General features: G+C 42.4%; 3 protein-coding genes, 1 long non-coding RNA gene and 1 pseudogene across 7 annotated transcripts in view; 2 read left to right on the top strand and 3 right to left on the bottom strand.

Annotated features, from left to right (window-relative positions):
* Positions 1-34,615: 34,615 nt before the first annotated feature.
* On the top strand, positions 34,616-37,854 carry LOC113012866 (uncharacterized). 2 transcript variants are annotated; one of them, XM_080291961.1, is made up of 8 exons: positions 34,616-34,813; positions 34,941-34,972; positions 35,817-35,932; positions 36,482-36,570; positions 36,686-36,797; positions 36,878-36,986; positions 37,072-37,132; positions 37,652-37,854. In XM_080291961.1, exons 1-7 carry the CDS (start codon positions 34,767-34,769, stop codon positions 37,083-37,085), a joined length of 519 nt encoding a protein of 172 aa, XP_080148087.1. In that variant the 5' UTR covers positions 34,616-34,766; the 3' UTR covers positions 37,086-37,132; positions 37,652-37,854. The 2 variants fall into 2 exon arrangements, with proteins under 2 accessions (XP_080148087.1, XP_080148084.1); XM_080291958.1 differs by lacking the exons at positions 37,072-37,132; positions 37,652-37,854 and having other exon boundaries at positions 34,617-34,813; positions 36,878-37,065.
* A 3,371-nt stretch (positions 37,855-41,225) lies between these two features.
* Positions 41,226-45,943, bottom strand: LOC113019094 (trypsin-3-like). Of its 3 annotated transcripts, XM_080291939.1 has the most exons (8): positions 45,815-45,943; positions 45,659-45,704; positions 45,533-45,575; positions 44,846-44,866; positions 43,681-43,843; positions 42,942-43,204; positions 42,252-42,400; positions 41,226-41,965 (listed from the first exon to the last, which is right to left on the bottom strand). In XM_080291939.1, the coding sequence occupies exons 5-8, from the start codon at positions 43,833-43,835 to the stop codon at positions 41,630-41,632; spliced, it is 903 nt and encodes a 300-aa protein (XP_080148065.1). In that variant the 5' UTR covers positions 43,836-43,843; positions 44,846-44,866; positions 45,533-45,575; positions 45,659-45,704; positions 45,815-45,943; the 3' UTR covers positions 41,226-41,629. The 3 variants fall into 3 exon arrangements, with proteins under 3 accessions (XP_080148065.1, XP_026018391.1, XP_080148069.1); XM_026162606.2 differs by having other exon boundaries at positions 45,533-45,704; XM_080291943.1 differs by having other exon boundaries at positions 42,252-42,371; positions 43,138-43,204; positions 45,533-45,704.
* A 1,466-nt stretch (positions 45,944-47,409) lies between these two features.
* Positions 47,410-48,275, top strand: LOC145421530 (uncharacterized). Its single transcript, XR_013902915.1, has 2 exons — positions 47,410-47,696; positions 47,854-48,275. It is a non-coding gene; the product is annotated as an uncharacterized LOC145421530 (long non-coding RNA).
* Positions 48,276-51,276: 3,001 nt separating this feature from the next.
* LOC145421526 (serine protease 27-like) lies at positions 51,277-52,105 on the bottom strand (annotated as a pseudogene).
* An 18,160-nt stretch (positions 52,106-70,265) lies between these two features.
* LOC113019093 (serine protease 27-like) overlaps positions 70,266-71,921 on the bottom strand; it is a 9,774-nt gene continuing 8,118 nt past the window's right edge. Inside the window, exon 6 of the mRNA XM_026162605.2 lies at positions 70,266-71,108. Within this exon, the coding sequence (XP_026018390.1) occupies positions 70,725-71,108 (384 nt within the window). The 3' untranslated portion in view covers positions 70,266-70,724. The remainder of the gene's footprint in view (positions 71,109-71,921) is intronic.

Raw genomic sequence — 71,921 nt, 5'->3', positions numbered from 1 at the left:
CCTACTTCTTTATAATTCTTGTCGAAGAGTCACCGACAGAAAAATGCGATTGCCCATACAAGAATGAGCCGAAATCTGGCTTCTCTGGGTGTCTGGCCTTTTTCTTCATGGGGTGAAGAGCTCACTAATTCCAGATGACCTCTGCTGTCCCTGCACATCAAGTGGTGATAATGGAGATGGGGCCCAGCTTTCAGGTAATGGTGATTGAAAGTTGGACAAGTGAAAAAAATCTGAGTGTATCTGGGAGTGCGATTCCCAGAGAGAGGAGGAAAGACAGGCCTTATGGTTAATAAAAAAATACCTCAGTCGAAAGAATATGAATCTAAACCGTGATATCTTCCTAACCCAAGGATTTTTTCTGCTTTTTCAAGCAGGCCTAGTTGAGGTTCAGCTTGACACGGGTGCGGCACAAGTCCAGTGGGACAATCATGTCTGGTCATGCTACAAGGCAACTGCATCGAACACTGCTGGTTTTCTTAATGAGAACAAATCCCTGAGGATGGTTTAAATTGTGAATGTGCATATATGTAAACTACAGAAGCAGTTTGTGTGTGTGCGTGCTATTTATCCCTTTTTTCTTCACTACCTTTGGTCTGTCCCAGTCTCAGCTTTCTTTCAAAATCTTGCCATCCTGTCCCCATCGCTCGATGCATCATCTCCTGAAGTTTCCATCACCAGCTGTCAGGCCTGCCCAGATTTTGACATAAAAGCCAAAGCATCAAACAGTTTGAGCTCAAGCTTCTTGACTGATGTGGCAGTATGTCATCAAACCTTCAGGGCTCAGTGAGAGACAACGGCTTTAAATCTGACCTACAAAACATTTTTCTCATAAACAATAACAATGTGTACTTTTAGTTGTCATAGATATGCTTTTTTAATTCCTAACTAGACAAGAAATGTCAGGATGAAAAGTGATCATTTGTGTATTTAACAAAACAGACACACAGCAACTGTAGGAATGCAACGCAAACCATTAAAAATTCAATTTCCTGCTAGTATTTTATTTTTTCTCTGACAGTGTCAAAGTGTCTTTGTTTTAACTCTTTTGACTTTGTCTCCTAAGCAAGTCTCACAAGTACAGAGTATCAGCACCAGACTTTAATAAATAAGTCAGAGGTTGTCTTAACCAGCAGGACTTTGACACAGATTTCCTGCACACACAATATAGCTACCGTCCTTTTTGCTTTCATATTGGCTAAATCTCTCCCTTTACCAATTAGAGTCCCAACTGTCACCTCCTGATCTGGTACAGAAATATTTCCTAATGATCCGCACGTTTGGTTGCCCTTCCTGACACAACCCTCCCCATGTATCTGGAATTGGGAGTACACTGAATTTGCTGTGCTGTGATTTTATTTGCTTTTATTAGATATTGGCTTTTCATTTTCATTTTTACACAGGTTGAAATCATCCAAGACATCTGGTCATGATTCTATAACATATAGAAAAAGCATGACAGCATTTACTTTAATCGTCTATGACGATATCTATCTATCTATCTATCTATCTATCTATCTATCTATCTATCTATCTATCTATCTATCTATCTATCTATCTATCTATCTATCTATCTATCTATCTATCTATCTATCTATCTATCTATCTAATATATTCTGTGCTCCAGTTTGAACAGACAAATGATTCCTTCATTTTAGGTTGTAAGAAGCAGCCTAGGAGCAGGATGGTTTCAGCTGTCTGGGCTTTAAAAGGAGGGAACAAAAGATTACAGGATGAAGATGAGGGATGAATGAGGAGGAAGAAAGGCCTAAATCCTTAATCCAGAATTTAATTTCCCACTTTAGCCGATATTTAAAGAGATACATTCACACATATCATCCGTTTACTGTGAATCTAAGCGGATGTGTCAGGCCTTTGTACTGTGGGATGATGTAAGCAGCCTGTAATGACAGGAAAATCTGCACCAAAGAAGGAATCGAAGAGTGCTAGGGGTAGAAAGTCCTGAAGTAACTGAGAGTCACTGGTTCACAAGAGAAAAGTTAGGGAAAGAAAGGTTTGAGTTAAAGTGTGAAGTTTTGAGTGTAAATACAATTAACAGACATTTAAGAGATTACTATATATAATATTTCTATTTTAACAACAGTTCAAGCAACCATGTTGGTCTCCACTTCCTGCTCATCCAGCCTCTTCCTCCTCCTCATTCTTCCTGTCACGGTCAAGGCAGTCCTGTGGGTTTTCCTGCCTCTATTTTATCCAAGCTTCAGCTGTCACACCCTCTCAAGGGCAATGATTGCACATTCTGAATACTCCAGCAGTAGAGCAGTATTTAAAGACTGGCTTGTGTATCCATCCTCAGTAAGACTGTGGTAAGTTGGCTTCTGCATGTTAAAAACAAAGCTTTGCTCTGTGCTCCAGGTATCCTTGCTCTCTTGTCTGCTTCCAGTAATTCCTGAAGTTTGCCTTGGTTTGAGACTGAGGCTGAACCTGCTGTAATTCCAACCAGTAATCACTAACCGGCTAGCTCTTAACCCACTTTCCATTACTCTTTTTTTCTGGTGCAGGAGAGTAATAATGTCTAATATTAGTGTCTTATCTATGCTTAATGTTTCAGTTTATCCCATGGTCAGCCCCATGGGGGTAGATGAAAAATGGGAAAAATTTGTATTTCCTGACTAGTTTCAAGTGGTTGTTGGCAGTTGTTGTGAAATTTATTGCTAAAGCCTCATTCATAGAGATCTAGAGATTGGTCAGTAACCCTCTGAGCTCCATCAGTCTTTTATGAAAAATAAACCTTAGGGACTGATGTTACTAACCAATAAGGTTATAAAACGTTTAAAATAATATTGAATTCAGCTTATCGGAACGGGTCTACACAACAGTCCGAGCTTCTTATGTGGACCCTTGGGAAAACCGATTCCTCGTCAACTTTGTCTCTGTTCAACTGCAAGTTGTTAACCTTACCAAAAAAAATTATGAACAAAATTCAGTGTTGGCATTTCATAATGTAACCAGGCTTCATTTACATGAGTGTGGCTAATGTGGAGTTATGTTCAGTGAAAGGGCAGGCAGGGGATTTTCTGAGAAATCAGAAAATCAAGGGCCAAACAGCCTTTTTCTGAAATCTGTTCTACAAAACAGCAGCTGAGGAATGTCAGACATGAAGCAAAATGATGGTGCTGAGCATCTCACTTTACGGCAAAACCAAGGAGGCATTCATCACAGCAGGAGGGTACAAGCGCGAAGGCTCACGGCATCATGTTCACCGTCATTAGGATCCTCATATGGGTTTCGAACACAGGGCATGCCTCTAATGAACATGCCATTAAAGCATAACGGAAATAGTTCATGCATATCTAAAGGTTTACTGTTGGTGTGCTGACTTACACCAAAATAATACATCATTAGGTTGAAAAATGAAAAAAGTTCCGCAAACAGCACACTAGTTTTGCATTAACAGGAGAAGAGCAGAATATATATACCACAGAAAATAGCGATGGTGCAGATTTATTGAAAGATGTGCTTTAGCTGCCACCTGTCTAGGCTGAAACCCATGAGAGGGTGAAATACACAAAGATCCTTCTAGTGCTCAACTGGTCGGCACAGTCAATGTTATACACCAGAGTTCCCTCGTGGCTCTCCTGACCTTGCCAGTGCAATGTTTGTCAGAGGCTGTTACTCACCAGATGGTGACTTCATTGTAGAAACTGTCCCCAGTCTCATTTCATCAGTCCCTGTTGTGCAGTGTATGCTTCAGTGCTATGTGCACTGGGAAAATTTTGGACTTACTTCTTTAACCCCGACTAAACAGGACATCATATTTCATTTTTAAATTCTTGGAAGTTATGGAAAAAGCAAACAATCTGCTTATTTTTCCCATGTAGATGCTTTATTTCTTTTCCACTGTACTTTTTGAGGGAGGCCAATGTGGACTTGAGCCTTTCTGGACTTGTATTGCGTTGGTTGGGAGACTGTGGAAAGCATGGATTCCTTATCACTGTCTACGCCAGGCTGGAGGTGCATTTTTGAAAGCTCTTTATACCAAGAGGATGGGGCTTAAGCTGCAGTCTGACTGTCATTATGCTTTCCAACCACATTCAGGTATTTTCCATTTCCTCAACACTGCCTGTGCCTGTTGTGGGGACTGCTAATATCAACATACATACTGAAAACCTTGATGTCACAGCAACTCTAAATGTTACAGTCTGCTACAGACATTACTTATAACTTGTTGCTTCAAATAATAAATCGTTAATTAAATGTGTAGATAACTAATTAATTCTATATAGGAGGTTTCAGTGGTATGTCTGCTATGCCACTTCTATGTCAAGCCTAACAACCTGAACAGAGTCTGTTTCACTAATATTAGTTGGATATTTTAAAATTTCCTCCATCTGGCAAATCTGAGATTTGTATTATTTATTTATTTATTTATTTATTTATTTATTTATTTATTTATTTATTTATTTATTTATTAAATTTTTAATTTCAAACTGCTGTTTCAGTTTTATCTCAAATATGAAAAAAAGTTTATGATAGGTTTGTAGCTTAAACCTATTCGCTGGAACGTTCAAGATAAATTAATTACACAGCAAAGCAAGACACGAGTAGGCAAAGTTCGTTATGTTTCTCGTGCACGGGAGAGAACTGGACAAACGCCGTTCCTTTGCTCGACCCCAGTTGCTCTTGTCCGCTCCCCCGTAACACTGCTCTTTTATTGAGGTTACATGAATATACATAGGTTCATTAACATATGACGTCTACATACAAACAAAGGGTACCTTGCCTGTGCGTTGTGTAAGTATGTGTGTGTGTGTGTGGGGGGTCAGAGTGTGACCCCATAAACGACTTCCCTAACCCTGCTGGTTTGGAAGTCCAACAGATCATCTAAACAAAAGGCACTTAGACTAAAACAGATATAGACACGTTTATCCTACCATAAAACAATAAGAGAAGGTATGCCCTCTCCCATGCTCCCAGAATGTGGGTCTGAATGCCAGAACACTCTGGAATGCACACCAAGCCTTTGCAGACTGCTAAAGATCCCACATCCTATCACTACACAATCGATTATACACCTCTAAGCATATATGGTTAAATATTTCTAAGCATAAATGACAATAAACAATACAAATCTAACAGTTTATAACAAATAACATGAGTGACTCTGATGAAACACTTGATTGTGATCAAAGTCAAACCTTATTAACACAAGGGTTTGAAATAATACTAAAAAAGGTAAGTGACAGAAGTGACAGACAAGGTAAGCGACTCATGTTGTAACTGACTTCAGACGCCGGAGATTTTGGCGGAAAATTAAAGCAAATGGTAGCTTAGAATTAAACAAATTCCTTTAAGCTTCAGTATTACCAAATACACTTATCAATTGTCTTATAACTAACAACATTTGTCTAAATCATCTCCAACACCCTGGAGAACAACGGGGAGAGTTTAGAGGCTCTCCAAGATGACATTGATCAGTGCTTCCATGATCTCGTAATGAAGAAGGCTCAGAGTGCATCTTCCCCGGCCAAATCTGAGACGCCGTCGTCAAAAAGATGTCGCCCGGCAGATTCCCCCGGCACAACATTGCCAGCCGGCAAAGATATTGCTGACATACTGGAGTCAATCGACAAACGATTGTCCAGTTTCGATGCAAGGCTGTCCTTGGTAGAGATTCTTCACCGGGAATTTAAATCCTTGCGAGAATCCCTGGAGTTCAGCCAGCAGCAGGTGGAAACGCTCGCTGCTGAAAATGCCACGCTAAAGGAGTTGGTGAAATGTCTCAAAGACAACGTTACCCAGCTAAATATAGAAAATAAAAAAATAAAAGAGACAGTTATTGATCTACAAGCTCGTGGCATGCAAGGTAATCTTGTATTTTCTGGTATTCCAGAAGCTGCTGGACAAGACAGTGAAAAGCTTAATCAAAACTCACCTGAAGCTACCGGAGGACACGGTGAAGAACATCGCCTTCGATAGAGTGCATCGCATCAGCCCCATGCTGGCTGCGACCGGGAGACCACGTCCTATTGTGGCCAAATTCGGCCACTTCAAACAAAAGGAACAGGTGAAAAGCCGTGGCAGGGAATTAAAAGGAACGGACTTCAGCGTGAACGACCAGTTCCCAAAAGAGATCCTGGATCCTCTTTTTCCCCCTCTTGTTTTTATGCTGCTCACCCTTGTCCTTGGTTTCTTTCTTTTTTATTTTCTTTCACTGCTTCAATCACCTGCTTCCAGACTCATCCACAAACAACATCCTTTATTTCGACATTATACGCACAGCACGATCACGCAAAATCATGCCCTCAACGGCAGCACATTTACATCAGTCAGACAGCACACACAGACATATAGGATACACACACTTAAGCCAAGCATACTGTTATGTATTTAGTAAAATCAGTTTATAGTTTGTGGCACTACTTTCTGTTATTGAGTGTAGAACACAAAGTGTGGTGTATGCGCGCATTGATATGCCTGCGCCTTGTTTTCCTTAGACTGGTTATTAAAGTAAATTCCTACGACTAAAGAAGGCGTTGTTACTTACCAGTTAAGTTATAAGAGAACATAACAGACTGGCGACGAGGATTAAAACGGATCCCCGATGTGCATTGGACGACAGAGAGGGGGAAATCCTTGTGAAAGTGGCCAAAAAGACACGAAAAACGGTTAGGGCCAAAACAACTAACCCTCCGTGTGGATGCTAGCTCACCTGCCTGGCTAAAGAGAGGACGTGAGTAACATCAATTATTTTAAGTGAAGGACGCTTATAAAAATACCGAAAAATGTCAGGAGGCGTTGGACAAATGGACGTTTTCGATAATGGCACAGAGGATTGGACAACATACGTAGAGAGAGTTGAACAGTATTGTCGAGCTAATAAAGTAGAGGACGAGAGGAAAGTTGCTGTGTTACTGAGTGTGATGGGAGCGAAAACATACAACTTGTTGCGCAGCCTCATCACACCGATCAAACCAGCTGACAAAAGTTTCAAGGAGATCACAGAAGTGCTCCAAAAACATTTCCAACCGAAGCCACTGGTTATAGCCGAACGTTTCCGATTTCATAAACGAAATCAACTAAAGAATGAGTCCACATCGGAGTACATCGCGGAACTCCGGCGGCTGTCGGAACACTGTCAGTTCGGGGAGGGGCTGTCAGATGCGCTGAGAGACCGTTTCGTCTGCGGCATGAACAATGAAGGCACACAGAAACGACTTCTCACAGAGGATAACCTCACTTTGCACCGTGCATTAGAGATAGCGATATCGATGGAGACAGCAGCAAAAGATGCCGGAGAGCTTCAGGGAAAAGGCACGGAGCCGTGTTCTGTAAACAAAATATATCCGCAGCGCAATAACAAATTACCGATGTGCTTCAGATGCGGCAAGAAGTCACATGACGCTGCTAATTGCTGGTTTAAAGAGAAAGAATGCCTGCAATGTAACAAAAAGGGGCATATACAGAAAATGTGTAAATCAAAGCAGTATGATAAAAAGAAAAACAAAATGTGGAAAAGAGACAGAAAGCTGCATGAAGTAAACGAGTCAGAGCCAACTGATTCTGAGGAGGATTTGGCATGCCTGGAACTGTACACAATGCAAGAGAAAGATAACGATGCAATATGGCTCACACCTAAAATACAAGGGATTGAGTTACAGATGGAACTGGACACCGGGTCTGCTCTCTCACTGATTTCATATGAAGATTATAGAAGCAAATTCCCCAATCTGAAACTGAAGCACACCTCGGTGAAACTGAAAACGTACACAGGTGAAAGAATAACTCCTCTGGGAAAACTAAAAGTGAAAGTGGAATATGAGAAAAAGAAATGCAACCTGGAACTTTATGTTCTGAAAAATGGAGGTGTGCCATTATTTGGGCGTGACTGGTTGAAACACATCCGCCTCAACTGGAAAGAAATAAAGTCAATGAGACTGGAACGAGGCCTGAGTGCAAATTCTGTGGATGAAAGACTGAAACAGATCCTTAATAACCATGCCCAGGTGTTCAAAGATGGAATCGGCACCCTGAAAAATATTAAAGCACAGATCATACTAGAGGACAATGCAAAACCAAGATTCCACAAGGCACGCCCTGTACCTTATGCTCTACGCCCTAAAGTTGAAGCAGAGCTTCAACGCTTGGAAGAGCAAGGAATACTCACCAAGGTGGAATGGTCAGATTGGGCTACACCAATAGTATCAGTAAGCAAGAAAGCAAGTGACAGTGTGCGGATCTGTGGTGATTTTAAGGTTTCAGTGAACCCAGTTCTCCGCATAGATCAATACCCACTTCCACGGATAGAAGACATATTCACAGCAGTAGCAGGTGGCAAACACTTTTCAAAAATTGACCTTGCCCAGGCTTATCTCCAGATGGAAGTAGAAGAGACATCCAGAAAATATCTGGTAATAAACACTCACAAAGGCCTATATCAGTACAACAGACTGGTATTTGGTATTGCCAGTGCCCCAGCAGTATGGCAACGTGCCATGGATCAGGTCCTACAAGACATTCCAGGAACACAGTGTTTTCTGGATGACATAATCGTCACTGGTGTTGATGAGGAGACTCATCTGGCTAACCTAACAGCAGTCCTGGCCAGGCTAGAAAAATATGGACTGAGAGCAAACAAAAACAAATGTGAGTTCTTTAAGGATGCCATTGAGTATTGTGGACACAAGATCGACAGACATGGGCTCCACAAAACCAAGGACAAAGTTGAAGCAGTCCTGAAGGCACCAGAACCTAAAAATGTGAGTCAGCTGCGCTCTTTCTTGGGCTTAATTAATTATTACCACAAGTTTCTACCAAACCTTTCAACAGTTCTGCACCCGCTGAACTCTCTGCTGCAACAAAATGTCAAATGGAAATGGACAAAAAACTGTGAAGAGGCATTTAATGGCGCTAAGCAGCTCATTACATCAGAGGAGGTTCTGACACACTTTGACTCCAATCTACCACTTCGCCTCGCCTGTGATGCCTCACCATATGGCATTGGTGCTGTGCTATCTCACAAAATGCCTGATGGATCGGAACGCCCAGTTGCCTTTGCTTCAAGGTCCCTAAATGCAGCCGAACGCAACTATGCGCAGATAGACAGAGAAGCACTCAGTCTAGTGTGGGGCGTGAAGAAGTTTAATCAGTATTTATATGGACGACACTTCACCCTGATCACAGACCACTGACCGCTGGTGTCCATCTTTAACCCTCAGAAAGGTATTCCAACCATGGCTGCGGCACGCTTGCAGCGATGGGCCTTGTTCCTAGGTGCACACACCTACACCATTGAGTTCAAAGGGACAAAGTTACATGGAAATGCAGATGGACTTTCACGTCTTCCACACATGCAACCCACTGAAGAACTGACTGATCCAGCTACTGTGTTTCACGTTACACAAATGGAACCCCTACCTGTCACAAGTGCTCAGGTGAAAAGGGAAACGAGCCGAGACACAATCTTGTCCAAAGTATACGATTTTACTGTGAATGGTTGGCCGTCCTGCACTGACACTCAGTTCTCTGCGTACTCCACCCGCAAAGACCAACTATCCGTTTGCCAAGGATGTGTTATGTGGGGAACTCGTGTCATCCTGCCACCCAAACTACGTACAACGGTACTGGACTCACTGCACATTGGACATTTAGGTGTGGTTAAGATGAAATCTCTTGCTAGAAGCTATGTTTGGTGGCCAGGCCTTGACTGTGAAATAGAGAACATGGCAAAATCCTGCACTGGTTGTCAGCAGACGCTGCGTCAACCTCAAACAGCACCTGTACACGCGTGGGAGTGGCCATCCGCTCCATGGCAACGCATCCATATAGACTATGCTGGCCCATTTATGGACCAAATGTTCCTAGTTGTGGTTGATGCTCACTCAAAATGGCCAGAAATCTTCCCCGTAAAGCAAGCAACAGCTGCCAGCACGATCAATAGCCTTCGGTCACTGTTTGCACGCACAGGTCTGCCACAACAGCTCGTAAGTGACAATGGTCGTCAGTTTACTGGAGAGGAGTTCCAGTGTTTCCTTCGGAGTAACGGCATACGACATATCACTTCAGCTCCCCATCATCCTGCAACAAATGGACAAGCCGAACGGTTCATTCAGTCCTTCAAGCGGTCAATGAAAGCCAGTCGCACAGAGGGGAAGCCGCTACAACAGAAAATAGACAATTTCTTACTGGCTTACAGGAACACCACCCATGCAACAACTGGACACACACCTGCAATGCTCTTCATGGGACGAAATCTGAGATCACGTCTAGATTTGCTGAAACCAGACATTCGCAAGAATGTCCAAGACAAACAGTCTTCCATGGTGGACGCAACAAGAAACAAAACTAGATTCTTCAATGCCGGACAAAAAGTTCTCGCCAGGGACTACAGAGACCCAAGTCAGAAATGGCAGCCTGGCACGATCCTGTCACGGACCGGACCACTGACATATACTGTAGATGTTGGAGCCAACTTAGTCTGGCGTAGACATGTTGATCAGATTGTAGATGCGGAAAGCCACATGGTTCCACAGCCACCTGAGAGCACATCTACACACCAAGATTCAGAAGAGTTTGCCCTCGCTCCACCACCTGAGGTTCAGGATTTACGTGAAGCTACCGATGCTCACACACCTGAACTTACCACACAGAGCACTATGGAGTCTGACCAAATAGGCAGACGGTACCCTGAGAGAAATCGCAGAGCACCTCAGAGACTGAACTTATAGGTTTCACGTTAATTCTGTAAGAAAGCAGTTCAAATGTTTAAGAGGAAACAACCTACCTACATGTTGTAAATTACTGAGTAGGTGTCATATTTCAGTTCAAGTTAAATTATTGGTTTACAACATTATCTGAAATATTTTGATTGTTTGGTACCTATTGTGTTCATCAAGGTTGGATGGGAGGAACTGTTATGTATTTAGTAAAATCAGTTTATAGTTTGTGGCACTACTTTCTGTTATTGAGTGTAGAACACAAAGTGTGGTGTATGCGCGCATTGATATGCCTGCGCCTTGTTTTCCTTAGACTGGTTATTAAAGTAAATTCCTACGACTAAAGAAGGCGTTGTTACTTACCAGTTAAGTTATAAGAGAACATAACACATACTCATATTAGTAAATATGCAAACACATAGTCAGACTCAGGGAGCATCTTGCCACACATTTTTTCTCTCTCTCCTTCTCTTTATTTACGAACAAGTGATGTATTCTCTCCACCTGTCTAAGCATCGCACACAGTGTGCACCCCTAGTTATACACAGACATCTATGGGTACACTAAGGTTTGTTACAAGGAATATAAATGGAGCTGGCTCCAGAGAAAACAGGTTAAAAATATTTAACCAACTCAAAAAACTACAAGCAGATGTTGTCCTTTTACAAGAGACCCACAGACCTCTTAGAGGTTCGAATGAACTTAAAACACCTGAGTTTCCTAATGTGTTCTCAGCTTGTTATAATTCTAGACAAAGGGGAGTAGCAATTTTAATACATAAAAATATTAATTTCACAGTACTCGATACAGTTATAGATCCAGAGGGCAGATTCTTAATCATTAAACTATCTATACTTGATAAAAAGCTATGTATTGTAAGTGTATATGGTCCAAATGTTGATGATCCCTCATTCTTTCACGGTTTTTTCAGTGCACTCTCTGAACACTTAGATGGCACACTTGTTCTTGGAGGCGACCTCAACCTTGGACTAAATGAAGACATGGATAGGCTCAATACAGCGGGAACTCAGCGTAATTGGCAGTCCACAAATATAATCAAACAGTATATGAGCGACTACGGCCTTTGCGATTCATGGCGCTCCCTTCACCCCACCAGTAAGGAATATACTTTTTTCTCACATGTCCATCACTCCTACTCTTGTCTGGATTATTTTTTGGTCAGCAGCTCACTGCTGAACGACATTTCAGACACTGAGATTCACCCTATACAGTGGGGCAAAAAAGTATTTAGTCAGCCACCGATTGTGCAAGTTCCCCCACCTAAAATGATGACAGAGGTCAGTAATTTGCACCAGAGGTACACTTCAACTGTGAGAGACAGAATGTGAAAAGAAAATCCATGAATCCACATGGTAGGATTTGTAAAGAATTTATTCGTAAATCAGGGTGGAAAATAAGTATTTGGTCAATAACAAAAATACAACTCAATACTTTGTAACATAACCTTTGTTGGCAATAACAGAGGTCAAACGTTTACTATAGGTCTTTACCAGGTTTGCACACACAGTAGCTGGTATTTTGGCCCATTCCTCCATGCAGATCTTCTCGAGAGCAGTGATGTTTTAGGGCTGTCGCCGAGCAACACGGACTTTCAACTCCCGCCACAGATTTTCTATGGGGTTGAGGTCTGGAGACTGGCTAGGCCACTCCAGGACTTTCAAATGCTTCTTACGGAGCCACTCCTTTGTTGCCTGGGCGGTGTGTTTTGGATCATTGTCATGTTGGAAGACCCAGCCTCGTTTCATCTTCAAAGTTCTCACTGATGGAAGGAGGTTTTGGCTCAAAATCTCACGATACATGGCCCCATTCATTCTGTCCTTAACACGGAGCAGTCGTCCTGTCCCCTTGGCAGAAAAACAGCCCCATAGCATGATGTTTCCACCCCCATGCTTCACAGTAGGTATGGTGTTCTTGGGATGCAACTCAGTATTCTTCTTCCTCCAAACACGACGAGTTGAGTTTATACCAAAAAGTTCTACTTTGGTTTCATCTGACCACATGACATTCTCTCAATCCTCTGCTGTATCATCCATGTGCTCTCTGGCAAACTTCAGACGGGCCTGGACATGCACTGGCTTCAGCAGCGGAACACGTCTGGCACTGTGGGATTTGATTCCCTGCCGTTGTAGTGTGTTACTGATGGTGACCTTTGTTACTTTGGTCCCAGCTCTCTGCAGGTCATTCACCAGGTCCCCCCGTGTGGTTCTGGGATCTTTGCTCACCGTTCTCATGATCATTTTGACCCCACGGGATGAGATCTTGCGTGGAGCCCCAGATCGAGGGAGATTATCAGTGGTCTTGTATGTCTTCCATTTTCTGATGATTGCTCCCACAGTTGATTTTTTCACACCAAGCTGCTTGCCTATTGTAGATTCACTCTTCCCAGTCTGGTGCAGGTCTACAATACTTTTCCTGGTGTCCTTCGAAAGCTCTTTGGTCTTGGCCATGGCGGAGTTTGGAGTCTGACTGTTTGAGGCTGTGGACAGGTGTCTTTTATACAGATGATGAGTTCAAACAGGTGCCATTCATACAGGTAACGAGTGGGGGACAGAAAAGCTTCTCACAGAAGACGTTACAGGTCTGTGAGAGTCAGAGATTTTCCTTGTTTGAGGTGACCAAATACTTATTTTCCACCCTGATTTATGAATAAATTCTTTACAAATCCTACCATGTGAATTCATGGATTTTTTTTCTTCACATTCTGTCTCTCACAGTTGAAGTGTACCTCTGGTGCAAATTACTGACCTCTGTCATCATTTTAAGTGGGGGAACTTGCACAATCGGTGGCTGACTAAATACTTTTTTGCCCCACTGTAGCTGTCAGCGATCATGCTCCTGTATCTTTAACACTAATGAACAAGAATAATACTACGCCAAAAAAGAATGGACTCTATATGTAGACTATAATGACACTCCTGGATAGGAATGGGTATTGATAAGATTTTCACGATTCCGATTTCATTTTCGATTCTGTTTAACGATTCGATTCTTTATCGATTCTTTTTAAAAAAAGAGAACACTGAAGTCGAATAGCTTAGAACTTTGTTTTATATCTTCTCTTTGAACAAGATAGAAATTTAGGAGTAACATGGCCTTGCAAACCCAGCAGTGAGATCTTAAGAGATCCACCCTACGGCTCTTCAATGGGGTGTCACAGGGTCCCCAGGAAAAAAAATATGTAAATGTAAAATAATAAAATAAATATTCTTCTGTAGCAATAACAAAGTATAACATAAATTATTCTGCAGCAATTATACAAGGATATCCAGTAATGTCCCTGCCTACAATTAAACACATTCACTTACTGAAAATCGGGGCATCTGCTGTGGCAAATGGGTGCAAGCCTTTGACCACAAACTTAGTCACTGCTCGGTGACATTCGTCTATCCTGGCCTGAAAGGAGACGCTACCGGCAGACTGCAGCGATAACTGCCAGCATCTGAGCCAGACTCTGTCTGTCTCTCTCATCATGGTCACCTAAATGCACAGTAATGGCAGGTTTTGTAATAAGGCAGATCGCGCTAACATAATATGCACTGTTAGTTGATTATTTACCTGCCGCATTAACGGGAGAGGACGTGCAAACGTTACCACCGCTGCTGCTGGGTTGAGATTCCGGAGCGGAATTAAAAACACGACATTCATTTAAGGTCATCGCGTGTTTTGTGAGCAAATGCTTTTGCATATTCGTAGTGTTTCCTCCCTTAAATGAAATATCTACTTTGCAAGTATTGCAAGTTGCCCTGTTGTCATCCGTTCTCGTAAAGTATAACCAAACTTATGAGCGTTTGAGGCGCCATGTTTCCTGCCAGGTAAATGATGCTCTGCAATGTGGTGACATCATTCAGGGCAACTGGAATCGATTGCAAAAATGGCAAACAATTCCAAGGAATTGAAACAGTGGGAACCGGTTCTCAACAAGAACCGGTTTTTGATACCCAGACTTCCATCAAATATGAATTCTGCAAACATTAATCTCCTGCTAAAACCAGGCCCTGTATATCCCTCAAGCTAATTTACCATCACTAGTCAGCATCAGCTCTTCTCTGACAGCATGGTGGGAGTTTCTAAAATTGACGGAGTCTTCATTAATCCCATGCAAACGTACACCTATCTGGAACAACCCTGACATATTACAAAACAATAATATGATAAACTTTTCAGATTGGAGTGGTGAAGGACTCAAATACTTAGAACATATACTAGAAGGAACAGAATTTATTCCATTTGACAGACTAGTTACACAATATGGGATCAACAAGAAAAGATTTTTAGAATATCAACAAATTAAATCCATAGTAAAAAGGAAATTTAAACCCGGTCAAGCTGAACTACAAACACCACCAAGTGTGGTACAATTTCTTACTCTTAAAACCCCCAAATTACTATCCAAAATATACAGAATGCTTTCTAAAACAGATGAATCAATATCACTTCCTATTGCAAAATGGGAAGCGGATTTATCAGTTAACTTAGACCAAAACTTCTGGTCTCAGATATACTTAAAAACCTTTCATTTAATTAGAAATCCCAGTCTTCAATTAACCCTCTCAGGCTCAAATTAAACTTTTTGTTGCTAATGCACAACCAAGTCCTGCAGTGGTACTTCTGAGTAAAAAAACCTCATAAAATATGTATGTGGGGTAATCAGGTTGTTAGTTTTTAACTGTTGCAAATCGGCAACGCCTGCCTCGAGAGGGATAATTCAATACAAAATCTTACATAGAGTGCACTATACAGGTCATCAGATGTTCAAGATGGGCTTTACGTCTACCAACAACTGCTCACACTGCCAACCAATTCACCGGACAATTATATCCACGCTCTTTGGTTCTGTCCACCAGTTCAGAAGTTTTGGCGCAAGATATGTGAAGACTTATTAAAGTGTCTGAAATGTAACATTCCAACTTCCCCCTTAGTGTGTTTGTTGGGCAGCTTGGATAATGTCACTTCAGAAAAGAATATAGCCCATATGATTTTCACTGCCCTATGCATAGCCAAGAAAACAGTCCTCATGAACTGGAAAAATAAAAATAATCTTAATTCTAACCAATATAGAAATTATCTATTAGATTACATTAGACTTGATACAATCTCTGCCACCACATCAGATCAATTGCTCTGGGCTCCTCCTTGTTTTCTCTTTAATAATAATAATGGTTTGGATTTATATAGCGCTTTTCAAGGCACCCAAAGCGCTTTACAATGCCACTATTCATTCACTCTCGCATTCACACACTGGTGGAGGCAAGCTACAGTTGTAGCCACAGCTGTACCAGTAGGCGGTAGGTGAAGTGTCTTGCCCAAGGACACAACGACCAGGACAGAGAGCCCAGGGATATATTCCAACCTGTCCCATAGATCATCATGATGTTGTTTATTCTATTGCTCTTTTTTTTTCTTCTGCTTGTTTTCTCTTTTTTCTTTCTCAACAGGTGATCCAGGTGATTGATATATGTATTTTTTGTCTGCTTATTTTGTTGTTTTTTGTTTTTTGCCCTTTATCCCCGTCACTCTTCCCCGCTGTTTTTCTTTCCCTCTTTCTTCCTCCCCTTTCGTTTCCCCAGTCAAGTCTGTCCCGTATTTAGCAAGTGAAATAAAATACAATAAACAATAAAAGGTGAATCAAATAGACCATTACGGCCAGGCTGCGATGGTCCATTTGGTAAAGTAAATCCGTTGGGCATCTTTCTTCCCCTTTAGACAACAATTCTGATGGCAAAAGAGCCAAATGGGACAGGCCAAAAAAAAACAACAACTAAAAAATATGATCCTGGCTGGCAATACAACAAAGCTCAAAATGAGTGCATGACTAATGCAAACTGAGCATGGTACAAACTTCACTATGATCATTTTAAAATCGTCTTTCAAAACCCATCTTACAAAGGAGTGATAGTCAGCAACATCATCACAGGAAGATCTTACTACAATAATACAAAGCTAATAGTTTAACAAAGTGTAGAAAGTTACATTCACTGGACACTTTATTAGGTACACCTTGCTGGTACCAGGGTAGACCCCATTTCCCCTTCAGAACTCTTTGTGGCACACGGAAAGTGCTGGAAACATTTATCAGATATTTTGGCCCATATTGACATGACAGCAGCACATAGCGGCTGCAGGATCTTTAGCTGAATATCCATGGTGTTACCTCAACATTACAGTGAATTCATTGTCATGTTCAAGAAACCAGATTGAGATGATTTGAGCTTTGTGACATGGTGTGTTATCCTGCTGGAAACAGTCATCAGAAGATGGATGCATCTTCTCATGGGTTGCTAAAAAAATGCAACACCAGCAGCTGCTTTAACTGTTGATACAAGGCAGGATGGACCTGTGCTGTTGGTTAATACTGTCTTAATATCACAGCCGAAATCGAGACTCATTAGACCAGACATTTTTTGCAATATTCTTTTAACTTTGGTGACCATGTGTGAATTGTAGTCTCTGTTTTCTGTTCTTAGCTGACAAGAATAGTACCTGATGTGATCTTCAGATAATGTCGTACAGCTGCTTCATGTTTTGGTATGTTCTGCATTTAGAGATGCTCTTCTTCTTATACTTTTGTAGTAATGAGTATTTGAGTTTCTGCCTTTATATCAGCTTTAAGAAGTCTGACCATTGTCCTCTAATCACCAACTTCAACAAGACTCTTTCATCCAGAGAGCTACCACTCACTGGATATGTTATCTTTTTCTGACTATTCTCTGTAAACACTAGAGATAGTACATGGTACATGGACATTGGTAGTTTCTAGAATACTAAGACCAGCCTGTCATACACCATACCACTCAAATAATACTGCATTCAAAGTCACTTAAATTACCTTTCTTCTCTATTCTGATGTTCAGTTTGAAGTTCATCTTTCCATGTATAGATGCCTAAATGCACTGAGTTTCTGCCAAGGGATTGGATGATGAGATATTTGACTTGATGGAAGCTGAACAGGTGTTCCCATCAAAGTGGTGTCCATATATCTATGTGTTTGTTGCCTTAAACACTGCTGCCACAAGGAGATGTGGGACAGCATTATCTCATTTTCTTTCTCAAGGAAGGGTCTAGGGTATTCTGCCAAGTGATATTTAGAAAAAACAAGCACACAAACACATTTCTTCAGAATTTAAAGTATTTAGTCAGTATTTGCTATGGGTGATACTTGTTAAAAACTGTTAAGTACAGCGAGCAAACTCAAATACAGGGCACAAACAGGAGTAGGTTTAAAGGGTCTATATTTTAGAGGATAGTAATGAAGATCGAGTGGTTGGGAGGGCCGTGAGGGGGGCTGGAGGTGAGGCAGAGGGAATTGTGGCAAAGAGTGAAGTTGGCAGGTGAGTGATGCTTGCAAGTGGATAAACTGGTAGGCCAAGAAGTAGAGAGCTGCTGGCAGGTAGAAAAAACAGCAGAAAGATGGAAAAAAGGAGGTAAGCACAAGACGCTAAACTTATGTTGGCCCAACAATGTTTTCTGACACTTGAGGTGGCGAGGGGTGGTTTCACAAGCCGGGCTTGATATATTGCAAATGATGAGCTGCAGGTGTGCCAGCAGGAGCCTTGATGGAAACCAGATGGAAGACAGAAACAATGAAGGGTATAGCACTGGTTACACAGAGCACAGTGACATTTCACTCAGTTAAGAACATTCAAAAGCAAAAAATAAAAATAAAAATTAAAAACAAAGACTGTTCAACAAAAAGATGGGATTTTATCCTATGAAGTAATACTTGTTCTTTGCATTGTACTGAAACAAATCGAATGAGCATATGTTTGTTTTCCACGGTCACTTCACTCCACCTCCCTTCTGTTCTTCCACTTCCCATCGTGAAGACTAAAGGAAATCCTAAAATTACGTCTTTTGCACAATATCACCTCCAGTGCACTCACTTTATCAGCAGGGAGACAAGACACTCATCTTAAATAGAAAAGCTGTAGAATTACAAACTAAGGACCATTATTGTGATATTAAGATAAAAGTGAATACATAAGAAATAGTTTATGAGCATATTAAGCAAAACTTTCATGCCTCCTGTTCCAAACTGGCAGGAAAAATGTTCCAACAAAAATATAGCTTTTTTCTTGGCTAGCACTTTCAGGAAATGAACTATGCTTTGGATCCCATTAATCAATCAGTCACGAAGGCATCATGGCAGACAGTAATCAGCACAGTCTGCTCAGAAGAAAGTTAAGAGCAGTCGGGGTGGAAGGGTAAAACTTTTCCTTAGTGACATGACTCTGTGCATACAAATATCCAAAGCTAATTAATGAACCTGCCAATCACTCGGCATGGAGGAGTACCGAGAATAGCAGTGAAATGGAAACTAGGTGGGAAAAACAAATGGGAACTAGGAGCCACATGCAAAACTATATAATTCAGTTAAAAGGACTAGATGTTACAGTCCCTGATAATGCATTGCTTTAGATTGAGAGACTCTTGAGGGATGGCTGTTATGAGGAAAGGCAGCCCAGAAACTTTGCCAGCAGCACACGTCGTTGTGTGTCTCAACTTTCGGTCTTTTACCCAGGCTAATCTGCCATTTTCCTTCCTTGGTTAGATTTAGGGATTAGAGATCGATCTAGATGAGTTGACCACCAGTAAAAAAGAAATTAATGATGCTTTTACTTAATTCTATCAGGAGCTGTACAGAGGTTGTCAGATTTCTTTTGTTCTATTAAAATTCCCAAACTGTCCGAAGACCAAAGAACTGTATTAGAAGGTAAGGTCACACTAGCTGAAGTTAAGCAGGCAATTGGTACTCTTAGATTGGGCAAATCTCCAGGTAATTTCCTTCAGATTTTTATAAGGTGTTTGTAGACGAATTAGCTCCAAGACTACTGTCGGTGTATCAAGATGCACTTCAAAAGGGGAGATTAACACTTAGTATGCGATCGGCAGTGATCACGTTACTACACAAAAAAGGGAAAGACCCACAGCAATGTGGGAATTACCGCCCAATTTCATTACTCAACGTGGACAAAAAGATTATCTCCAAGATACTAGCTTTGAGGCTTGAGAAGGTACTTCCTTGCTTGGTCCATAGGGATCAGGTTGGTTTTGTGAAAAACAGATGTTCTGCAGATACTTTACGTAGGATATTGCATATATTCTGGAAGAACAGGAATAATTTAGATCCCGTCGTCGCCTTCTCCTTAGATGCAGAGAAGGCCTTCGATAAAGTTGAGTATCCCTTTCTGTTATATACGTTGAAGAAATTGGGTTTTCGTCCCATTTTCAGGCAGGTGGTATACACAGATCCAATGGCTACAGTCACTACCAATGGGATAATGTCACCCTCCTTTTCGTTAAGTCGGGGCACTAGACAAGGTTCACCCTTATCACCTCTCATTTTTGCCCTGTTTTTGGAGCCTCTGGCTATTGCACTACGTGAATGTAAGCAGATCAGAGGGGTGGATATGGGTCAAGAAGAACATAAAACTTTTTTGTACGCGGATGACATTTTATAGATTTCAAGTAACCCAGAACAGGTGGTTCCTGCAATCTCCTCAATTATTGATTCTTTCTCTGCAATTTCTGGCTACACCATAAATTGGTCCAAGTCCGAAGTTATTTCCATTTCTAAACTGTGTCCTCCAGCCATTAGAAGCTCATGGCAGTTCAAGTGGATGCCCGAGGGTTTGACCTACTTAGGGATTAAATTGACCCCTGGTTTAGATAACATAATGCAAGTAAATATCTCCCCAGTAACTCAAAACATTCATCCGCTTTTGCAGAATTGGGCCAAAACGAATCTGTCCATTCTGGGCAGAATTAACTTGGTGAAGATGATTATTGCTCCTAAATTCCAGTACTTTCCCCAAATGTTACCTATAGCAGTCCCACATAACTTGCTAAAGCTTTATAATACATGTGTGGAGGGTTTTGTGTGGGCAGGCAAAAAGCCATCCTTTAATCGGTCCAAATTATATGCTGCAAAAGATAATGGTATCATTATGCTTTCTCTCTCTCTCAGGTAGTTAAGATAACTAACTCCCCTACGGAGAAGACATCATGGGTTGCGATTGAGGAAAGTCTTGTGGCTCCCTCATCTTTAGAGGCCTTCCTCACTCAGAGGGGAAGACCAGTACCGTTTAAAGATCCAGTATTGGCTTTTATACAAGAGACCTGGTTTAGAGCTCACCAATTTATCCGTGCTAGCCCCTATCTTACCTCTAGAACCTCTATCTGGTATAATAAGAAAATATTAATTGGTAAGAAACCGTTCAGGTGGGAGGCTTGGGTGAGGGCAGGTATCAAGCGGGTGGGTGATTTATTTGGGCAGAGTGGCATGAAACCATTTGCGGAAATCAAACAAGAATTTTTTATTTTTTTTAAATTTTTTTTTTGCCTGTCCCGTTTGGCTCTTTTGCCATCAGAATTGTTGTCTAAAGGCAAAGAAAGATGCCCAACGGATTTACTTTACCAAATTGACCATCCCAGCCTTGCCGTAATGGTCCATTTGATTCACCTTTTATTGTTTATTTTATTTTCACTTACTGAATACGGGACAGACTTGACTGGGGGAAAGAAGGGGGGAAAGAAAGAGGGAAAGAGAAACAGCTGAGAAGAGGGACGGGGGAGAAGGGCAAAAGACAAAAACCAACAGAATGAGCAGAAAAAAAAAAGCATATATCAATCACCTGGATCACCTGCTGAGAAAGAAAAAATAAAACAAGCAGAAGAGAACAAGAGTAATAGAATAAACAACATCACAATGATATATGGGAATATGACAGTAAATACTAAATATTAAACATTATCGTGCAGCACATAAGATCAACAGAACACAGTGTGCTTTGAGGGAGGAGCCAAAAAGGGTGTAGTTTGTGGGTGTGATCACCCGTGTGTACACCTGTGAGTATGTTTGCGCTTGTTTTTTTTTTTAAAAGGTTCCTTCATGTAATGATCTGCTAGAGGGTGTGGGGGGGGCCACAGCCCCGTCCTCCAGGGCATGAAGCAGGTATGGAGGAGATCAAAACTCCAGACATCCAGAGGCCCCCAGAACACAAGAGACCAAGGAAGACCAACAGAGGGGCAGCCATGCCACTGTCCCAGAAAGAGCTGAGGAGAGTCCAGAGCGTTCTCACTCCCGAGGCGTAACATGTGGACGTTTTGTCACGTCCCGCAGGCGTTCCTGAGGAACGCGAAAGGAGACCTTCGGCGTTCTTATGGTACGCGGCGGGTTATGGCTGGAATCCAGTGCAATGACGCTCCCGCGGTAGTAGACGTTCCAGACCTGTATTCCAGCCCTAAACCTAACCTTATCCCTAGCCCTGACCATAACCTTATTCCTGACCTTAACCAGGACTTTAATGATGTTAAATAGCGTGTTTCTAAGCGATTTGAAGAAAAAGAGCGAACATGTGTAGGTTCAGTCCAGACGGTTCTCATATTTCCTCTTTTTCCGAGGTCGTCATTTAGGAACGTGGTGGGTAGCCGAAAACGTAATATGGTGACGATTTGTCACCTAGCGTAAAATGTTACGCTTTGGGAGTGAGAACGGGTTGGGAGAGTCCCAGATGAGGGCTCACTCAGCAGCCGCGGAGCAGAAGCCAGGGGGAGTTGCAGTGACGCGCCCGTGAGCTCCACCGGCAGCCAGCCGTGCCTGAGTGACCGAGCCCCAGGCCGAGAGGCCGGTGGCACCCCACCTCCGAAGTGGCCCGAGCGAGCCCCAGGCTCCAGGCCCCAATAAGCAGCCGCCAAGGAGTGAGCCGGTGTGTACCTGGACGCCCATCCCCGGACACAAAGAACCACCAACGCACCGATGTCTGAGGGAGTCCGCCACTGGCAGGGGAAGTGGTGGTAGGGGGAGATAGGCCTCCAAACCTTGGAGGGCCTGAGATGTCCCCAGAGAGGTGGCGCCTGACACCCAACCTGACATATAGACACAGACATACAGGCACACACAGACACAAACATCCATTCCCACCCTCATGCTCTCATATGCACTTACTCCACACTCAACCAACGTGGAGACAGACATAAAGAGACGCTGTACACACGATCACACTCCCCAAGCGTACTCTACAAACCGGTTCTAGGTACCCTTGCCCCTGGAGGGGGGAACTGCACCCAGACCCAGGTGGTGTTACCCTTTTCCCTGCGATGGGAGGAGGCAGACCGCCCCGACTCCGCAGCAGCAGGGAGGCCCCACACTCCAGACCGCAGTCGGACGGCCAACTCCTCCTCCTAGCCCCCCGCTCCAGCAGGCCGCAGAGAATGGGGGTGAGAGAAGACTCCAAACCTCCCTCCACCCGCTCATTGTAGTGTTGATGGATATGTGTTCTAAGGTGCATTTAAAACCCAGGAGGACATGGAGCTACCTGCCAGAGAGCAGCAGGTAAGCGCATGGTCCCTCCTGCTAGCCCTCAATGTCTACGTGTATTTAAAATTGAGAGGTGGGCAACGACGCCGGGGCCCAGTGCAGCAGCGCCTCCCAGCCCCACAGAGCCCGGGACAGTCCACCCAACCCCACCACAGAGAAAACTGCACCCACCCCACCATCCACTCATCTTCCAGACTACATAAGACAATAAACACCCAGGCTGAGATCTTCCTCCACCTCTCCTGTATCTCCCCCTCCTGCAGAGAGAGCTCCTGAAGAGAGGAAAGCTCCTGCAAGATGTGATAATCTCCCCCACCAGTTGAAGAGCCCCCCAGGTGGCTCGCCTGCTCCAGGGCTGGGCCCCCATGCACCCACCCGCCCACAACCCCGGCAACACACCAACCAGGACCCACGCCCCCGAGGCCCGGCCCGGGCCCCAGCCCAGAGACAGAGCGCCCCCAGAACCTCACGCCCATCCCGGACCCACCCAGGGGCAGCCAGGCTACCAGGTCAGTAACCCACGTCCGTCAGCACAGACCCTCCCCTAGCCCCGCTGCACACAGCCGCAAGGAAACAGTCACCTGAGAGCCAACAGAGCCCCTAACCGGACATAACAGCTACCCCGGGTTGAGCCCCCCAAGGAAGATGCCTCCGGGGAACCCCCCGACGCCCTAAGCCTGTCCCTACCCCCACACCAATCACAACAGTGAAGGCGGGACCAAACTATGACCCCCCACCCCCACTAGGTGATGGAGCTGATCAAAGGAGCCCAGAGCAATTGATCTGACGTGGTGGCAGAGGCTGTATCAAGACTAATGTAATCTAATAGATAATTTCTATATTGGTTAGAATTAAGATTATTTTTATTTTTCCAGTTCATGAGGACTGTTTTCTTGGCTGTGCATAGGGCAGTGAAAACCATATGGGCGATATTCTTTTCTGAAGTGACATTATCTAAGCTGCCCAACAAACACACTAAAGGGGAAGTTGGAATGTTACATTTCAGACACTTCGATAAGTCTTCACATATCTCGCGCCAAAACTTCTGAACTGGTGGACAGAACCAAAGAGCGTGGATATAATTGTCCGGTGAATTGGTTGGCAGTGTGAGCAGTTGTTGGTAGACGTAAAGCCCATCTTGAACATCCGATGACCTGTATAGTGCACTCTATGTAATATTTTGTATTGAATTAATTGAAGACTGGGATTTCTAATTAGATGAAAGGTTTTTAAGCAAATCTGAGACCAGAAGTTTAGGTCTAAGTTAACTGATAAATCCGCTTCCCATTTTGCAATAGGAAGTGATATTGATTCATCTGTTTTAGAAAGCATTCTGTATATTTTGGATAGTAATTTGGGGGTTTTAAGAGTAAGAAATTGAACCACACTTGGTGGTGTTTGTAGTTCAACTTGACCGGGTTTAAATTTATTTTTTACTATGGATTTAATTTGTTGATATTCTAAAAATCTTTTCTTGTTGATCCCATATTGTGTAACTAGTCCGTCAAATGAGATAAATTCAGTTCCTTCTAGTATATGTTCTAAATATTTGATTCCTTTACCACTCCAATCTGAAAAGTTTATCATATTATTGTTTTGTAATATGTCAGGGTTGTTCCAGATAGGTGTACGTTTGCATGGGATTAATGAAGACGCCGTCAATTTTAGAAACTCCCACCACGCTGTCAGAGAAGAGCTGATGTTGATGCTTTTAAAGCATTCATGTCGTTGGATGTTTGAGCTGATAAATGGTAGGTCTGAGATCTCTAGATTGTTGCAAAGTGCTTGTTCTACATCTAGCCAAGGTTCATCTAAGAGGGTATGTTTTAGCCATCCTGAGATAAACTGAAGCCTGTTAGCTAAGAAGTAGTGCTGAAAGTTAGGCAGTTCTAGTCCTCCTTCATCCTTGGTCTTTTGTAGTGTTTTTAAGCTTATACGTGGGGGTTTATTTTTACAAAGGGATTTGGACATATATGAATCTAGAGATCTGAACCAATCTTGTGGTGGTTTAGTTGGGATCATTGAGAATAAATAATTTATTTTTGGTAAGACCATCATTTTTATAGCGGCAACCAATCAAACAAGAATTTATTCTGGATCTAAGGGAAATTTGGAGGTTTATATGGAGGTTAATAACCCAGATCCTTCATCTAGTATTCAGGTGTTTGCAGCTCATGGTATTCTATGGGATCTTCAGAGAGGCACACTCTCCCAATTTGGAGGGGCTGTATGGGCTCATATTGTGGTCATAAATATTTTGTACTTGTAAATCAGGATTTGTATGTGTAAAAGGAATTTGCGTGTGTGTAAAAAAGATTTGTGTGTGTAAAAATAATTTGTGCGTAGAAATGACAGTCTTCACTAGTGGGGATACTTACAAAGCTTTCTTCTTTATGAATTAGCATACATGTTTTTATTGAGCATTTGAAGAACCAGCAAAAAAAACCAGAAACTCTTGTAGAGGACATAAAGTCAGAGATGGACAAGGAGCAGGTGCATCTAGTACAGGTAGAGCTGCTGCAAAAACCCACAGAGCTCAGCAGCCAGCGCAACAAATTCTGGATCCTTGGCTTTTAGTTAGCATTAGCAGCACATGCTGCGTCCGATGTGAAAGGACTTTATGCTGTGCACTGTGACTCACAGCAATGCTCCCGGGTAGGGCTGGGCAAAATGATTATTTTCCTAATCGATGAATCTAGCGATTAATTTTTCAATGCATCGATTAATCTAACGATTAATTTTTCAATCAGATTCGATTTCGATTTGATTCGATTATCAATTATTTCCCCATTATTTGACTTGTATAGCAATTTCACATTTACTTTCACTTTACTAAAATAAAGTTGTAGTAGTCGTACAATCTTATATAAGAGATAGCATTTAACAAGAAATGAAATATGCAAACATATATAAAATTGAGGAAAAGTTAACAAAACATTAAAAATAAATAGCAACAATGGTGTCTTTAAACAAACAAAATGTAACATTCACTTTGATATCTGCAAAAAAGTGCTCTTCATTCACAAAACAAAATCCATTTTGTTCCCGTTTCTCACATTTCTGTGTGTGTGTTTGAGTTCAATCATCAATCATGTTAATTACTTGAAGTAGTTATGGATTGTAGTAGTTATGCATTGGAGATTTAATAATAATAAAATCCACAGTAAAATTGCAGTACAATCTTCTGTTTTTAACAAAAAATTAAATGTTGTGGAAAACAAATATGAATAAAGGAAATCATAGCAAAAAATGAATAAAATATAAACAGCAACAATGGCGTCTTTGAACAAATAAAATGTAACATTCACTTTGCTCTCTGCAACAAAAGTGCTCTTCGTTAACAAAATATCCATTTCGCTGCCTTCTCTTCTATTTTTGTGTGTGTGTTCAATCACGTTCATCACATGAAGTAGTTATGCATTGGAGTGGAGGAATGTTAGCATTTCTACATGCTCAGCAGTCAGGCTTGCCCTTTTTTTTGGTGACAATGTTCCCAGCAACTGAAAAAAGCCTTTCAGATGGTGTTGATGTGGCAGGTACAGCCAGATATGATTTGGCTAAAGTAGCTAGTGTGGGGAATCTTGTTGCATTATTCTTCCATCATGTAAGGGGGTCATTATCCCTTGGAATAGGGGCTTCCCCAAAATACAACAATACTTCTTTCCTCACTGCCTCATTTTCTCCATCCCCAACCTGGTCAGTGTTTTCATTAAAATCTTCCTCCTCAGAATCTGTACCCAATAAAGTGTCCAACACAGATCTCTTCTTTGTTGGGGGACTTGCTGAGGCTTCCTGTCCCACATGTTCCTGCTCTAACTGTGATCTCTGCTCCCTTTTGAGATCAAGTGCCTCCCTCTGTATTCTTGCTTGCAGTTTCAGAGCATCTTCTGGAGAAAGGAATTTCAGTTTACGAAAACGTGGATCGAGGGCAGCAGCAATGAGTGACACATTTTTCCAACCTGCTTGAAATGCAGATACTTCTGGCTGCGACCTATACAAGATTTCCTCTTCTGCACAGTTCTGGAAAGAGTTCACTGCAGCAGAATCAAATGATTTGTTTTGGGTGGATTTCAGGAGACCTTTCAGCAGGGGGGGAAGAACAGAGACTGTGACATAAGACTGTCCACTGAGAACATTAGTGGCTTGCTCATAAGGCTTGAGCACCTCCTTCAATTCATCCAGAAGAATCCACTGATCATTTTTTCAGATCTAGGTACTGTTTCCCACGCTGTGTGACTTCTGGATCTGAAAGCGTCGCAACCACTGGCCATCTCTGTTCCAACAGACGTTCAATCATGTAGTATGAACTGTTCCATCTGACAGTGACATCCTGGATTAGTTTATGCTCAGCTGTACCCATCTGTTTTTGCTTCTGCTTAAGTTTGGTGCTAGCTGGCTCACTTTTCCTGATGTGCTTTACAAGGCCCCGTGCAGCTGATAGTGCCTTATCAATCTTGGGGTCTTTCAGTGCATAATTTACAACCAGTTGAAGTGTATGCCCGGCAAACCGATAGGACACCACTCCAAACTTCTCTTTCAGGATGTGAAGAGCTGAAACTATGTTACTTGCATTATCATGCACAATGGCAAGGACATTATGCAAGGAAATGTGGAATTTTTCTGCCACCTTCTCCACCCAGGAGGCAAGGTTTTCTGCAGTGTGGCGCTCTTCAACTGGCAGTGTTGCTAAATTGAAGGAGAGAAGATCCCAATTGTCATTAATGAAATGACAAGTTACCCCTAAATAGGACTCTGTGACCAGACTTGTCCAAGCATCAGTGGTAAGGGAGATTTTGGATGTGGCCTTTTTTAGTTAATTCCTTAGTTTCTCCACAGAAGTTTCATACTTTCTCTCTATCATGCTTGCAAAATGACGCCTAGACGGCAGAGTGTAACCTGGTTGGAAAGTGGTCAGCATTTCTTTGAATTCCTCACCTTCAACCACAGCAAGTGGTCTCATGTCTTTTAAAATCATAGATAAGACGCTCTCGGTAAGTACAGCCCCCTCCTGGGGGGTGCATAGTGTACTTCTTCTCTGACAGTAGTCCTCCAGACGTCAAAAGCGTATAGTGTAGCTTTTATTTTGGAAAGAGCCATTTCTCTGTAATAAACTCTCTTTTCCAAAGATGAGTGATTTCTCGATCAGATAGATTTATTTTTTTTATTATTTTGTTGTTTCAGCAACATTAAATTTAAAAACTGTACCTTTGAGTTAAAATATATATTTATACTTTTAATAAATGACAAATTAAAAAGGCATGAACATTTTTTTGTATCGAAAAAATATCGAACCGTGACACCAAAATATCGAACTGAACCGAACCGTGAATTTTGTGTATCGTTGCACCCTACTATCTATCTATCTATACCATGTATGTGCCTCACTGTTATGCCATGTGCCTTCATAGCATAACAGTAAGAGATTAATGATAATCACCATCACCGTTTAGCAGGTGGTGTATTATCCTTGTTAACATTTTTCCTGTGGCCAATTCGCTGTCTCACATTTTTGTCTTTCTCCGATTTTGATAAGGGATGATCAAAACGAGTCGGAATGCGCGCAGGCGCATTCCGACTCGTTTTGCCAGCATGGGCCAGAAATAAAAACCAACTAAACAGCAGCTGCTACATGTTACTGCTAAGCATCTTAAATGATTTTTGCATTTACGGAGGTTGGGTGTTTATCTCTGTCTATGAGTGAGTGTATGTCTACGTGGATTGGGGGGGGGGGGGGTGTCTGGATGAATTAAAGGGTAAAAACCAGCGTTAGTAAAAAAATTGAAAACTTATGGTGGTTTGTCTTTTTCAGAAGCTGCTCCTGGATGTCATCGTTTGAGGTGCTGGTGCATAGCCGTCGTGCTTTTATGATAGGCCATGTCCACCTCACAAAGCCGGCAAATGACTGATTTGCTTTGTTTTCGGTTAAAATATCCCCTTATTGTAGAACTGTTCGGGTGGAGTGGTTTAAGTCAACTGCGACTGCCTGACTAATGTTTTTACGTCGACATATTTTACGCGTTGACGTAATCGATTACGTCGACACATTGTCCCAGCCCTACTCCCGGGTCAGCCCTGACTTTGTGTTAAACTAATCCTAAAGTAATAATGGTATTTCTAACCATTGATATACCACAACTTTATCCTTTCAGCAGCTACTGAAAGTTAGGGGACCTAGCTTCTATGGGATATTTATATAGAGATCCTCCAGCTTCAAACTCTATTACCCTTCAAGAACCTGCAGTTCAAAAGCACCCCTCCGACAGCCAAACCCATCAATTCTCTGATTGGATAGTTAAATTTGTGATTGACATGACATTGACCAATGAAATAAAAGGGTCAAAAATTATTTTTAAACATATAAATCCTGATGTGCAAGTATAAAACTGATTTACAAGTACAAAATATTTATGACCACAATTTGAACCCATAGGACTGAGGCAGTGCTGGGAGAAGGATCTGGGAATTCAGATTTTAGAGGATAGTTGGAGGAAGCTGGTTTAATCGTGGTGTGTTTGCTCACATGAAGCACAGTCTCAGCTTATCCAATACAAGTTGCTTCACAGAAATTACTGGACTCCCAGTAAGCTAGTCAGCTTGAAGTTTGCTGACAATGACACCTGCTGGAAATGTCAGGAGGAAGCCGGGACCCTAGTTCACATGTTGTATGCATACTGGAAAAATGATTACTTGTGGTATGGGATCATTAACCTTGTGAACAATCTTTTTAATCTTAACCTTTCTAAGTCTCCAGCTTTGTGTGTCCTGGGTCTGTTACCTGACAGCAGTATTCTCACTAGAAAACAGAGACTATGGGTGCGTTTGCCTTTCATAACAGGATGCAGGATAATACTGAGGCGCTGGAAGTCATCTAGCCCCTGTTGTTTTAGGGAATGGTCGGAACAAATGTCCAGGATGGCATTATATTGTGGCGAGCTCAGACAAGGAGGAGACGGAGGTATTGTTTGGTCTTGCTTCCCGTGAGCTAGCCAGGGAGCACAGCCGTTTATTGACATCTGCAGAAGAACACAGCCGCTAGCTAACTGCTCAGCGCGGCAACAGCACAGCAACAACAATAACAACACACAGGGTGCCCTCTGACCCCGGAAGGACATGCCGTTGTAGCGAGAGGGCGTCACCCGTCACTATGGCAACATAAACAAAACATAACTGTACAAACAGAACCCCGAACAGCCCTTACCCGCTACATAGCCCCCACCTAAGGGGTCAGTCGTCCCCGACGACCCCATTACCCCACACAAAGTCCTGCAAATGTCCAGGTGCCTTCTTTTGGTGCACGACCGGCGTGGGAAAAGTCACTCGGGTCAGAACATGGGATGCCACCATCATCCCCTGCCCCGGCGTCTGCCGGAGCGAGCGGTCGGTACGCTGAGAGCCTGTCACGGTGCAACACCACCATGCGCCCCGGGCCCGACATGCGGATACGGTACACCACGTCTGTTAGCCGCTCCACGACCTCCGCCGGCCCTTGCCAGTGACTGCAGAGTTTGGGGGACACTCCTCTCTTCCGAACCGGGCAGTACACCCAAACCTTGTCGCCAGGCATGAAAACCCCCCCTCGGCACTTGGTGTCGTAGGCTCTTTTCTGTCGTACTCCGGCCTGGGCCTGGGCCTGGGCCTGGCGGGTGTAGTCATGAACCACCTGCAGCCGCTCCCTCAGCCTCCTGTAGTAGTCCATCTCTGGCCCACCATCAATCTCCGGCTCGGGGGGGACCCGAACACCAGATCCACAGGTGTCCGGAGCTCCCGTCCAAACATCAGAGCGGCAGGTGTGCACTGGCTGGACTCCTGCACCGCAGTCCGATACGACCAAAGGACCAGGGGCAGATGTCGGTCCCAATCCCGCTGGTGGCGGCTGGTGAGAATGGCGAGCTGGGTGGCCAGCGTGCGGTTGAAGCGCTCAACCAAGCCATCGCTTTGTGGGCAGAGCGGTGTGGTTCTTGTCTTCTCCACCCCCAGTCGTCGGCAGATCTCCCCGAAGACCTTCGATTCGAAGTTACGCCCCTGGTCACTGTGGAGCTCAGCCAGGACCCCAAAACGGGTGAACATCTCCTCCACCAGCTTCTCGGCCGTCGTCGTTGTGCTCTGGTCCGGCACCGCGTAGGCCTCTGGCCACTTCGTGAAATATTCCATAGCCACCAACACATACCGGTTCCCTGACTCTGTGACGGGGAAAGGCCCTAGGACGTCCACTCCCACTCTTTCCATTGGGGCCCCCACCAGGTACTGCCGAAGGGGGGCAGTGGAGCGTTGAGTTGGGCCCTTCTGTGCCGTGCAGGTGTCACAGCAGTGCACATGAAGTTCCACATCCCGTCGACAGCCAGGCCAGTAGAACCGTCCCCTGAGGCGGCGGAGAGTTTTGGCGTTCCCATAGTGTCCTGCCCCCACCGAGCCATGGACCAGCTCAAGCACCTGCGACCACAGCGACCGAGGCACCAACAGCTGCAGGAGACCTCTGCCCTGACCGGGGGCCCGCCATCTCCGGTACAGGAGGCCGTCGTGGGTCTCCAGATTGTTGTGGTGGGAGTAGTAGGCCTTCACCTGGGGCTCCTGTCCCAACACCCCCGTCCAGGCGGGGCGTTGCGCCGCCTCCAGCCAGGCCCCCACCTGAACCAACGTCGCGTCGGCCTCCTGCTCCCGCTTCAGCTGCTGCGTTGTCAATGGGAGCCACTCCCAGCACCTCCTGGGCCCGCTCCTCCTGTCGCAGGCAGTAGCGGCACTCGACGGCTACGCAGGGCCGTCTGGAGAGGGCATCAGCGTTGCCATGCTGTCGACCTGCCCAATGCTGGATCTCGAAGTCATAGCCCTGAAGGACCTCCAGCCAGCGGGCCACCTGCCCTTCTGGGTGTTTGAAGTTCAGGAGCCAAGTCAGAGATGCATGGTCAGTGCGCAGGAGGAACCGGCAGCTGTGCAGATATGGCTGGAAGTGCTGCACCGCTAGCACTACGGCCAGCAGCTCCCGCCGGGTCACGCAGTAGTTCCTCTCGGCTCGCCCCAAGGCACGACTGAAGTACGCCGCCACCCATTCTCCAGCCTCGTCCTGCTGGGAAAGGACCGCCCGACTCCTAAATTGCTAGCATCAGTGTCCACAATAAAAGGTTGCCGGGCGTCAGGGTAGGCCAGGACTGGGGCTCTGGTGAGGGCCTCCTTCAGCTGTGCAAAAGCCGCAGCACAGGCCTCCCCCCCAGCCAAACAGCTGCCCCTTGTCAGTCAGGCGGTGGAGGGGGCTGGCCATTGTCGCGAACCCCTTGATGAACCGACGGTAGTAGGAGGCTAGGCCCAGGAAGCTCCGCAGTTCTTGGACGTTCGAGGGAGTCGGCCAGTCCCGGACCGCAGCCACTTTTGCGGGGTCAGTGGCGACACCTCGATCACATGGCCCAAGAACGTGGTCTCTCTCGCCAACAGCCAGCATTTCGCGGGGTTGAGCCGCAGCCCAGCTCGTCGGATGGCACTCAAGACCTCGCTCAGGTGAGACAGTGCACTGTCGAAGTCGCCACCATGCACCAACAGGTCATCCAGGTACACAACGCAGCGGCTACGAGGGATATCCACGAGCACCCTCTCCATCAGCCTCTCGCCTTGTAATCGGAAGGTTGCCGGTTCGAGCCCCGGCTTGGACAGTCTCGGTCGTCGTGTCCTTGGGCAAGAAACTTCACCCGTTGCCTACTGGTGGTGGTGTCTGGTGTTCTGGGAATTTCTCCTACCCCGTAAACCGTCCTACCCGTTGTTCCTGAGCATGTACGCGCATGCGCACAACACAAAAAGGGAAGCTAAGCGCATCCGGCTGTGATTTCACGCTACTCCATTGTCATATTTTCAGGAGAATAGGTAAGTAGTAAGTATTAGTACTTTTTATTGACGTTGATACTTGATTTTTTTTTTAAGCCTTTGTGATTGTTTGTCAATATTAAAGTGAAGTCGCTATCTGCTTTCTGCACAAAACTGTCGAATTTGCAGATTCGGTGAAGTCTGCTGTCAAGTTACTGGACACGTGGTATTTGCACAACACTTTTGAGTCCGCAGCTTCGGTGTTTTAAGGCTGTTTCGGTAATGTCGTTATTTAATAAGTTAAATTATTTGCATTGTCAACTGCACATATTGAAGCTCATAAGAAAATGTTTACTGACATTCGTAGATATGGAGAAGAAGTGGGAAGAGATTTACGCATTCATTTCTGCGGGCTCCTACCCTTCAGGATATGACCAGGCTCAGAGGCAAAACCTCAGAAGATATGCCTCAAAATTCAAACAAAAGGGTCAGTAATTTATTGTTAATACTAACAACTCATATATGTGATTAAATTAATTTCTAAATATATATTGTTTTACTGCAGATGGAGAACTCTTTGTTGGAACCAGAAGAGTAGTAAAAACCATGGATGATGCCAGGAAGATATTTCATGAGTTTCATTCATCTCCAATTGGAGGACACACTGGCACACACAAAACGCTAAATGCAGTGTATTCCAGATTTTACTGGTTTGGTATGACAGTTGACATTAAAACATGGGTATGTATTAACTGTTTGTACTGTTGTTAAATAGTGTTTAAAATAAGCAATTTTTTTGATATCAGTTAAAAGAGAAACTGTACACTTGCAAAATATAAATAAATATGGTTAATTAGTGACATTACAGTAATAACCTGTAGGCCTGGCAGAGATTTGAAGACACGCACACAAACTATTGTTGCTAAATATTTTGTTCGTTAGAGAATATGTCATTACCGGTAAGTGTTTTTTATTTTTTGTTTTTTACAAATGAGAATGTTGAACATTTACGTGAACTCCATAAATATGTGTCAAAAAGTTGGGAAACCACTGACTGCTGTGCAACCGTTACAGTGTATTCAGGTAAATATTATGCCCCGTTTACCCATCAAACTATGTTTGTAGCTCATATTCATAAAGGCAGGAGGGTTTGCCAACTAATTTTAACCATCAATGTTAATGTGTACATTATACAAATTGTTATTCAAATTATTTATTTGTCCTTGATAGGTGTCTGAAGTGTGGGAACTTATTGGTATAGATCTTACTGGACCTCTTCCTAAAACTTCAAGCGGCTTCCAGTATATACTTACTGCAACTGACTACTTTTCAAAATGGGTTGAAGCTTTCCCATTAAAAACAAAATCTGCATCTGAGGTAGCCCAGCACTTGTGCTCCATTATATATAGACATGGCTGCCCCAAAAGGATTTTGTCAGACCAAGGCAGAGAGTTTGTGAATGAAGTAAGTGTTAAATAATTTTCAGTTACATTTTTTAACTTTACTTCACTGGGGTCAAAGATTTTTTTCTTGTGTGCTTGTATAAGAAGTATAACCTTGTCCTTTTCTGTTGAAGCTCAACTCTGATCTTTGCAAGTTATTGCAAATTGAAAGAAGTGTCACAGCAGCATACCATCCACAGACCATCTGTGGATGGTATGTTGTCATTGGTCTTTTCATCTCATCTCAACATAAAAAGGTATGCCTAATTTTTATCTATCAGTTTTTAATAACATTACTTATGTTATTCAAACTTAATTGTTACTTAATAATTTATTAATTTCTTTACTTCTAATTAAACTTTCTGTCTTACTTACTGTGTTTACATATTTCTATGCCTGCATTTAGAGCCCTCCGAAAACTGGTGAATGACCAGCAGAATAACTGGGATCTGTATCTAGAGCCCACCCTGTTTTCACTTCGGTCAAAAGTACACACCACAACAAAATACACACCTTTTTTTCTGATGTATGGAAGAGAAGCAGTATTTCCATCAGAAGTGCCTGCTCAAGTGCCGGTGAGTGTTTGTCAAATTCTTTCTATGTTAGAACAAAGAATTGAAACCATTTAAGAAAAAAACCCAGTAATGTCTTTATGAATATGATATCATCTTGTTTTAATTGCTAATATCTACAAAATTTTAGATTTCCAACATCATTCTGCCAGACGACAAAAGGTACAGTGACTATGTACAGTCTGAAAGTGAAGCACAACATGCAGTTAAAGAAACTGCACAAGAAAACATTGCGAAGTCACAAGACAAGCAAAAGGTTGCATACGCCAAGCGGGCCCTGAAAAAGTACAAAAATGTTGTGTACAATGTAGGGGATCAAATTCTGCTTCTAAATATGAGGAAACGTGGGCGAAAAGGAGGAAGACTTGAACCGGATTTTTCAGGTCCCTGCACAATTGATGACTTCAGTGGAAAATGTGTTAGACTGAAAAACGCTGAGGGAAATACTTTAAAAGGTCTATACAGTATTGACCACATTAAACCCTATAGAACAAGCCACCCTGTCAAGTCTCAACTCCAACTGAACCTGTTGAGAGTAGCCCATCTTCTGAGATGTGGCCTTGCAGTCCTCAGCATCATCATGAAGCGCTGCAAAATAACAGATCCTCTGTCATTCAGTTTGCACCAAAAATAGCTCAGGTAAAATCAGTCCAAGCACCAGAAGAGCTTGTACCAGTGATCCCCCAGAAACCCAGCACGCAAGAAAAAGGTGGCATAGCTAAAAATCTCATTCTGACCGGTTGGTCAATTGTTGCCAGTTTGGCTAGTCAAATGGATAGAATGTTTTATTTTTTTCTCCCTTCTTGCTAATTTTGACCTGTTGGTCCAATTTTGGCTAATGTCTGATTTACATAAAGCTACTCCCCTCTGGCATGTTTATGTTGTTGGCCCGTTGGCCCTTGTCTGCTTGTGGCCTGTTGGCCCTTGTCTGCTTGTTGGCCATTGACCGTGATTTTCAAATGACAACTGTTATTACTAAAGAAACTTATCATATTTTGTTTTGTAGTGAAGTGGCTTTGGGCTGCAAAAGACACCGGGCGTGTGGAGGCAGTCGTTGGGCCATACAAATTGTATGACTCTTCTTTTCGCACACTGGAGGATAGTGGGTGGCTTTCTGATGAGGTAAGTGAAATAATCATTTTTGGTCCTAGTGGTGGTCTGTAAAAATAATCTTCTTTTAATCCAAACAGGTCTTTGATGCATACCTGCACTGCCTCATTAAGAAACAAAAGGCAAGTAAGAACGTATGCCGGTTATTTCACAAAGGTATTTTATACAATTTTGTAATCTTTTTAAAAAAAAAAAATCTTGCATTTTTCAGAAACCCGTGCAACCTCTCTGTTTTCTGGGAAGTTTAAATGTGTCAGCAAGGTAATGTAGATGTTATATTGGTTATATAGTGTATGCTATGTAAATAAATCTAAACCTTTTATAAACTTAAAAATATTCCACAGATGTTGTTTCTGGCGTAGGACATTTGGTTGTGCCCACTGAACTCTGGTGCACACTGGATCCTTGTGGTACATGTTCACACCTCGTGTGTTTTTTCTCTTTTTTTGTTTTACTGTTATTTTTAGCAGCATATTCTTATTTTAAAAATGCTTACAATTGATTATGTTTACTTAAGTGAGTGTAATACACATATTCTACTAAATACAATTTTTATTTTAGGTTGTCAAAATCTCCTCACAATCTGTACTGCTGTTAGACCCTCTTGGAAATGAAGGTTGTTATGAAAGGAAAGTTATGCGTAACTGGAGGTATTCATCATTCATTAATTATCTGTTTTAGGTTGTTTGGTTTGTGGGGTTTTTTTTCTTTTTATTTAGAGCAAAATGCTGGCTACATTTTAAAAACTTGTTTTGTTTTTATTAGGAATTTTCTGAAGATGAAAGGAAAGGAAGAGTCCCGAGTGGATTGGAAAATGGAGACTCTGCCACACAACAAGCAGATGGACTCCAGCAGTTGTGGAGTTTTAGTGTTGAAGGTATTTAATAAGCAATTGTATTTAATGTATTTAACTAGAATTAAGTTAATCAATTGCAATTACTGTAACATATTTTACAGTTTGCCGAACACTACCTTCTGAGTGGAGAGGTTACTAGGGTGCTGTCCACTCCAGAAGCCATTGGGCTGCACCGCACTGAAATTGCTTGCGAACTGCTAGAACATCAAAGTAAGTTGAGTCATGTGCTTTTGTATTGCAATAGCACTTTCAGTTTTGTTTAAAACTGTTAGGTTTAATGTCAGTGTGTTTCTAGGTAATGCTGTGTAGTTTGTTCCATGCTGGAAGCCGATCCTGAGTCCAGTATGATTGAAATGGTAAAACAAATAAACCACAAATGCAATATACAGTGGCTTGCAATAGTATTCGGCCCCCTTGAACTTTTCCACATTTTGTCACATTACAGCCACAAACACAAATCAATTTTAATTGGAATTCCACGTGAAAGACCAACACAAAGTGCTGTACACGTGAGAAGTGGAACAACAATCATACATGATTCCAAACAATTTTTACAAATGAATAACTGAAAAGTGGGGTGTGTATAATTATTCAGCCCCCTGAGTCAATACTTTGTAGAACCACCTTTATCTGCAATTACAGCTGCCAGTCTTTTAGGGTCTGTCTCTACCAGCTAGAGACTGGTAGAGACATTGGTCTTTCACGTGGAATTCCAATAAAATTGATTCATGTTTGTGAATGCAATCTGACAAAATGTGGAAAAGTTCACGGGGGCCGAATACTTTTGCAAGCCACTGTAGTAATTATTTTCTCATCAAATTCATAATGTTGGTTAACACACTTACACCCCCCCCCCCCCCCTTCTCCCTCTTCAGGTGCAGTGCGAGTTTTGTTCCAGATGGGCACATTTTGGATGTGCTCAATATGAGAGCAGCCTGGACAAGTACCTGTGCGACAAATGTGCATAATTTGTACACTGTTTCTTTTTCAGTTCTTTCTCCCTGTGTTCTGTTGGATCTATAAATGTCAAATATATGTATCTGTAAATATATTCAGTAAATATATACTGTAACTATAATGGAGTGAGTTCATTGTCAAAGTTTATATAGTCAGGTGTTCCAATCACTTCAGTGGTGACAGCTGTATAACTTAAGCACCTTGGCATGCAGACTGCTTCTACAAACAAGTGCCAAAACATGCTACCTTTGTTATTATAAAGTAGAAGCATAATTCTGACAGGAAGAATTATGTGCCAAAACATGCTACCGTTGTTATTATAAAGTAGAAGCATAATTCTGACAGGAAGAATTACGTGCCAAAACATGCTACCTTTGTGAATGTGACCTACAAGCACACTTTAATGGGTAAAAAGAAGTGTCAAACCGAACTGAATATCAGCTACAAACATACTCTGATGGGCAAAGTTAAGTGGCAAACCATCATACCTACTTAAATTTGTGCTGGAATTATTGTTTGGCAGCAGAAATGTGCATAAATTACATACAGTAGGACATTTTGCCAAAGTAGGACAGTTTGTCATATGGCAGCGTAAAATTATCCTACTGGTAGGACGTTTCGCCAAAGTAGGATGGTTTGTCAGAACACCGGCAGCCTCGCCTCTGTCAGTGCGCCCCAGGGTGGCTGTGGCTACAATGTAGCTGCCATCACCAGTGTGTGAATGTGTGTGTGAATGGGTGGATGACTGGAAATGTAAAGCGCTTTGGGGTCCTTAGGGACTAGTAAAGCGCTATATAAATACAGGCCATTTACTGTTTATTTACCATTTTGTTTACTGTGTCACGGTCTACAGAGGCAGGCCGTGCGGTGGTGTGTGTAATGGACCCAGGAGCGTACACAAGTGAGTAGACGGGAGTGAGTTTAACAGAAAGCGAGCCTTTAATATGACTGAAGACCAGGAATACAAACACAGCAGGGATAGCGTGGCTAAACTATAACTAAACTGGGAAAACTAATACTGTGACAAACTAAGAGAACTCTGAGACGAAGATGATCACAAAAAGACTGATCGTGAAAACAAGGGGGTGAGAACACAGACGACGCGACACAGACTACATGAAACACAGAGACTAAACACACAAGAGGGATGATCAGGGGAAGTGGCCACACATGGGAACACAGCTGACACAGATAAACATAACAAGACATGGCAGGAGTAAACAACACTGACGGGAGACTGTCAAAGTAAAACAGGAAGTACACAGAGGTGCAAACAGGAGGAGAGAGAGAGCACGGGCATAGTGGGCTGGGGAAACATGGAATGAAACACAAGGAGGGGAGATGAGGGCTCACAGATACATAGAGGGGCACACAGGGGATAAAAGTCACAAGGGGAAGTCAAATAAGGAACAACATAATAGGACAACTCAGGAAACATGACCTAAATAAGGAACGAAATACAAAAATACAAGAAACTAAGAATACTGGGCCCACATGGCCCAGGACCATGACATATTGTGTTTGTGTCGATTTTGAGTTGACAGGAATCTGATGGAGAGAACAAACACAATCCAGTCGTAGTTACTGATCCATCATCTGTTCATTGATTGACACTGATTGACACATTTTGGAGATGTTAGCTCTTTATACAATAAAGTTAAAGCGGGATACAAATAACATCAGGCTGATCCTGCCACAATTTGTTCCCCAGTTCAAATTACGGACAAACAGTATCCCACAGTTGTTTATGTTTTTAAACCCATTTTGCACAGAGAGGCATTTTTTGAAACATGCATTGATAGCAATGTTGAATATTATTACACATGAAAAAACACAACTAGACGTAAAATAATCACACCGTGACGCTTCTGCCTTTTTAAATGGAGGGACAGTAACTGCGTGTTTATATGTAAGCTGTAAAACCTGCAGATAGTCAGATTAACAGTATTTTGTCTCTATCTGCCATTCTGAAATTCATCTCATGTAAACAATAACGTGGCGCACAGCATGACGTGAAAAAAAGGCACATACCTTTGACGTTGGGTGATGAACTCTGTATTCCTTGTCTACACGTAAACGCAAAAAATTAGTTTTAAAAAATCTCAGTTTTCGGTGATTCGAAATGCCGTTTACGTGTGGACAAAACAGCTGCGTTTTCAAAAATACCCATGTAGGTGTGAACAGAGCGTAAAAGAGTTAGTAGTTTGCAAGGTTATTATTGTTAACGAAAACTAACGAAATAACGAAAACTAGATGTGAAAAAACATTTTCGTTAACGGAAATAAAAAATTTAAAAAAAGGAAAACTAACTAAAACTGTAATGAGTGTTCACAAAACTAACTAAAAGTAACTGAATTTATAGCAAAAACATGTTTAGTTTTCATTGATGTGTGCGTGTCATACAATAGTCAAGGGTGAAAATGAAGTTTAGTTTACAGATTTTTTTCTTGCTGTCTAATTATGCCAGCAGGTGGCAGTACGTTAGTCGAGTCATCTGTGTTGCTGCTCCGTCCACATGCAGAATCATGTCAGGAAAAGTCGGGAGAAAGCGCCAGAGTCCAGTTTGGGATTACTTTGAATATGACTGTGTTTTGGATAAAGCAAGTGTCTTGTAGTGGAAAGAGACAAATTATGAAGGACATTTCTAAAGGGAAAAAAATCCCACAAACCTCAAAGTGCACTTGAAAAGCTCACACAAGAAGGCTAACCTAGCTTACCTTGAGAAGGTAAGGGAGCACACTCAACTCTCATCCCCAGAAACAGAAGCTAACCCCAGACAAGGCAGCGTGATGCATCCCGAGACAACAGGACTGGGACATCTACATAACTGTGTGAGTCAATTGCCTTCAAAAAGTTTATCAATTCACTTGAACCAAAATTACGAACACCCGGTGCTGCAAGAGTTAATAGTCTCATTGGGGCCAAGATATACATTTTATAGTTGCCTGGTATCAGTGGTTGTTCATCTGCCTTTATTTATTTATTTATTTATTTATTTATTTAAAGAACCCATAGGTGGGAATGTGAGTTGTCTGTCTCTGCGTGTTAGCCCTGCGACAGACAGGCGACCTGTCCAGGGTGCAGGGTATGGTAGCTGGAATAGCAACATACCCAAGGATAAGCAGAAGAGAATGACTGATATGATGAAACTGGGATTTTGTTACACTTAATTATTGCAAACACAACTAAAACTATAACTGAAACTAATCAAAACTAAACTGAAACTAAGGATTTTCAAAAAATAAAAACTAAACTAAACTAGCAAACAATTGGTAAAAACTAAAACCTGGTAGTTTATTTTCTTACTACCTGTAATTTATTCCAGATTACTTGTATTTGTTTAATTGTTTACTAAATGTTTGAGGTGTGAAAGAAACCGCAATGGAGCAAAATGTGGGTGTGTGTGGTTGGAGGATGTGTTTGTGCGTGCGAGAAGGGTGGGAGCGCGCGAACATTTTTCTTGTAAAACAAAGGGGAGCCTAGCAAAAAAAGTTTGGGAGCCACTGCTTTAATCATTAAAATGTCTTAAATGATTAAAATGAAGTAAGACAAAGTAAAGCAATTCACCATATTTTAGACAGTAGAGATAAGTAAACATGTTACATTTTCAGATAAAAAGTTATTCTGTGTTATAATGTCTAATATGCTCACTGACTCAACTTTTTTTTAGTATTTCCCATTACTTTCATACCTAGTGCTTCATTTATAAAAATTTTATTCTCAATATATTCAAAGTATATTCTCAAATACTCAAATCCTAAATTGGGTAAGTTGAAACTGAAGCTCCCCCATAAATCTATTGGAATAAAAAGTGTAGCCTTCACCTCTAGGTTATAAAGTTTCATAAAGAAAAATTATTTCAAGCTTCAATGCTGAACTTGAGTAAATGTGATGAGTTAAATTCCATCACTTCCAACAAACACTTGGAGCAACACAACAAGAACACAGAGAGAGGTGAAGTGAGTGAAGTGGATCAGGTTTTCACCACTGTCAAACACACTGTCATCTATCGGACAAGTGAAGTCTAAATCACTATCAGTGCCTGGCGAGGTGAAGGTAACAAAGCCTGGTGATTTGCCGGTGATGGTGTCGCTGATCCATTTCTGGTACTGGGACACACGAGTGTAGATCCCAGGTCTCATAGGCTCAGCACAGCCATAACCAAAGCTCACAACTCCACTTTGGACCCAGACTGATTCTTTCTTTGTCATAAGTGGTCCCCCGGAGTCTCCCTGTAAAAAGAAATTGATAAAAGTTAAGACAGATAGGCGTCCTGTAGAGGTCCTGACTTGTCTCAGTAAGATCAATCCTGGTGAAGTATGGATCGTGTCAACATGAAACAGATTATTTGCATGTCTGAGTAAGAGGCCATGGTGCAGTAATGTAACAAGTAGTGTAACAAATGATTTCTACATGAATTAATGAAGTAACATGATGCATTACTTCCTTAAAAAGTAACTAGCAGCATTTGTTTTATTAACATCCCACTCTATCTTGTAAACAAACAGTGGCTGTTACCTGACATGAATCCTTCCCTCCAGCTTTTAACCCAGCACAGATCATGTTCTCTGTGATCTCACTGAAGTCTTGATAGTAGCATTTGCACTCGTTGCTTCCCACTATTGGTACATTCACCTCCTGCAGGATGTTGGAAAGTGAACCATCACCTAATTGGAAAAAATTCAAATGCAAGAGCTTTTAAAGCCAGCACCATCTTCTTCTCCCTCCACTGTGGATCATCTGCCTCAGTCTCATGCTATTCTTAGCATTCTTTCCTGCTATGTCCTCCTCTACACCCATGAAGCTCTTTTGTGGTCTTGCTCTTTTCTCTCCTGCATGGCAGCTCCATATATTCAATACCCTTTGTCCACCATGTTCCCTCTTGTGCACCTCTTCTCCACTGTATAAACCATATGTCTAACTATGTCTCCAAACCGCTCAACCTGAGCTGTCCCTCTGATGGTCTCATGAATAAAAATCGAAACATCTAGAACTGAAGAAGCTTTTCGGATGAGAGTTGAAACGTCTTCAAGCCACTTAAAGGAGTCCAGATGCTTTTCTTTACAAGCTCCTTAGACATCTTTAGCTCAGCTTCATGTCTTCTTGTTAGAGCCACCATCTCCAAACTGTACATCATACTATTCACTATTCTTTTTGAACCTTGATAAAGTAAGTAAAGTAAAATAAACTAAATTTTTTGTAACTTACTTGCCGTACTACCAAAACCAGTGACCCAGCTGCTGGTCCCACTGTAGAAAGTGCTGTTTTCAGAGGCTAAACAGATGGGTTGAATGTAGTCTGTGAAATTCACTGGAGCCGACAGCTTCAGGAGGCATATGTCGTTCTCAATTGTTAAAGGGTTGTAGTTGGGATGGCAAACAATGTTTTCAAGTGTCTGTGTCACCTCATTTGGGTTTAAACCTGACTGGCTGTGGCGACCCAGATGGACCTTTGTGAAGGAGAGTTCAAGTCTTGACAAAACGGAAAAAAACGGAAAAAAATATATAGTTATTTTCATAGCATCTTATGTTGACCATTATAACAGTCACCATAGTAACAAATGCAGTAATATATATATATATATATATTTATATATATATATATATATATATATATATATATATATATTCCAGTTGATGGAAAGTTTCTCATCTGGCTGTGATTTAATGTGCTATTTATATAGAGTCAAATCAAAGCAACAGCAACAGTTTCTTCAAGGCCTTTTATTCATGTTAGTATTAGCCATCAGTCATTAGAACCAAAAAAATAGCTTAAAAAAAGGGACCACATGATAACCAGACAAGTGCAAAATTATCCATTTTCTTACAAATCACAAGTCTAAAAAAACCCCCAGAACTTTTTGAAGTCAGGAAACAGTGCTAACTCCTGCAACACCATGCAGGAACATTATTATTACTAAAAATGGAAACTTACAATGGTGACTTACAATGAAATGCAGTGAGCGGCCGTCAACACCCACTGGTCGGTGATGAGGGACCCTCCACAGGAAAAACTGCCAAAAATGGATAAAGCTGCCTGCCAGGGCCAACTTCCTGGGGGTGCATCTTGACCTCCTACAATTCTGCTATGTTTTGCAGTCATGCCGCATGCTGATAAATAAAAATGGATGCAAGTTAAATGGTGAGTACGCTGATAAGCCACAATAAAAACCACTTACTGGTAAAGCAAAGAGCATTCCTTATTGTTTTAGGCGTAATGTTTGGCAATTTATCTGTCATGTTGTTTTTGATTGTGTCTGCCTGCAAGCGCCTTTACTAAGAAAGATGCAAAGATTCTTAAAACATGCTGATTGTACAACAAACTCCACTGACTGTAAGTCAACTTTCAAACCTCCCCAGACTGCAGCTTTTTATTCAGTTTGGTGCTGATATTTGTGAAGATTCTTGTTTTTTTGCAAACAGGGCTTAATAATACTATATTTTAGGTAGACTTCCTGCAGTATTCTTCAGATTTTCAGAGAGAGCCAGTTGTAATTTAAAATGCAATACAATATGCAACATTTTATTGGTGGTGTAAAAATGATCATGTCTTAACTCATGTAGTAGGGTTAGACAAATATATTTGCTCTGTTTGGTAACTTCAATCAAAGCTGTGACTTGGTCAGTATATTACGGATATTCGGTCCTCTCCAAATTAAAATTTTCAAAGTCACATCTCAACAACAGTTGCCTCAGGTTGCTTTGTATTGTAAGGATAAAGACCCTACAGTAACAGGAAGAAACCTCCGACAGAACCAGGCTAGGGGAAGGACGGCCATATGCCACGAGTGGGTGAGAGTGAGGGGAGGGAGACATGACAAGACATTCAATCCTAAAATATGTTGGCATCGTATCCTGTCCTTGCTGTAAAACCAATATGTTTAGTCATTGTTTATAGTTTCATAACTTTGGCATTTAATATTTAACTTAACAAAACGTCTATCCAAGGGTGTAGACTGTAGGATTAATGTCAAATGAAAAAGACTCCGAGCACTCCTTTGTTGCTGAAACAAATGGGAGGAGTATCGTCTATTGTCTGCAGCTGAGAGGAGGAAATAATCATGTTGAAACCTGAAGCTTGCAGAATGTGTAAAATTGTTCTTGGATGCTTACCAGGCTGCTGTGAATCAGCATCTGAAAATTGAAACAGCGATAACTAGTTAAAACAGTGTATTGCACATCACGATTTGCTTTTGTCAGCACGTGTCAGAGAGAGAGGAAACAAATATGTAAAAATTGAAATTGGACCTGCTCACAGAATTTTAGGAAAAGTGAGTGATTTAAAAACTAAAACTGTCCTTTCAGGAAATTTAAAAGTGTTTTTTCCAATAGCAAATTAAATATATTATATTATACTATATTATGTTATATTACATCTTATGATATTGCCCATGTAATTTAAAAATTCAATTTCTAATATCGTTTGTCTGCTAACAATTCAATTTTATTTATTTATTCAACAGCAATCAAATCAAAGATTTTGTCATTTGTACTTGTGCCAGTATCGTCTCTTCCCTTATAAACACTGGTTTTTATTAGGTTACTGAATTCAGCTCTGCCGAACACGTGCTAAACACGTACTTGCCAGTTTATTGATGAATAAGTTGGAAATGTCTATATAAAATAACACAATGTGACTTTCCTGTCCTTACAGGGAATATGCCAAGTGAGCCCTTTAATAGTAACCTGGCAGAAAAAATGTGACTAATGTTTAATGTTTTGTATCTCTGTATTAATCTTTCGCTCTTCTATAGCCCATAAGAAAATAGTGTAGTACTGCAAATAAAATCAATTTCTCACCTTTGCACAAGAGAACGACGATCACAGAGAAACAGCACACAAACTGTTGGAGAGACATTGTTAAGTACACCGGTTTTAATTTGACTTCAAGTATTAAATATGGAAATCCTGGTGAGCTCCACCCACGAGATCATGCCTCCACACTTGTCCTTGCCCTCACTGACCACTGGACCTACATAAGCAACAAAAGACAAGGAACCAGGTCAAACAAGTTGGGCTTGGTGCTGTTGTGGAAGTTTCCATTTAATAAAGCCTGCAGACAAACGGTGAGTGGAAGCTAACCTCCTTTAATCAAAAAAGAACAAAAATCCAAGCTTGGTGAGAGGAGCCATTGCGGGAAGAATGACTAGCAGAGTCTCTCCTGAACCCAGCAAAGTCCTGAGTTTAAATGCCTTCTACAGAAACAAAAAGCAGTACAGTGCTGTTTTCACACATTTAGTCCTCCCCCAAAGAAAAGTTCACACACTCTTGTTACCTCTCACAGTGTTGAAGAGACAAAAGACTCTTCCTGTGGGAGATCAGATAAAATCACCCAGCTGTTTAAAGGCATGAATAAGGTGTGAGACATTGAGACATGCTAAAACCCAGTGGCACCAAAGCATTATACAATAAATAACAATGCGTTTACATGAGAACAAAGTTCATATTCAAAAGATGAATGGATGAGTGAACATGAATGAAATAATTACCCAGATTATTTTCCTGAGAAACACTTCCTTCAACCAGCAGGTGTGAATATGAGACCGTATCTATGTCATGACATGGAAAATCTATGGAGATAAAACATTAACTAAACTATAAAACCAAGGTAATGTTTTAATTATGACATCATTCAATACTTTGATTATTTTTAGGTATGATTATTTCATTTTCATTTTCTCATTTGAAAAGCTGCATATTGTAGATACATGCTCAATAAAGTGAACTACCGTATTTCCCGGACTACAAAGCGCACCTGTATATTAGCCGCACAAGCTAAAATCAGGGGAAAATCCTGTTTTGTACATACATTAGCCGCACCTGACTAAAAGCCGCAGGTGTTTCAATGTTGACTTATCATATGTAAGAGAATATGCACAAAGGGAATTGTCAGGAAAGAGATGGCTGTTTGGAGACACATCCCTTTTATTAATATTTTGAAAAACAAGTTATGGGTACATATTTGCATAACTTTTTAGGTATATGTACAAGTAGCGGTAATTACAAGTACGTATGTACCGTGCTTCATAAATGGATAACAAATGTAGTACATAAAAATAACCTACAGCACACCAGAAAAATAGATTCAGACTACCTTTTAGGCTCAGGTGCAGTGACACGGCTTTAACAAGAAGAAAAGTCAAGTCATTCACCACCATCTTCCTGCGCACTAAAACCACCAAAGTCCTCTTCTCCAGTGTCGGATACGAACAGGCTCAGGATGGCTTCGTCATCCACTCTCCGCTTCTCTCCTTCGTTGTCACTTTCAAAACCAAAGAAATCCTCGTTGTCAGTGTCAGAGTCGAACACCTTCAGAAGGGCCGTGGCGGTGTCCTCCTCTCCATCATGCAGCAGTCCAGCCCTTCAAAATCCGTTGGTGATCGTGGATGTTTTCACACTTTTCCACGCTGTCAGATTCCACCGGTGGAGTTGAGCATAACTTGCTTTTCGCAAGTTTATGGCCGCTCATCATCCACGCCTCCTGCTGAAGGTGTAGCGCTACTTTGAAGTTTGTTTTTCGCGCTACTTGTACGGCACTATGTTGCCTGGCGGATGGACATGTGACCAACATACCACTCTTGAACCCCAATACTGTGTGTCTGATCACATGCCCTTCCGGGCATGGAGCGTGATGTCACGGGGGTGGGCGTGGAAAGGATTTTGGCCCGATCCGCCATTTTGGGGGTCTAGCGCAAGTGAAAAGGGAGCGAAGGCACACACAACAGCCATGGTTCGTATTTGCTGTGTGGTCGGCTGCAATGTTCGATCACACGACCGGCAAGAGAATAAGGTTGAAAATGGTTTATCTTTTCATTCTTTCCCAACCTGGAAGCAACATGAGCAGCTCGTGTATTGATGTTACCAAACGAAGGCGTCCAGCCTGGATAGCAGCTGTGAGAAGAGCTGACGTGCAGTTCTCTTCCATCTCCAAATATCTGTTGGTGCTCCAGACATTTTCATTCCGGTAAGTTCTAAATATGTTCATATCACTCTTTATAGCCTATTAGTATTATTTTCTATGCGCTCTGAGCTCATAGCAAATTAGAACAAACATCCTACTGAGTGATTTTGCAGAACTACCTTTTATCTATAGAGATGCTAATTATTTGGCATTATTGCAGCAAACCAGCCTATGAAATAGATGAAACACATCGTGACTGAGTTCCAGCGCTACACAAGGGACCTGCTTCAAACACACCACCATGCCAATCAGATTACTTCTTCCATGTGAGGGTGAAGAGGTGACCCTTCTGGATAAGATGGTGAAGGTTTGCTGCGTTTGGTGAACAGTGTGATAATAAAACCAGGGAAAAATGAAACCTTCTCCTGTTAAATGTTCTTAAGTCTTGTGCTGTTAAAATTGCTGTATTTTTTCAAAAGATACAGTAAATAAAGTAATGTTAGTAGTGGGTGATATCATGTAAACACTCATGATTTTATGTAAACATTTTGTCATTTGTAAACTATAAATGACATGGATTCTACATTGTAACTGATGTGATGTTCTATAAGGTGGTTTTAATAAAAAAAGAGGCAAAAATTAGTTTGTTTCTTTATTCAACTTTTGAACAGTGGTACTCAGTATATATTCAGTAAATGCAAATTATTTACACGGCAGTGTACTACAGGCATAAATCTAGACCCCTAGATAAAACATTATGGGTCATTCCCACAACCCACAGCTTTACTGTGTTCCAGCAAAGATTCCAATAGCAGTGACAACTCCTCCAAAGTAGCAGGTGGGATTTTTCTGTTTTGAGGACGGCTCCTTTTCCCTGTCACTACAGATGGTCTGTTTATGTTTTGATCAAGAGCCTTTTTTTGGGCAGCTGAAGAGGAGAAGTCTATCTTATGGCCAACCTCTGGCTGTATCTTGGTCATATTACCCAGGAAAACCCAGTATGCAGGTTCATCTGTAACAGTCCTTGTGCCACGGATCAACACTGTTGCTTCTACATTAAACAGAAGAGCAGCGACGTGGGTGCAGGTCTCTGCGACTCCGGCCTTACAGGTGCAGTGGGCGGCTTCAACCTTCCCTGTGATGCTCACAGTGACCCATGGCTGCAATGCTGGTTCATTCAGTCTTTGAGAGTGCAGGACCTGAAACACACACAGACAACGTTCATTTAAAGACAAGAACTATGAGCCAAGGCCGACGTAAATGTGTTTTATCTACTTTATCATAAATGTAACAAAGTGTTTAGAAAGTTAGCACATACATGTAATTTTTCATTTCTTTATGTGTCCATCTATAGAACGCTGCATGTTATATTCTAAATCTGCCTGCAGAAAATGAACCTAAAGTATGTACCGGTAATGCAAGGATGTCATCACTTTAGAGATGGAGAAAGCATAAAGTGACAATTATGAATCCCTTAATATGATAAGGAGATTCTGCAGGTCATTGATCAATATATAAAATTAAAATAAACTGTATTTTTAGTGACACAAGATACAAACATGGAAGCAAGATGTATAATTAGGATTATTTATAATAAATATGAATAAAATTACTGCAATTTCTTTAACCATAAAGAATAACAGTCCTTCAGGAGAATGTCACAACAATGCACTGAACTCACTATGTTATCCACCTAACAGCCTCCACATGTTCTCACTGTAATTTCCCCTCATGAATGAATTTATGCTGCACTAATGTGAATGTTTGCAGGGAAATCAAACGCATTTCACTCGCAGTACTTGAGCTGACTTACCTTTGTTTGAATGACGACTTGTACGCGCTGATTCCACAAATAAGGTACGAAAATATGTCAGGCTACATCAATAGCGGTTGGTCTTCAGGGTTTCTACTCCACGGCCGTATTTCATACGGGTCCACATTTCCAATGCACGCTATTTTCTGCAAGTACCGCCACTTCGCCTCTGAATGAAATCGGTCTCTATACAGTTCATTCGCTTTTGAGCTGCTTTTAAGCATCTTTCTTGTAGTCGTCGTTCCAACACAGTGTGTTTGGTTTGATTCGTAGACCCCGAAAATGGCGCTGCGCTCCCATAATGCATTGCGGCGTGACGTCAACTCCAAAGCCCTATATCTGGGACTCTCCACCATTTGACCTTAGAACTGAAGAAGCTTCTCAGATGAGAGGTGAAATGTCTTCAAGCAACTTAAATAAGTCCAGACGCTTTTCTTTGCAGGTAGGAGCAGTGGTTGAGATTGATGTGGGGCAGGTGAAGAATAAGTCATAGTCAAAGCCCGGGGAGGTGTAGGTAACAGCCTGGTGGTGTTCCGGTCACGGTGGCACTGATCCAGTTTTGGTACTGGGACACACGAGCGTAGACTCCTGTTCTACTAGGTAGGGTGCAGCCATCACCAAAACTCAGAACTCCACTCTGGATCTAGATACCTATATTATTTTTTGTCACAAGTGGTACCCCCGAGTATTCCTGTAAAAAATGTGTAAGTTCTTAAAACAGACTTAGATCAGTTGAACATCTCATGGAACTTAATTTCTACTAAATGCATAAAATGGTTCTGGAGCTGTTCGTGTTAACCGTCAATCAGACACACATAACTTGTACTGATTAGTTATAGTATCATCCAACACTCTCACCTTCACATGATTAAATCGTTTTTAGTCACTGACAGAGTATCACAAAACTTGAAATAAATCTAAGTGAAATGATGTATGAATAAATGAACTTGAACAAATAAAGGCCTCATTTTCACTCGTGCTCAGTGTGGACTCGACTCTACTCAGTTTTGGTCATTTTGTCGTACAGTTGATTGTGCATTGGGTCATTATAGCAATGGGGCCAAATGTCCAGTGACATCATTTGTATACATCACGGCCAAAAAACAACCAAAACACAACAATGGAGTATGGGAAGCTCATCTTGCAACTGGAAGGTTGGCAGTTTGATCCTCTGCTCTTTTTGTCTCGGTCATTGTGCCCTTGGGCAAGAGACTTCACCTATCGCCTACTGGTGTTGGCCAGAGGGGCCGATGGCGCGATATGGTAGCCTCGCTTCTGCCAGTCAGCCTGCTGTGGCTACAACTGTAGCTGCTTCCACCAGTGTGTGAATGAATAGTGGAATTGTAAAGCGCTTTGAGGGTCTCGAAAAGCGCAATATAAATGCAATCCATTATTATTATTATTATTGTTATTATTACCACTACTTTGAGGCGATGGTATACCTGCTGCTCAGTCTATGGCATTTTGTCAGACTCAGGGACCATGGCACTGGTTTCTGTTTAGCTTTTTCTCTTTCTCTTTCAAAAACGGCGGTTTTCATTACTGTTAAGGAGTCCCTCTCATGACTCATCGACCTACACCACTGACTGGCCTATCAGTGACATGCAGTCTGTTGACATCACATTTACGTATCGATTTCCCCCGCTTGGAATACTGGCTGAGTAGGTACAAAAAAAGTACCTGGCACCAGGTACTACCACCTAATGAAAACCCTGAAAACTGAGCTGAGTCAAGTAACTGCTAATGGAAAAGGGCTATAATGTTAATAATCATAAACACTACAGAAAAACAGTGAGTGGTTGAAAGCTGATACTCAATGCAGTCAATTAGGCTTTACATTACAAATAAGCACAAAGTGGTAGTCAACTGACATGAATCCTTTTTCAATCCAGCACAGATCAGGTTATCTGTTATTGCAACCAAGTTTTGTAAGTCACAATTGCACTCATTGTTTCCCACTATTGGTACATTCACCTCCTGCAGAGTCTCTGGGGTGGAACCACCACCTAATTGAGAAATTTTAAAAGAAAGAGCATTTTTACATGTATCACTAATATAAAAGAAAAATATATATTTTATAAATTACTTGATAGGTCACCAAAGCCAGTGACCCAGCTGCTGGTGCCATTGTAGAAAGTGCTGCCTGCTGAGGCTAAGCAGACTGGCTGAATGTAGTCTGTGAAATTCACAGGAGTCGACACCTGCAGGAGGCACATGTCATTCTCATATGTTAAAGCATTGTAGTCGGGATGGCAGATGATGTTTTCAAGTGTCACAGTAACTGCATTTGGAGTAATGAAGTGAGCAGCTGTCAGCACCCACTGGTCGGTGATTAGGGACCCTCCACAGGAAAAAAAAGCCAGCATTGGCTAAAGATGCCTGCCAGGGCCAACTTCCAGGGACTTCATCTTCACCTCCTACGATCCTGCCATTTTTATTAGCTCTGCCACATGCTGACAGAAGAAGACACAAAAGTTCAATAGTGAATACGATGATCAGCCTGGAACTGTAAATTACTAATACCATTTACACTGTAAATTTCAAAAGATTATGAAGGGAAGCAGCAACTACTCAAAAAAAGCTTTTCATTGTTTTAGTTGCCATCTTGGCACATATGTAGCTCAGACAACAACAGGTGTGGGTTTAAATAAAAATAAAATAAAAGACCCAGCCAAAATTGTTTTCTTGCTGAAACAAATGAGTTACAGTAATGTTTGTTAACTGTATTTACAGCACATCTGAAATGGGGAATCGTGCAAAATTGTTCTTGGATGCTTACCAGGATGCTGTGAATGAACATCTGAAAATTGGAACACAAAGACCGATATATCAAACCAGTGGTATTGCACGTCATTACTACTGAAATTCTATTTAAACCCAACTAATGTGAAATTACTTCACTTTAAAAAAAAAATTATGTAAGTAATTAGTACTTACTTAATTAGTATCATTAACTACTATTACTTACAAATTTAAAAGAGAAATTAGATAATGAAATAGAGGTGACAAGAGCAGAACTTAAAAATGTCAAAAAATTATCTATCCTATCTTACAGAAATGTACAGGCAGGATACATTTCATAGTATCCAGAAATATATTTTTTAGAGTATAAAACTCTTTAACATCTGTAGTTAAACTTTTCACATTTCATGTGAAAAGTTTAACTACAGATTTTAAAAGTTTAACTACATTTTTCTTATGACATAGTTCACATGAAATGTGAACTATGTCATAAGAAAAATGTTTAACAATGCAAATACAACTTAAACTTTTCTCTCACCTTTGCCAAAAAGATTGATCATCACAGAGAAAAAGCACAGGAACCGTTGGAGGGCCATTGTTGATTATGCTGGCTATAGTTTGTTGGTCTCACCCACAGCCTGATGCACCCAGATCTGACCTTCCCCCCAATGACCACTGAAATAACAATAGTAACAAAAGATAAAGCAACAAGTCAAATAAGTCGGTCTGTGTGCCGATGTTTGATAAAAGCTCAAATGATTCACACATTCTTGGAAATACACACTGGGATTCATAGAAATTTTATGTAAGAGAAGAAACTATTCTAAAGGCTGTGGTTGGAGGTTGTTTTCTCCAGCCTGGAGGTGGATGTTGGTGTTACTATAAAATCTATCAACCTAACATGCATAATTTATGGCTTTAAAACATTAACTAGTATGCAAAATAAGTAAGCAAGTACGTTTTGATATTTTCATTTGTTTTTGGGTTTTTTTAGATTAAGGCAAAATAATTTCATTAAGGCTTGGCATGCTTGTAATACTGACAAACTCAATTGGTGCCACAAGTGAAAACAGCATACTGCACATACATACAGTCCCGATCAAACGTTTAAGATCGCGTGAAAAATGGCAAAAAAATCATATTTGCATGATTGTATCTAAATAAGATTCCAAGCAGAGCTTCAAAATGCAACAACAAGAAATGAGAGTGAGACAAAAAAAATTTAAGCATGCAATTTCTTGAAAACAACCCTTAAACAGAAACAGGCTATGAATCCACATTTCTGCACAGATTTGGCGTTTTAAAGGCATGTGATCTTAAACTTTTGATGAGCTGTAAAACAGCCTGTCTCAGTTCACGCATTCTTTTCAATAAATTGCATGCTCAAAAAAATGTTTTGTCTCATTCCCATTTCTTCTTGTTGCATGTTGAAGCTCTACTTGGAACCTTATTAAGATCCAATTATGCAAAATATGATTTTTAGCTATTTTTTAAGTGGTCTTAAACTTTTGATCGGGACTGTACAACATATGTTGTAAACTTCTTTCAAAACCTGTATTGATGAAAGACCAAATTATGGTGAAAAATCCACCATATACACGTTTTTACTTTTGGCTCTAACAGCGGGCCTTGGATCACAGCTGGACTGGCCATCGGATATACAGGGCATTTGCCAGGTGGGCCAATTGTGATTTTTCTTTTTCATGGGCCGATGTTTTTTGTTCTTTTTATAACGGTATAACAATGAAAGGTGGTTGAGGAGCCAATTGGTCATGATTGACTCTGCGCTGGACCAATTACAGCTGAGGAGATCGAATGCACCCTTTTTTCCAACTTCACAAAATTCTTTCAGTTTTTTTTTTTTCAAATTGTAGACGGCATTTTTATATTTAGGTTAGTAAAAGGCCTTTTCACATCTAGTTTTACTTTTTAATTTAGTTTCATTTAACTAATAATAATGTTGGTTGGTAATGCTGATCATCCAACCAGAATATTTTAAATTAAAACTGAAATTTACCAAAATAACTGGTTTGTTCTTGTCATTCACACTAGTTCTGCCCTGCCAGTCTATGCATACTGCTAATGATATAAACATTAGTTTCAACATTATAACAAGTGTTCAAATAATATTGTAGATATGCCACACATTTTTCATAAATACAACACTGGTTTACTGTTATTCACTAGTTATTAAAAATTATTAACTGCAAACAAAGTCTCAATGGAAATGTAACTTTGAAGTTATCCATTATTAACATAACTTAGGGTTAAATATGTTACTGACTTTAGCACTATTTTAACTGTACTGAGTTTCCACTTGTGGATATGCATTAAAGTTTCAAAGAAAAGGCAAAAACCTAAAGAATCCCAAGTAACTAATCTCATTTTAGTTTGATATTTAAATGATAATAGAAAACAAAACTAAAAGAAACATAGTTGGTTGCAAGGAATATGGTGACGATCAAAACTAACCGTGCCTTGATCTAGGTCAGGAGTCGGCAACCTGCGGCTCCGGAGCCGCATGTGGCTCTTTTGTCCTTATACTGCGGCTCCGGGTGGTTTGGGAAAATAAATTAGAAGTATTTAGCTGAAGTGTATTTTATTTGTGTTTAGTTCTTTTTTTTAACTTGTAGTTCTAAATTGGAAGATTATTGTGATATTGAAATATAAAAATAAAATTGTATTTCGCTCAAAATAAGCGTCACACTTGCGGAAGCCAGTATACCTGCCGAAACGCCATGCATTTATCGAGACTTTCAACCCCAGGTAGGCCAATTATGGATCTTCAGATCCACATTACGTCAGCAGCCACCACCGTGAACCATGTTAAAAACAAACACCACTCACGCCTCATAGACGACAGCTTACAGTCCTGCGTAAAGATGAAAGTGACTTCGTTGCAGACGCTGTGCGCAGAGGTTCAGGAGCAGAAGTTCCATTGAAAACATACCACTGCAGACCCGGTGCTTTTCAGCATCTCTTTATTGACCACTTTTCACACACGGTTGTTGTACGCATACAGTCGGCTGTAGCTTTTCAGCTCACTGCCCGACACACACCAACACAACAGCAGAGAGAGCACAGACTTTAAGGTGGCGAGGCGTGATTGCGGGTGCCGCTCAGGTGCGTCCGACTCCCATGCAGCGGCGCTGCAGCCCCCCCGCCACACACATTAACCAGGTAAAATACATATTTAGGCAGAATTTTGCAAATATCCATTTTTCATCTTTTAGCAGCATAGTGCTTTTTTTCCAATTATTTTTTAAAAGTCAGGTCAAGGCTCCAAAAGCCCAAAGGCGATATAAGGGTGGCGGCTCACAACAGTTTTTGTTTGCTACATGGATCATTTTAGTTCAGCTGGGTGTCTTTCCATTTGTTATATTTCTTTAAGAGTTCAAAATGTGTTAATTACATAAATAAAATGTAATTTTCTCATTAGCACTTCATGGATTTAATAAGCAACACACTTTAGTTATTCACACAAAGCATAAAGGTAAAAAAACAATATATCCAGTGTTATCTTCATTTTAGACGTATTTGCGGCTCCCAGTGTTTTCTTTTGCGTGGAAACCAGGTCCAAATGGCTCTTTGGGTCTTAAGGGTTGCAGACCCCTGATCTAGGTGATATTTTCTTTTGTGACCCACTCCTGTTGATATTGCATTTTCATTTTATTTAGAACCATTTTGATCACCTTTCCCATCTTGCAGCAACTTACTAGTATGATGCCAGTTGGGCTGATAAGTGATAAAGTCTGCTTTTGTTTTTGTGATTATTGTTTTACTCTGCCCATTCTTTGTTTAAGCTAGGTAATAAGAAAAATGTGCAGTAATTCAAATAAATGTCAGTCTTCCTCACCTTTGCATAAGAGAATGATGATCACAGAGAAACAGAACATCCGTGGAAGAACCATTGTTAACTACACCTAACTTTGACTTCATCTACTACATATACCTGCTCAGCTCTACCCACAGGATCATGTGACCTAAGATGGCCTTCACCAAGACAATTAAAATGAAATCTACAGCTGTTTTTGCTTTGTTGTTTATAGACACCTCAATCACCACACATATATGATCACCACACACACAGACATTCACATTTGTTCAGTATCAGCTGTGACGCCATTTAAAACGCCGTTTTCTTGAAATTATGCAGGGCACTCCTCATGGTTCCCTCATCCAATTACTTTTAACTCCTTTCACCCAATCAAGGAAGAAAGAAGTGCAGACCACACTAATTCATCACAGATTCGCCTTGCTACCTTTTCGGTACCAATGCTTGTCCCAGTATTCACTTGTATTATAATCCTACTATGCATTTTGATGTGTTTAACACATGATCACGCAAACAAACGACAGAATACTTTACGTCTTACATCTTAGCAATAATATTCTGCCATCATGCACTACCGTTTCGTGCTAGTTCTGTTTACTTTTCTCTTCTTTTGTCTCCACTTTTTCCACCCATATTTGGAGGCCCTGCAGCTTCGTGACAGAGAACCGACATCCCAAGTAAGCTGAGGATGAAAAGACGGGGGTGTTGTTGCTGGAAAAGGAGACGTTATGTAATCATTGGAAATCCCTAATAAGATTGAGGAACTAATGACCCAGTCACAGAGGGAGTACGGGCAGTGTAGCATTACGATGCTAACAGAGTCCTGGCTAACACCGGACATGAATGTGGCGCTGCCTGGTTTCCAGCTGCTGCCGGTTCACAGGACGAGAGACAGCAGTGAGAGGAAAGGAGGGGGACTGGCAGTTTTTGTTAAATGACAGATGGTGTAACCATGGGTACATCGCTATGAAAGAATAGCTCTGCAACAGATACATTGAGCTGTTAGCTGTTAGCATGCGGGGAGGCAGTCTGTGACTCTCTGTAGTCAGCAGACTGCAAACCCAATCTCTGAGAGCCCTTTTTATAATATCAGGGGACTATAATGACACATCGCTCGACTCCACACTGTTGACCTTCCAACCATACATACATTGGGTAGACAGGTCAGCTTTAAAGAAAAACAGTAAAATGTACAACAGAATAGGGGAGTCGAGGAGAAAAATGATAACTCTACTCAGACTGAACTCCTGATAGGGGATCAGTGTGAGCATCCAGTCATGCGGCATGACTGCGCTGGTCCAGTCGACCTGCCGTCTGTATTGGGTAGGGGGCAAGCAGCAGAGGCCTTTGGAATGGGGGACGGGGGTGAGTGCGTAACTCTGGTAAATGGTAAATGGCCTGTATTTGTATAGCGCTTTACTAGTCCCTAAGGACCCCAAAGCGCTTTACACAACCAGTCATCCACCCATTCACACACACATTCACACACTGGTGATGGCAAGCTACATTGTAGCCACAGCCACCCTGGGGCACACTGACAGACGCGAGGCACCACCGGACCCTCTGACCACCACCAGTAGGCAACGGGTGAAGTGTCTTGCCCAAGGACACAACGACCGAGACTGTCCAAGCCAGGGCTCGAACCGGCATGACGTGCTGTCAGAGAGGAGCTGATGTTGATGCTTTTAAAACATACATGTTGTTTTGATGTTGGATCTGATGAATAGCACATCTTTTATAGGGGAGAGATGATGAGCTGATGGAGCTCAGGCATGTGTCAGCCTCCCCACCACACCCTGAACCCACTGTTCCACCCCTCCCCTGCAGCTGAGCCACAAATCATACCCCGCCACAGTATGTTTTAACCACCCTGAGATAAATCGTAGCCTGTTGGCCAAGAAGTAGTGTTGAAAGTTAGGCAGATCAAATCCTCCTTTATCCTTGGCCGTTTGTCACATTGTTAAACTAAAATACGCAGGTTTATCTTTCCAAAGGAATTGGAACTGGAACTGACGATTCCAGAGAACTAAACCAGTGTGGCGATGGTTTACTTGGGATCACTGAGAATAAATAATTTATTCTTAGCAAGACCATCATTTTTATTGTAGCGACCCAAGTGATATGGGTAGAGATTTCCATCTAGCCAGATCATCTTCTACTTTCTTTAAGTATAGATAATTTAATGATTGCAAATCTACCCTCTGTGTCTACAGATGTATTGAATACTGTGAAATTAATATTTTTGCATATTAAGATTTCTAATACTCTTTGCCTAAAGTTATAGCAGGCTGAGAACACATTAGGAAACTCAGGTGTTTTAAGTTAATCTGTAGCTTTGGCAGGTCTACGAGTCTCTTGTAATAAAACAACATATGCCTGTAGTTTTTTTAAGCTTGTTAAATATCTTTAATTTCTTCTTTCTGGAGCCGGCTCCATGCATATTCACATGAGACAATCCTTAATGTGCCCCTAATTGTTTGTGTTTAACTAATGTTGGATGCTACATGTGACGTGTGTGCATGCTAACTTATATGAACTAGCATGTACATGCTTGTGTGTGTGTGTGTGTGTGTGTGTCCTATATGTCAGCGTGTGCTGTGAGGCTGTAGTGGATGTGCTGACGCTGAGTGCATGTGTGATCATGCCATGCAAATGTGTAAAGATCCAGGGTGTTGTGTGTCACTGCGTGGGAGAATAGGTGATCAGTGCAGTGAAAAAAGGGAGAGGGAAGAGACCTGTGAAAAAGGGCAAGTGGGAGGGATGAAACATAAAAAAAGAAATTGTGATTAATGTAACACTGCTGAGCCCTTCTGAATTTAGATGTGTCAGATCATGCGTCATTCCAGGATTTCTTTATGGAACTGGTCGTTCACGCTGAAGTCCGTTCATTTCAGCTCCCTGCAGCGACTCTTCACTTGCTCCTTTTGGTTGAAAAGATTAAATTTGGCCACAACAGGACGTGGTCTCCCAGCACCCGGCCTCTTAGCTCCGATACGATGGACTCTGTTGAAGCAGATGTTCTTAATGGTGTCCTGAGGAAGCTTCAGGTGAGTCTTGATGAAGGTTTTAAATGTTGATTTAGTGTCCTCTCCAGGAGACTCTGGGATATCTGAAAAAAACAAGGTTATCTTTCATGCCACAGGCCTGAAGATCAATGACAGTCTCCTTCATTAATTTTTTTTTATTTCCTTCACCAAGATGGGTCACATTCTCAGTTAGAGACTTGACCAAGTCCCATATTGAGCCGTTTTCAGCAGCGAGTGTTTCCACCTGCTGTTGGCTTAATTCCAAGTATTCTCTCAGGGATTTTTTAAAAAATTATTTGGTATAACTGAAACTTAGAAAACATTTGTTTATTTTAGAGCCACCATTCACTTTGCAGCCTTATGCACTATTAATATACACGGGAAATACTTATAATACTACTATAATGCTTATAGTATAATACTTACATTAATACATATATTTTGATAGAAGAGCTTACATGTGTGCTATGTTTTAGTCACAAATAGAGCTTAAAAGATCACATTTTATCTTACTTTTATTTTTCTTGTCATATAAAATTTTCTAGATATTTGCTGTTAGTTATGTTCTTTTATCTTTTATTTAACAATGCAGACAAGTCACTTTATACTTGATAATAATAAGCTTGATGATACTGTCACTTGAAACCTTAAAACATGGATGATGACAGCAAGAGAGAGAGAGGGAGCAAAAAAAATATAGTGGCCATCCAATCAATAAAATAAAAAATAAAATAAAAAATAAAATAAAATAAAGCCAATGTAGCTTCTGTTTGCCTGCATTCCCTTATGGTGATTTCACATTATAAAGTAGTCTCTTACACTGTTATTAAATATGGATCTCCAGCCTGCATCCATGCACTTCATGGATGATTTTTGTGGTTTCCAGTAGCTTATGATATGAATAGTAGCATTTAACAGGGTATATATTACTCTAAGCATGGCTTGAATAGGCTGGTTTCTACTACAAATCTATTCTTTTTCATATAAAAGCAGCGCTCTTACTGGGCAAGTTTGCTTTGTGTATGGAGTGGAAAGGTGATTTTCCAGTGTCTGTATTGTCTGTATTCTACTTTAATTGCTTGAAGATTTGCGGCACTGCCTCTTTGTGTTTAGTTAATAAAACAATGTTGTGCATGTTTCTTCTCTTATGTGCTTGTATCCTTTCGGCGGGGACTGGTCTGCAGTGCCATACAGGGAAGGCGAACACACCTGCACGGCATCCGTGGACTTAAAATCTGTACTGGGTCCTATCATGTTGTTGTTGTTGATATTTGGTCAGCTGGCGGCTGAAATGCTGCAGCCGTGTGTGTGTTTCTGAACAGCAACCGTGCATAAAGTATGCTGGAAAGCAGTAAAATGTGATTTGGTCTGCCATGGATATATTACAGTGATGCCGAAACCCAGGAGAGGGGCGCGGCAGACCCAGGACCAGACCAGCAAAGGGAGGAGCTGGCAAAAAAGGTGGCCGAATTGGTGGCCACACACAAGGAGCAGGTGGCGGTGTATCGCTGCTGGGGGGAAGAGCCATAGGACTGATCCAAGCGCCACCTGCAGTTTATGGCAAGTCTGGCAGTTTGGGTTGGTTCCTGGCTGACACCGCCGCCACTACCACCGGCGTTCCCCAACAGTTCTGGCGGTGGAGGGCCACCCATGCCTGCCCGCAGTGTGCGATCAGCCAAGACGCAGCCTGCAGCTATATATGTCCCCACTCCACGGGTGGGAGAGGCTAGTGGCCAGCAGGTGCCTGCGCTGATCCCAGCGCCGTGGAGTAACTACCGTGCATGCGACCTGCACCAGCAAGGAGCAGTGGAGAAGCCGGAGGTTCAGGAATGGAGGTTCCCATGCCAGGGGAGCCTGCACGTAAGCCCGAGGTCGGCCGGCGGGTCAGACCAGCCTCACCTCCACCAGAGGCTGTAGCGCCTCGTGGTCTCGCGTGCTGCATGCGCACCCGGCTGCCTGTGAGCCTCGGCTTGCCGACACCGCGCTGTGACTGCTTGCTACACGGTCGACCACCGGACCAGCTTCACCGTCGCTACTAGAGAAGTAGTTGGCCATCCGAGCTGTTATCGCCTGGTTGCTGGACCAAAGAATCGCCCCTGGCTCACACTGTTTTGTCAGCCACTGTAAGAGAAGGTTTTCATGGATACAACATGTTTTAACTTTTTACACAAATGTTGTCTTCAATTTGTCTTTATAGATTTATAGATTCATTTCAGTCATTTACAATAACTTGCCTTCAGGAACTTGGGGCGGACCTCATCCACACCAGGGGCTCTGCCACCAAGGAGTTCTTTAACTGCCTCAGTGACCTCACCCCTGGAAATTGGCGGGTCATCCCCCTCATCCCCACACTCTGCTTCCTGCTCAGAAGACGTGCCAGTGGGATTAAGGAGGTCCTTAAAGTATTCCTTCCACGCCCAACAATTTTCTCAGTCGAAGTCAGCAGTGCTCTGCCAGCACTATACACAGTGCAGGTAGAGCACCGCTTACCCCACCTGAGACGCCTGATGGTTTGCCAGAATCTCTTCGAGGCAGTCCGAAAGTCTTTTTCCATGGCCTCTCCGAACTCTTCCCACACCCGAGTTTTTGCTTCAGCCACTGCCTGAGCCGCATTCCGCTTGGCCTGTCGGTACCTGTCAGCTGCCTCTGGAGTTCCACAGGCTAACCAAGTCCAATAGGATCAACCGTTCCTCCCAATCACGCCCCTCCAGGTCTCGCTGTCGTTACCCATGTGAGCATTAAAGTCTCCCAGTAGGACAACAGAGTCTCCAGGTGGAGCACCTTTCAGCACCCCACCCAGGGACTCTAAGAAGGCTGGGTACTCTGAACTGCCACTCAGCGCCTAAGCGCAGATGACAGTCAGGACCCATTCCCTGACCCTAAGGCGCAGGGAACAAACCCTCTTATCCACCTTGATCATTAATATGCAAATTCTCATGACCATTGATCAAAACCCACTGATCAATGGCCATGAGTACCATTGACAGAGATTTGGGCAATGGCTGCAACCACAGCATTGTAAGATGGTGAAAGATGTACCCTAAGGCCCCTTCCTCGATTCAGAGATGGTCTTTCCCTAATCACATAAATGGCCTCCTTGATTCCACGCTCAAACCAGCGTTCCTCCGTGTCCAGGATGTGTTCATCCTCATCCTTGTAAGAGTGTCCACTTGCCTGTAGGTGTAAATAGGCTGCAGAGTCCTGGCCTGACGAGGTAGCTCTTCTGTGTAGTGCCATACGCTTTACCAGAGGTTGTGTGGTTTCCCCAATGTATAAATCCTGGCAATCCTCCTGGCACTTAACAGCGTACACTATGTTATTCTGTTTGTTTCAGGGGACCCGATCCTTGGGGTGGAGCAAGTTTTGGAGTGTTTTGGGGTTTAAAAGCCACGGAGACACGATGCTTAGAAAAAATGCATCTCAACTGTTCTCATACTCCTGGCACGTACAGGATCACTACAGGTTTTCGCTTAGGCAGTGGTTGTCCTTCTCTCCTGGATCGGCTGGAGCTTTCTTTAGGCGCCTTCCGAGCTTTGACAAATGTCCAGCTGGGATAACCACATTTACTCAGGGCCTTTTTGATGTGATGTTCTTCTGCTTCCCTGACTGTGGGGATGGTGTTCGCTCTGTGTTGTAGCCTCCTGATGACACCCAGTTTATGCTCCAGTGGTTGATGAGAGTCAAACCTTAAATACTAATCCATATGCGTAGGCCACTTTTCATATCCTCCCTGGTGAATTTGATGTGTTGGTCCACCGATTTAATGTGATCTGTGAATTGTGGTAGGTCATGAGATTTGATTTTTTTTGGTTTTAGAATAGAATAGAATAGAATAGCTTTTTATTGTCAATGTTACAAGAACAATAAAACACAGTTTGGCATCTCTCAGTTGTGTGTAATACACAATAACATAAGTATTTACACAATAACACAGGCTTTAACATTTACACAAGAAAGATATGTACAAGTTATACATACACATGCATATGTACAGATACACCCATACATACTATCAATATACAATTGTACTTAGTAGTCAGTATAAGCTTTTAATGATATGTTTGCATATGATAGAATACTGCATGATGACCTTTTTATGACTTAGACTGTTGTCCACTACAAGACTTGTTTTATACATTCTTTCTCACAGCAATAATAGCTGAACAAGCTGTTATTATTTCACTCCTGCCAGGAAGAGGAGAGCTGGATACTTTTATCTGCACTCCCTAACAAGAAGAGGGGCCACGTCCTTCAGAATCACACACACACACACATACACCTACATACGCACATACATACGCACTAATATTCCTCTTTCTATGAATAGATGTATTCACTGTTGTATTATTTTTGTATAGAAATAAAGACAAGTGCACGAACAGAGCGCACATCACAGGGCTCCCACTCTGGTGTGAGCGTTCTGTGATCGCCCTTGCAAGTAAAAGCTGCAGCGTCTGTGTGTTTCTACCTTTAGATTCTTAGCTGAAGAAGTGTCTTTAGAATAAATCTCTTGACACATACATACACACAGACACATCTACACAGATATGGGAATTTGCATATTACTGATCAAGGAACTGACCTCCCAGCTGTTTTTTCCTTCATGTGTTTCAGTTCACTATCACCTACAGACCTTGTTCCCACAATACCAAACCCGACGCTCTCTCTCACCAATTCACCGCCTCCAAGGATTCTGCTTGTGACTCTCCCATCATCAACCATCCTCTGGTTTTCTTCAGCCCCTACCTACACCAAGCCGCCTCTGGTCTCATATTGCTGTCGACTTCATCACTGGTTTGCCACCTTTGTCAGGTAACTGTCATTCTGACCATCATTGATCATTTTTCTAAAGCTGCTCCCTTTGTTGCCCTCCCTAAGCTTCCTACGGCCCTAGAAACTGCCCGGCTCCGGACAAACCATGTCTTCCGTCTCCATGGAATCCCCGTTGACATAGTTTCAGACAGGGGCCCACAATTCACGTCATATGTCTGGAAGGTGTTTTGTTCCTCCCTGGGAGCTCAGGTCAGTCTTTCCTCTGGCTTTCATCCACAGACTAACAGCCAAACTGAGCGGGCCAATCAGGAGCTTGATGCGGCCCTCCGATGTGTGGCATCCACCCACCAGACCACCTGGAGCAAGCAACTTCCATGGATTGAGTACCCTCACAATGGCCTCACCTCCTCAGCCACCGGAGTGTCCCCTTTCGAGGCATCCCTGGGCTTCCAACCACTTCTGTTCGCTGCCGTTGAAGGTGATCATTTTGTGCCTTCTGTACAGCAGGTGTCAGCGCGCTCAGAGAGAGCCACACGAGATGCCCTTCTCCGCATAGTGGAGCGGAACAAATGCCTGGTGGACCGCCATAGGACCCTGCCACCGACTTACGCACCTGGACAAAGGGTTTGGCTGTCAACCAGATTCATTCCGCTCAGATCTGAATCCAAGAAACTGTCTCCTACCTTTATTTGCCCATTCAAGATTGACTCTCTGGTTCACCCGGTTACAGTCTGCCTTAAGCTGCCCCAGAATATGCGGATTCACAATGTTTTCCACGTGTCGCAAGTGAAACCCTGTCTCTCCAGTCCTTTGTGCCCTCCTTCCAGACCCAGGTGTCAGGGGCCTGGGGCATGGTTTGTAATACCTGGTGGATTGGGAGGGCTGCGGGATGGAGGAGCGTTCATGGATCCCATGGGCGACACTTCTGGACAAGAACATGGTGCAGGCATTCCATGAGGCACACCCTGAGAAGACTGGAGGTCGCCAGGAGGCTCCCGTTGGGGGAGGGAGTACTGTCACGGCCTGGATGATCAGCAGGACGCCAATCACCAGCTTCTGCTTTTCTCTCTTTGTTCTCTCTTTCTCTCTCTCGTTGGTTAGAACTCATTGCGGGTTGACGCCCTCGGCCCATGCCCCTCGTAGGAAGAAACATCTGAGCCTCATTAGTGTGTCCAGTATTCAATCCAGGGAGCGACTACTGTTCTTATCGGGATCGTTGCATGACTCGCATTAGTGAAGTCAAGCTTCAGCAAGTGTTCTCTCATGTCTTAGTGCTTTGTATTAACAAGGGTTTCTTTTTGTACATACTCCCTGGATTGTTTCCTCTGTGTTTCCCGTGACGAGTGTCGGAGAGAGAGACTGATTTCGTGTGTGGATTGTTTGGAGAGGCACAATTGCTTTTTCTCCCGGATTTCCCTGGAGTCCTGTCCCCTCACCTTTTGTATATAGCCCAGGCCTGCACCTAAAGCTTCCGGTTGCGCCGTTAGATGGCTGCACCGACGAGAGCTCCCAGTCATCTCAGCAAAAATGTTATTATTTATTTTGTACTGCTTTCAATTTCTGTGCGCACAGCGCGATCATACACTCGGTATGACAGACAAACGCTTCTGGAGCTACGTTCGTCAGCCAGTTCGGACTTTACTGCGGGTTTCGACTCCGTGGACGCTCTGCTGCCTGGGATCCTTTGTTTACTCCCGCGACGTCGAGGGAAAACAAAGAGGGGGAAACGCATCCTGCTCGCAAATCTCCAGTCTCTGGACAACAAACTTGACGAGCTGCGTGCACGGATTAAACACCAACAAGACATCAGGAACTGCTGCGTTCTGGCCTTCACAGAGACATGGCTGGAGCCCAGTGTCCCCGACTGCGCCATTACTCCGGATGGATTCACTGTTTACCGGGGAGACTGAACGAAGGACTCAGGCAAGAAAAGGGGAGGAGGGGTGTGCTTTATGGTTAACTCCTTGTGGGCTAGAGATGTGTGTATCTTAAAAACTTACTGCTCTCAGAGTCTCGAGCTGCTGACCGTTAAAGTCAGGCCTTTTTACCTCCCGAGGGAGTTCAGCTCAGTTCTCCTCTCAGCTGTTTACATTCCCCCACATGCTGATAAAGCTACTGCTATGGATGAACTGTATGACATCATTACTGAACTTGAGAACAAAAATCCAGAAGCTGCCTTTATTGTGCTGGGAGACTTCAACAGAGCCAACATGAAGAAGGTTCTCCCCAAATGCTATCAGCACATCTCCTTCCCCACAAGAGGTGATCAAACATTGGACCACTGTTACACTCCATTCAAAGTGTGCTACAAACCCCTCCCCCGCCCACCTTTTGGTAAGGCAGACCATTGTTCCATACTGCTGCTGCCTGCGTACAGACAAAGACTGAAACAGGAAAAACCAGCTTCCAGGGTTATTTACAAATGGGACAGTGAGGCTGAGGAGGTCCTGCAGGACTGCTTTGACACAACTGACTGGCAGATATTTGTGGATGCAGCTGATGGCAACATCAATGAACTCACAGACTCTGTCATTGGATATACAGGAAAGTGCATGGATGATACCATCACAAAAACCACTGTCCGCATATATCCAAATCAGAAACCCTGGGTAAATAAAGACGTTCGCGCCAAGCTAAAAGTGCGGACCTCTGCCTTTAACTCCAGGGATGCTGATGCATATAAAGCATCCAGGTACGACCTCTGAAAGTCCATAAAAAAGGCCAGAAAGGACTACAGGGACAAAATGGAGTCCAGCTACCACAGCTTTGACACCAGGCGACTGTGGAATGGACTGCGCTGCATCACTGACTACAAGAAGGTCAACACAGTCAGTGTTCAGCCCACTGCATCTCTTGCAGACGAGCTTAACAACTTCTATGCTCTTTTTGACGCAGACAACAGAGAGCAGATACTCTACCATCAGGAGGACAGTGAGGCTGCAACTCTAACTCTGAAAACAGAAGCTGTGAGATGGACCTTTAAAAAGGTAAATCCTCACAAAGCTCCAGGACCAGACGGCATCCCAGGCCGGCTACTCAGAGTTTGTGCAGATGAGCTGGCAGAGGTGTTCACCAACATCTTCAACCTCTCCCTGAGGCAGTCAGTGGTCCCCACGTCCCTCAAAGCATCCACCATCATTCCCGTTCCCCAAAAATCAGTGGTCTCCTGTCTGAATGACTACCGTCCTGTTGCACTGACATCCGTCATCATGAAGTGCCTGGAGCGGCTGGTCAAAGGTCATATCTGCTCCTCCCTCCCTGACACACTGGACCCTCTTCAGTTTGCCTATCGGACAAACAGAACCACAGAGGATGCCATCGCCCTGGCAACGCACACCACCCTCACTCACCTGGAAAAAGGGAATACATATGCAAGGATGCTCTTCATCGACTACAGCTCGGCATTTAACACCATCATCCCCTCAAAACTTGCCACGAAGCTCGTCGACCTTGGGCTGGGAACACCGATCTGCAGATGGATTCTAAACTTCCTCACAAACAGGCCCCAGGTGGTGAGAGTTGGTAAGCACACCTCCTCATCACTCATCCTAAACACAGGTACGCCACAGGGTTGTGTGCTTAGCCCCCTCCTATATTCCCTGTTCACACATGACTGTGTTGCTAAACAAGAGTCCAACATCATCATCAAGTTTGCGGATGACACAACCATCATAGGCCTCATCACAGACAACGATGAGACGGCCTATAGAGAGGAGGCGATGGCGCTGTATGAGTGGTGTCTGGAAAATAACCTGACTCTCAACATCAGCAAAACTAGAGAGATGATAGTGGACTACGGGAAACGACCAGTCAGAGAACACCAGCCCATCCAAATCAACGGTGTCAAGGTCGAAAGGGTCAGCAGATTCAAGTTCCCTGGAGTCAACATCACTGAGGACTTCTCCTGGACCCTTCACACAGACACTGCTATCAGGAAAGCTCGCCAGCGGCTTTACTTCCTGACGAGGCTGAGGAAGTTTGGCATAAACGCCAACATCACCTCAAATTTTTACAGGTGTGCAATTGAGAGCTTGCTGACGAGCTGCATCACAGTTTGGTACGGAAGCTGCTCTGCCAGCAGCCGTAAATCACTACAGAGGGCGGTGAAGGCAGCAGAGCACATCACTGGCACGAGGCATAGCAAAACCATGCATCTACCCTTGTCTGCCACAAGGATGATAATGTTGTTGTCATTACTAAGTGATGTGAGTGCCTTCCTCTCCTCCATGCTGATGTTGGATGCTAGGGGCTTTACATTGCTGAGACAGGCTGAAAAATTCGTCCGTAGTTGCTCTGCTTCCACGTCTGCAACATTGTTATTTCAAATTGCTGTTTCTGTGGCTGTGTATAAGATTGGGGAAACCTGCAGTCAGCTGAGACTGAAGAAGTCACTTGGATAAGTGATGAAATTTCTCTCTCACTGAAAACGCTACATCCAGATGAACAGAATCAACTTTTTGAGATTAATGGTGAAAAGCATAAGCCTGTGGTCAGGTCCGTTTCTAATGCCACACATACAGTGGGGCAAAAAAGTATTTAGTCAGCCACCGATTGTGCAAGTTCCCCCACCTAAAATGATGACAGAGGTCAGTAATTTGCACCAGAGGTACACTTCAACTGTGAGAGACAGAATGTGAAAAAAAATCCATGAATCCACATGGTAGGATTTGTAAAGAATTTATTCGTAAATCAGGGTGGAAAATAAGTATTTGGTCAATAACAAAAATACAACTCAATACTTTGTAACATGACCTCTGTTATTGCCAACAAAGGTTAAACGTTTACTATAGGTCTTTACCAGGTTTGCACACACAGTAGCTGGTATTTTGGCCCATTCCTCCATGCAGATCTTTTCGAGAGCAGTGATGTTTTGGGGCTGTCGCCGAGCAACACGGACTTTCAACTCCTGCCACAGATTTTCTATGGGGTTGAGGTCTGGAGACTGGCTAGGCCACTCCAGGACTTTCAAATGCTTCTTACGGAGCCACTCCTTTGTTGCCCGGGCGGTGTGTTTTGGATCATTGTCATGTTGGAAGACCCAGCCTCGTTTCATCTTCAAAGTTCTCACTGATGGAAGGAGGTTTTGGCTCAAAATCTCACGATACATGGCCCCATTCATTCTGTCCTTAACACGGATCAGTCGTCCTGTCCCCTTGGCAGAAAAACAGCCCCATAGCATGATGTTTCCAGCCCCATGCTTCACAGTAGATATGGTGTTCTTGGGATGCAACTCAGTATTCTTTGTCCTCCAAACACGACGAGTTGAGTTTATACCAAAAAGTTCTACTTTGGTTTCATCTGACCACATGACATTCTCCCAACCCTCTGCTGTATCATCCATGTGCTCTCTGGCAAACTTCAGACGGGCCTGGACATGCACTGGCTTCAGCAGCGGAACACGTCTGGCACTGCGGGATTTGATTCCCTGCCGTTGTAGTGTGTTACTGATGGTGACCTTTGTTACTTTGGTCCCAGCTCTCTGCAGGTCATTCACCAGGTCCCCCCGTGTGGTTCTGGGATCTTTGCTCACCGTTCTCATGATCATTTTGACCCCACGGGATGAGATCTTGCGTGGAGCCCCAGATCGTGGGAGATTATCAGTGGTCTTGTATGTCTTCCATTTTCTGATGATTGCTCCCACAGTTGATTTTTTCACACCAAGCTGCTTGCCTATTGTAGATTCACTCTTCCCAGTCTGGTGCAGGTCTACAATACTTTTCCTGGTGTCCTTCGAAAGCTCTTTGGTCTTGGCCATGGCGGAGTTTGGAGTCTGACTGTTTGAGGCTGTGGACAGGTGTCTTTTATACAGATGATGAGTTCAAACAGGTGCCATTCATACAGGTAACGAGTGGGGGACAGAAAAGCTTCTTACAGAAGACGTTACAGGTCTGTGAGAGCCAGAGATTTTCCTTGTTTGAGGTGACCAAATACTTATTTTCCACCCTAATTTACGAATAAATTCTTTACAAATCCTACCATGTGAATTCATGGATTTTTTTTCACATTCTGTCTCTCACAGTTGAAGTGTACCTCTGGTGCAAATTACTGACCTCTGTCATCATTTTAGGTGGGGGAACTTGCACAATCGGTGGCTGACTAAATACTTTTTTGCCCCACTGTACATATTTAATTTGTTTTTTGTTTTTGTTTTTTTCATTTTCTCATTTTCTCTTATTTTTCCATCATCGCATTAGAAAAAAATAGCAGACTTTCTGATACAAAAACTGATGGTACAAATGCTGTTAAATGTATGATGCTGGTTTAGCAATGCCTTCTCTATGAGGAAAAGTTATGTTGCACAATACGTTTCGAGGCACTCTAATGTAAAGAAAATATCTAGCTGGCAACATCAAGCTTGTGAATGATAGTCCTACCAACTCAACAACGAATACTATTTATTTAAATAACTCAAAATAGAATACAAAAGAATGCAGCACAGTAAATAGTATTTTAAAATTGCATGTTTTAATCATCAAAAGTGTAAGCATAACAAAACATGATTTGAACAGACCACAGATATATGCCCATATATAACGTGTTAACATTTAAAGAGAATTACTAAATAATGTTTAAAATGTATTACTTCAAATTTGCCAGGCTGTAGTTTTAAATCATTACTGAAGTCATGGAAATACATCAGATAAAGATTAGCCAATCACTGTAATTGAGAAACAGGATATAAGAAATTGTTGCCATTTTCAGATAAACAAATATTTCATGTCCAAATGTTTAAACTGTCCACTTCTTCTTCTCTTATGGTATCAACAGTTAGTCTAATTTCTACTAATAACTGTTTCGTTTCCCTTGTGAAGTGCCCAGAAACTTAAGCTGTCCCATAAATCTCTTGGAGTAATGATTATTTCAACTTAGTATTTGAGTACAGGACTAGTAAATGTGTTGAGTTACATTCCACCACTTCCAAAAAACACTTGGAGCAACACAACAAGAACACAGAGAGAGGTGAAGTGAGTGAAGTGGATCAGGTTTTCACCACTGCAAAACAAACTGTCACTGTCACATGGGGTGGTGGGTGGTGTATCTGTAGTGGGTGGTGTTGATGTGGGGCAGGTGAAGATTAAGTCATAGTCAAAGTCCAGGGTGAAGTAGTTAACAAAGCCTGGTGGTGTTCCGGTGACGGTGGTGTTGATCCAGTTTTGGTACTGGGACACACGAGCGTAGACTCCAGGACTATTAGGCAAGGCGCAGCCTTGACCAAAACTCACGACTCCACTCTGGATCCAGATACCGCTATTATCTTTTGTCACAAGTGGTCCCCCCGAGTCTCCCTGTGAAAAAAGTGTAAAAGTTGTTAAAACAGATTGAGATCAGTTGAACATCTGATGGAGCTTAATTTCTACTAAATACATAAAATGTTTCCGGAGATGTTTGTGTTAATTGTCAATCAGACACACAACTTTTGCTGATTAGTTACAGTATCACCCAACACACTCAACTGCACGTCACTACATGATGTGATGTCACTGACAGAAATTATCACAAAACCTTTGGGAAAACCTTTATAGAATAAATTAAATACATCTAAGTGAAAATAATTACGAATTATGAGTAAATGAGCTTCAATGCAAAGCCTCTTTTCCACCAGTACCTTCTCAGCTTGACTCTACTTTACTTGGTTTCTGCCATTTTGTCGTACAATAGAGCACCACCTGCGTTGTATCATTAAAGCAACATGACAGAAAGTCCACTGACCTGAACACAAACTAACCATGGAAGGCTTCGAGGGGATTCTCTACCTGCTACTTGGTCTATGGTGGCTCTCGGACCATGGTGTTGGTTTCTGTGTACCCATTTCTGTTGTTGCATGCCTTCAAAATGGTGCTTTTGATTACTGTTAAGGAGTGACTCTCATGAGTCCTTGAGCTACACCACTGACTGGCCTATCAGTGACATGCAGTCTCTTGATGTCACATTTTTGTATCGATTTCGTTTGCTTGGAATACCGGCCGAGCAGTACTAAAGGAAAAAAAAAAAAAAGTACCTGGTACCAGGTGATAACACCTAACGAAAACCCTGAAAACTGAGTTGAGTCAAGTAGGTGCTAATGGAATAGGGCTATAATGTTAATAATCATAAACACT

The sequence above is a fragment of the Astatotilapia calliptera genome, chromosome 3 (genome assembly GCF_964374335.1).
Source record: "Astatotilapia calliptera chromosome 3, fAstCal68.1, whole genome shotgun sequence".
Taxonomy (NCBI): Eukaryota; Metazoa; Chordata; class Actinopteri; order Cichliformes; family Cichlidae; genus Astatotilapia; species Astatotilapia calliptera.
The sequence above is the reverse complement of the archived record's forward strand: the minus strand, read 5'-3'. Positions and strand labels throughout refer to the sequence as shown.

Bases quoted from the DNA above. Each gene is read 5' to 3' on its own strand.
- LOC113019094 (XM_026162606.2), bottom strand. From the start codon at position 45,590: ATGTCTCTCCAACAGTTTGTGTGCTGTTTCTCTGTGATCGTCGTTCTC. The intron at 44,867-45,532 runs GTGAGAAATTGA...TTCAATTTTCAG, and splicing joins CGTCGTTCTCTTGTGCAAAG to ATGCTGATTCACAGCAGCCT. The intron at 43,844-44,845 runs GTAAGCATCCAA...TTTATTTATCAG, and splicing joins TGCTGATTCACAGCAGCCTG to CATGCGGCATGACTGCAAAA.
- LOC113012866 (XM_080291958.1), top strand. From the start codon at position 34,767: ATGGAAGAGAAGCAGTATTTCCATCAGAAGTGCCTGCTCAAGTGCCG. The intron at 34,814-34,940 runs GTGAGTGTTTGT...ACAAAATTTTAG, and splicing joins AAGTGCCTGCTCAAGTGCCG to ATTTCCAACATCATTCTGCC. The intron at 36,798-36,877 runs GTATTTAATAAG...CATATTTTACAG, and splicing joins GTGGAGTTTTAGTGTTGAAG to TTTGCCGAACACTACCTTCT.